The sequence below is a fragment of the Miscanthus floridulus genome, chromosome 1 (genome assembly GCF_019320115.1).
Source record: "Miscanthus floridulus cultivar M001 chromosome 1, ASM1932011v1, whole genome shotgun sequence".
In the NCBI taxonomy this organism is placed as follows: domain Eukaryota; kingdom Viridiplantae; phylum Streptophyta; class Magnoliopsida; order Poales; family Poaceae; genus Miscanthus; species Miscanthus floridulus.
The window spans coordinates 129,331,960-129,403,680 of record NC_089580.1 but is presented as its reverse complement, the minus strand read 5'-3'; the positions used below and the strand labels follow the sequence as shown (position 1 = coordinate 129,403,680).

At 45.9% G+C, this 71,721-nt stretch overlaps 4 protein-coding genes across 4 annotated transcripts; all 4 read right to left on the bottom strand.

The window, feature by feature from the left end:
• Window positions 1-14,654: 14,654 nt before the first annotated feature.
• LOC136541159 (protein STRICTOSIDINE SYNTHASE-LIKE 5-like) lies at window positions 14,655-16,638 on the bottom strand. Its single transcript, XM_066532993.1, has 4 exons — window positions 16,138-16,638; window positions 15,496-15,803; window positions 15,213-15,345; window positions 14,655-15,091 (listed from the first exon to the last, which is right to left on the bottom strand). Exons 1-4 carry the CDS (start codon window positions 16,519-16,521, stop codon window positions 14,813-14,815), a joined length of 1,104 nt encoding a protein of 367 aa, XP_066389090.1. The 5' UTR covers window positions 16,522-16,638; the 3' UTR covers window positions 14,655-14,812.
• An 11,124-nt stretch (window positions 16,639-27,762) lies between these two features.
• LOC136493431 (chitinase 8-like) lies at window positions 27,763-28,883 on the bottom strand. Its single transcript, XM_066489521.1, has 2 exons — window positions 28,371-28,883; window positions 27,763-28,263 (listed from the first exon to the last, which is right to left on the bottom strand). The coding sequence occupies exons 1-2, from the start codon at window positions 28,760-28,762 to the stop codon at window positions 27,897-27,899; spliced, it is 759 nt and encodes a 252-aa protein (XP_066345618.1). The 5' UTR covers window positions 28,763-28,883; the 3' UTR covers window positions 27,763-27,896.
• Window positions 28,884-46,045: 17,162 nt separating this feature from the next.
• On the bottom strand, window positions 46,046-47,871 carry LOC136541143 (protein STRICTOSIDINE SYNTHASE-LIKE 5-like). The gene is made up of 4 exons (XM_066532992.1): window positions 47,378-47,871; window positions 46,876-47,183; window positions 46,593-46,725; window positions 46,046-46,471 (listed from the first exon to the last, which is right to left on the bottom strand). Exons 1-4 carry the CDS (start codon window positions 47,759-47,761, stop codon window positions 46,193-46,195), a joined length of 1,104 nt encoding a protein of 367 aa, XP_066389089.1. The 5' UTR covers window positions 47,762-47,871; the 3' UTR covers window positions 46,046-46,192.
• A 21,337-nt stretch (window positions 47,872-69,208) lies between these two features.
• Window positions 69,209-70,356, bottom strand: LOC136493420 (chitinase 8-like). Its single transcript, XM_066489510.1, has 2 exons — window positions 69,831-70,356; window positions 69,209-69,723 (listed from the first exon to the last, which is right to left on the bottom strand). Exons 1-2 carry the CDS (start codon window positions 70,220-70,222, stop codon window positions 69,357-69,359), a joined length of 759 nt encoding a protein of 252 aa, XP_066345607.1. The 5' UTR covers window positions 70,223-70,356; the 3' UTR covers window positions 69,209-69,356.
• Between the last annotated feature and the right edge of the window lie 1,365 nt (window positions 70,357-71,721).

Here is a 71,721-nt window from a genome sequence, read left to right as displayed (position 1 = left end):
AGAGCCTCAAGATATGCCTCCATGCGAATTTTCTAATAAGGAAAGTTATCTCCCTCAAAGATAGGAGGAGGTCCATCCCCGTGAGACATCTTGCTCTAGGTGGTTAAGCTCCATGGGATCAAAGGGCTATTGTGGAGCTACCTTGTGCTAGTTTTAACAAGTGTGCACCACACCTAACTCACTAGACTCACCTAGGTCAAGCTACCTATTCATACCCCCTTAATAGTACGGCCAAAAGAAAAAAAACAAAGTCCTAAACTACTCTAAGTGTCTCTTCAACTCCAATCGACACTTAGAACTAGTCCATCCTTAACCTTGTCGTCCATCCTTTGAAAACCAAAACGATTTCCATCGTAGGGGCATGACAACCATGATTGCCCAATCGATCTCCATTACCGTGACCTAACTCAGTTGTTTCTGCAAAACACACGTTAGTCACAGTAATCACGTATTGTCATTAATCACCGAAACCCAACTAGAGGCCTAGATGCTTTCAATCTCCCCCTTTTTGGTGATTGATGACAATACTACCTCGAGTATGTGAAAGAGATGAGGTTTTTAACATGCTTGGATCAGATAAGCTTTAGGCAATAAGAACAAAGGTGTTAGACAAGCTTATATGACCCAAACCAACATGATGTACTCAAAAAATATGAAGTATTCATGAGTACAAGTAATAAAGCTCATTTGCATTGGAGTAAAGCACGGAAGCAAAGGCAAATGAGCAAAACACAAGTGATACGACATATAAAGAATTCAAAATAGAGAGCACACATGTCATATATCACGATCACGTAGATATAGTAGTAAACATGAATGCATAATGTATCACACACACAAAAGCATAATAGTGTATCTCACAAATAGAAACTCCAAATATAAATAGATAAGCTAATATAATGACTAAGCTCCCCCTAAGCCTAACATACTCAAACCATCTCCCCCTTTGGCGTCAAACACCAAAAACTATAGGTCAGTCGATGGGGCTACAGCGGACGAGCCGGGCACTGAGGTATGAGTAGCAAGGTGGAACTGGGTACCATCATCATCTGATCCTGAGCTCTGAGCTGCCTGACCCTCTATAGCTGGTAGTGATGTAGAAGCAGTCTGGGTCAGATCAGGAACTGGTGCTGCTGTAGGCTGAGCTGGTATGACTGAAGTAGCGGGCTCTGATGATGCCACTGAGGAGGGGAGCGTCTCTATCATCGCTGTAATAGGTGCAGCCATAGAAGGACCTGGAATATGTAGGTATGGAGGAGTGGGCTGCCCTATCAACTCACTAAAGGAAGCACCAAGGCTCCTGGACACTATGGTCTCTAGCTCTAGCAACGATGACATCTCAGCTGGTGTGAAGCCCATACGAAATGGTGTGAACTATGGGGCTGGCACTGACGTAGCAAACCACTAGGACACCTGCTCTGTCAGTGAAGCATACTGTGCTGGTGGCTGTCCCTGACTCTGAAGCCCACTAGGTTATAACGCTAGAGTTATGGAAGTGGTGGCAGGCTGACCGAGCTAGGGCATAGGCTGTGGCGATGGGGCCCCAATCGCTATCACTACATGCTGCATGAATCCATGAAGCTGCTGCTGCATGAGGATCTGCTGTTGATGCATAGCCTGCTGCTGCTAATGTAGTCCCTGTGTCTGCTGCTGAATGACTAGCTACTGGCGCTGTAACTCGTCCTGCCGAGTCTGGAACTATGCAAGTGTAGCAGCTATCTCTTGAGCCTATCTGGCCTGGTCCTACCTCATCCGCTCAAGTATAGCCAGAAGAGCGGGGTCAGTCTGTGGGGCAGGTGGCGCTGAACTGGAGCTACTGGCCTTAGTATCATGTCAGCGTGGAGCCATATGTGGAATGGGCTGGTAATCATTATCAGAACTGTCACTAGGCTCGCTAGTGACCAACCCCTCCTACTGAGCAAACTCCTCCTCTGTAGCTGCAATACCCCTGATGATATCATCCTACTGGGCTATAGTCTCTGGCACCTCTAGACGACGGCATGGCTGACTCAGTGCCTATGTTGTACTATGCCAAATCATCTGAGACATGTTATAAGCAGGGAACTCTATTATGGCACCACTGTACTCAGCAATCATCGTAGGCGACTTAACTGACACAGCTCTATGGATAAGGAACATGACCTAATGAGCATTGGGTAGCTGTATGTGACCTCTAAAGCCCTCAGCTATAGTGTCCTCTATCTTTGACAGAAGGAGATCCTAGATGTCAAAGACTGTCTACTGCATCAGAGAGTTGAGAAGCCATAGCTGAATCTGAGTCAATCCCTCTCTGTATCCCATCCTTGGGAGTAAAGTCCTCCTCATAATAGCCTCAAGCACGCGAGCAGTGGGCGTGAGATCACTAGGGTTCCTCCTCAACCCCTCACCAAAAGGCTCAGTAAAGCAGTGACGTACCAAGTCTGTGGGGGGTACCATGCCACCATGAGGGCATCTAGGGGGTGCAGTCTGTCCATAGCACACCTCATGGAGCCTGATTGGCTGCTCCTGAAGCCTGATAATCTCCCTAGCCCTGGTGCTCGTTAACCGATAGTCTCTGCCACCGAATGCAAAGTGAATAAAGTTATGGTGCGGGTCAATAAAGAGAGAAGCATAGAACTACCGAACCCAAGATGGAACATATAATCCGGTCTATCTAATCAGATCTGTCAGCCCCGGCAGATATGCAAGGTAGGGGCGAATGTGCTCTCCAGCTGCTGCAATAATAGACTCGATGGTGCACACTCTCTGTGGTCTGAAGACTACTCCACTGTTTAGATAGGCATTGTAGAAGTCCTCCTGCAGGGGTGTATAGAATCCCTCTGATGCTCTCTCATCCCTCCTAGGTGGAAACCACACCTCAAAGTCAACAAACCTCAACTGTTGCACCTGCTTGGCCGTGGCGGCCCTCGGGTCAAGATGGGTCACTGGAGGTGGACCCTGTGGTCGAGGTGGTGGACAAGAACCCCTCCTTTGAGTGACTGGCCTCGGTGAAACTAGGACACGAGTGTGACTAGAGCGGCATAACTGTGGCTGTGGTGCCGGCTCTGACACTGATCGAACGTGTCCGGTCACATTTTCCCCACACTAGAACCTTACTGATGTCGACCGGACACTGGACCTCTAGAGTCTGGTCACTTGCTGAGCAGCATCCGGTCAGTAACCGAAACCTGATCAATGTCTGGTCAGTATTGACTGGACGCGTCCGATCAGGATTCTTTGTCTTTAGGACCTTACTAGAGCCGACCGGACGCTGGCTCTCAGCGTTCGGTACCATGACCTCGCAGCATCCGGTCACTTCCAGACGATTTTACCTTGGTCAAATGAACTGACCGAACCCTGAGCCAGCATCCGGTCAAACCGGAGCCAGCGTCCAGTCAGTATTTGACCTTCCATTCACTTCCAACTCTCGAACATATGTGAATAAAGTTTGCTCCATGGAATCAAAGGGCTGTTGTGGAGCTACCTAGTGCTAGTTTTAACAAATGTGCACCACACCTAACTCACTAGACTCACCTAGGTCAAGCTACCCATTCATACCCCCCTTAATAGTACGGCCAAAGGAAAAAAACAAAGTTCTAAATTACTCTAAGTATCTCTCCAACTCCAATCAACACTTAGAACTAGTCCATCCTTAACCTTGTCATCTATCCTTTGAAAACCAAAACGATTTCCATCATAGGGGCATGACAACCATGATTGCCCAATCGATCTCCATTACCATGACCTAACTCAATTGTTTCTGCAAAACACACGTTAGTCACAGTAATCACGTATTGTCATTAATCACCGAAACCCAACTAGGGGCCTATATGCTTTCAAAAAGGAACTAGATGCTAATTGAGATTGCAAGAATTAAATCTTGATACCAATTGTAAGAAATTACATCTAGTTACCTAACATAGGAAAAGAAATTTGGGTCCATAGTATTCACTAACCCACTTGGCAATTTCCTTGTCCATAATGATGCACCCCATGAAATGCACCCATACTTTGCCAAGTCTCCAAATTCTCTGAAGTCCATTGGACTTCTTATTTCCCTTTCGGGATCCAAACCTTCTTGGTGCTCTTCATGTTGGAAATGATCTCCTTTGGCACCCAAATGCGTTTGGCCCCATTGTTGGCTTGCTTGTTCACCTTGATGGCCACCACCTTGTCATTTTTCTTCTTCTTCAAGAGATAAGGTGTGGAGGCCTTTTTGTCCATCTTGTTGGTGTAGGTGTTGGAGAGCTTGCTTGTTTGCTTTTTGTTTTTCTTCTTTGCTCCTCCCCCATTCTTTACCTTGCACTCATAGGACTTGTGGCCTTCCTTGTGGCATATGTAGCAAACCATGGTTTATCTTTCATCAAGCTTCTTCACTCCCTTGATGGTGTTATCTTGATGAAGTTGGGCTTGCTCTGTCTTACCTTTCACTTGAGTCAAGTCCTTGGTGAGGTGAGCCACTTCTTGCTTGAGTTGCTCATTCTCCTTTGCGACCTCTTGTGTGCATGTTTCTACAATAATTTTCTCAACACAAACTTGGTTCCACAAGGGTGAGTCTAAACATAAATCATTATAAGAAGTAGAGGCATCCTTTTTAGGCATGTCAAAAATAGACCCTTCCTTTTTAGGTGCCTCTGTGGGGGGTAGAACCAACGACTTCAAGATTAGCAACTTTATTAGTTAGCTCATCACAATATTTGCACATAGTTTCCATTTTAGCAAGCAAACTTTTATAAGCATCTTGTGAGTTAACTAACTTTTTCTTTAATTTTTCATTTTTCTTTACAAGTTGCTCATCATTGATTGTGCAATTATTTGTGTTTGCACTAATCTCAAGTTGCTCAATTTTAGTAGATAGCTCCAAATTAAGATTGGCAAAAGTTTCATATTATTCATAAGCTTGTTGTGAGCTATCTAGTTTTTCTTTTAATTTTTCAAGCTTCTTTTTTTGACAAGTGCAAACTTTAGTAAAGTTAAGATTTTCTTGCACAATTTCATCATAAGAAGGTAGCTCATTATCACTATCACTATCATTGTCACTATCACTAGGGATAGGCTTTTTGTTACCTCATGCCATAAGGCACACACATGAAGTGCTTGATGATGAGTGCTTGTGCCCTCGTCTCTTGTGATGGTTTTCTTCATCACTTGAAGAATCATCACATGACCTTATTGATGTGAGGGGTTTGTCCTTGCACGCCTTCTTCTTTGTCCTGGGTGTGGGCTTGTTTGGACAAACTTCCACAAAGTGCCCCAACTCGACGCATCCATAGCATCCTTTTTTTCTTTACTCATTTCTTTGATTGGTGAAGATGAAATCTTGAATTTGGATGGGCACACCCTTGACATTGAGCCTTTAGATTATCTTCTCCACCTTATTGATAAGTTTAATTGATTCTTCATCAAGGTTAAAGGTGGAGGAGGAAGATTGATCATCATCACTTGAATCTTCATCATCATCATCCTCATCTTCTTCTTCATCTTCACTTGAGGAGCTTGAACTTGAGCTTGTCTCAACTTGTTTGCCCTTTATTTTCTTTTTCTCACTACATGCGAGAGCTTTGCCTTTGCTTGATGAAGAGGCTTCTTCTTGACCGATCTTGCGTGACATTTCAAATGCCACTATCTTGCCAATGACTATGGCCGGGGTCATGGTGCTCAAGTCCTCCATCTTGTGAAGAATGGTGATGATGCTTGCATATTTCTTTTGTGGTAGCATGGATATGATCTTTCACATGATGTCTGCATCATCTAGCTTTGTTAATCCTATAGAATGGAGCTCATTGATAATTAGATTCAAACGAGAATACATATCATGAACAAGCTCGTCATCATTCATTTTAAAGGAATCATAATTTTGTTTAGCTAGACAATATTTTTGCTCATAGACATTAGTTGTGCTGTCATGGAGTTCTTAGAGTTTTAACCAAATTTCATGTGCCGTATTTAAAGTGAACACTTGGTTAAACACATCCATGCTAAAAGATGACTCTCTAAACGAGTGACTCTCCAAACACCAAAATCTACCGCCTCAAGGTGATAAGCCATTCTAGCTTTATAGTAAGGAAAGTTAGTGCCGTTAAAGTGCGGAGGCCTAGAGGTATCCATCCCAACCACTCTAAACAGCGTCGGCTCAACGGTGATGAAGCCAAAGGTCTAAATTGAGCTAACTGGCTCTGATACCATGTGAAAAGGGACCGTGACGCCTAAGGGGAGGGTGAATTAGGCAACTTAAAATTCTAACTCTAAACTATGGCTGCTTTTTCTCACCTTAGCAAAACCTATGCAAAAGATAAACTATCTAAATATGCACCTATGGTTTTGCTAGTGTGTTGTTATCTCTACCGCAAAAGGAGTTATGCAAACAATATAAATTGCGGAAGCTAAAGAGTAAGATAGAGATATACAAACTCCCATTGATGACTCTAGTATTTTTATCGAGGTATCGAGAAGCACGCAAGCTTCCCCCTAGTCCTCGTTGGAGCCCCTCGCAAGGAATCCCTCACAAGGGCCGAGCTCCCGGTCGGGTAACTCCGTGGATAGCCCCGGGCCTTCCCCATGCACAAGTGGGTCTTCGGTGTGCCTCTCCTAGACCACTCCCCACCATCTTCACTATCAAGCTTTCGGCCGAACCGTCGTGGGCCTTGTTCCCATCGGTACACGGTGGTGGCCACACCACAAATGCGGTTGGTGTGATCTCGCAAGACTACAAGCCCCTCCGATGTACAACAATGGTGCATGCAAGCATCGAGTGGTAAGAGGTATGCAAACCTCACTAAACACTAGGCCTAAACCTAGAGCAAGCACATAAGCAGTGGTCTAATCAACCTAAGCACTTCACAAAGCACCTACGCTAATCACTTAATGAATGACTAAGCACTATGCAAGTGGAGATCACTAAAATAGTATATCAACACCCTTGGTATGTTTCCTCAGCTCCACCCATGTCAAATGGCTAGTTGGAGGATCTATTTATAAGCCCCACTGAGAAAGTAGCCATTGGGGATGAAATCCCACTTTTCTGCTACTAACTGGACGCTGCTTTCGTCCTGATCAGACGCGTCTGGTCGTCCCGACCGTTAGAGTGCGCAATCAACTGATCGGACACTGATGGCGTCTAGTCACATGCCATCGGACGTGTCCGATCGCAACTTCACCGCTCTGGAACCTCTCTAGAGTTGATCGAACGCTACAGTTCCAGCGTCCGGTCAATTTGCCGCCAGCGTTCGGTTAGTGCTGGATGTGTTCCCGGAAAGATGAATAGTGCCATTGGTGTGTCCTATCACTTTTAGTTTTTATCATCCGGTCGCTGCTGCTGATGCCTGCTGTTGCTGAGCAACCGATCAGACGCGTTCGGTCTGTATAAGGGCTACGTCCGGTCACTCTACCGAGCATGTTTCTTCACGATCTTGTGTCCGACTTGGTTCCTATGTTTATGCTTGGACTATGCTTGATATCTTGGGTCTTCCCTTGTGCTTCTAGGGTCTTTGAAAGGTCCTAATGGCTAGAGGGGGTGAATAGCCTATAAAAGTTTCTACAACAACACTTAGTAAATCGGTTAGACAAATATGAGGCGAAGCGAGTGTTGCTCTAGCCTACTAAAAATGTAAGCCACCTAACACAATTCTAGTTTATATAGTCTCTATCCACATAATAGCTATGTTACTACACTAAATTAGTGTGCTCTCAAAAGCTAACTAAAGAGCTACACTAACCAAACTAACAAGCTCTCACGACTAGCTACACTAAAGAGCTTGGCAACTAGTTTGCGGTAATGTAAAGAGATAAAGCAAGATGGTTATACCACCGAGTCAAGGAATGAACCAATCAATCACAAGAATGAATACCAATGAATACCAATCATCTTGGAATCAAATAATGACACAATGATTTTTTACCGAGGTTCACTTGCTTGCCGGCAAGCAAGTCCTCGTTGTGGTGATTCACTCACTTCGAGGTTCACGCGCTAATTGGCATCACACGCCAAACCCTCAATAGGGTGCCTCACAACCAACACAAGATGAGGATCACACAAGCCACGAGCAATTTACTAGAGTACCTTTTGGCTCTCCATCGGGGAAAGGTCGGGAACCCCTCACAATCACCACGATCGGAGCCAGAGACAATCACCAACCTCCGCTCAATGATCTTCGTTGCTCCAAGCCATCAAGGTGGTGGAAACCACCAAGAGTAACAAGCGAATCCCATAGCGAAACACCAAGTGCCTCTAGATGCAAACACTCAAGCAATGTACTTGGATTCACTCCCAATCTCACAAAGGTGATGAATCAATGATGGAGATGAGTGGGAGGGCTTTGGCTAAGCTCATAAGGTTGCTATGTCAATGCAAATGGCCATGAGGGTGAGCTAGAGCCAGCAATGGGGCTTAAATAGAGAGCCCCCACGAATAGAGCCGTTGGCTCTCTGTACCCTAAAAAGTAGGGGTGACCAGATGCGCCGGTTAGATCGACCGAACGCAGGACCCTAGCATCCGATCACATGATGCACGCCACATGGTGTGGCAGAACCGCCTAATCTAATGCCTCCTAGAAGTACTTGTCTTCCATTAGACACTAAGTACTCAAGGGAGAACACCAAATTACGCAGTTCCGTCGAGCACACCCCAAGGGAAAACCCAAAAATCTACATTTTTCCATTAGGATCACAAATGAGAGAATAAAGCTTACATCATTATTAACCATTTCTTACATCACTTTTCATGTAACATCAGAGTATAATATTTATTGATATAACAACAGAATGTAATCATGTTATCAAAGTTATGAATAATTTAATTTAACAGCGAAATATAAACATGTGATCAGAATTACAGCGGAAATAATTATCTATTCAAGACATGATGAAGCATTGATATATATACTATGACAACAGCTTATAACACTTCCATTTATAAAAATATTTAGTGAGAGTTGTAAATAAAAACTATGATCGCAGCGTAAGGAATCCTCTCTGAGCCCACCAGGAGGAATTCACACACAAGAGTCAGCTCTAGCATTCACCTGTCACCTACAACAAGGGGAAATAAAACCATGAGTACTCAATTATACTCAGCAAGACTTACCCGATAGGAGGAAAGAAAAGACTCCAAGGATATGCAAGGCTATCTGGCTTGTGGGTTTATTGCATCTACAGGAAGCATTACTAAGTGTGCGTCCTTGTATTACATTTTTATTTGTAGTCACATTAGTTCATTAACTAATCATTCTATGTAAGCACCTGTGCTACTTTCAAGCAAGTGGTAAGTAATCAGAATTAGTTTACCATCTTTCATCTTCCAGTTCTTACTACGATGCTAGAGTTTAGACAAGCCGTATCGGATTGCCCGATGATTCATGAATCAATGTGCCCAGCTGGGCAATCCAAAAACACACGCCCCGTTTGTACCCTAGGCACAAGTAGGACCAACCTACTACACTCCTGTCATGGGGTCTAGGTCCCCGTCTAAACTAGGACTCCAAGCCCCCGCCCCTGAGTCCCGGACTCAGTGCGGTGCAAGGACCTCCACCCAAAAACCACCCTGACAGTCGGTCCAAAAAGAGCCAGAACCCATGACAAGAGAGTAACAAGTCTTCCATGCGCCCATACCCAAGTATGTGCTCGGAATAATAAATCTGTGACTTGCCTAGCATCCAATGTAATGGCTGATCCTTAACCAACACAGGCAGGAAAAATAGTGTAACCAAGCTATGTCCCATTGGCCGCAGGACACAGCCTCTTATACCCACTAATACCCAAACCATATCCCTACTCGGTCTCCCTTTTTATTTCCACCATTTTATATATTCCAAGTGATAATAATACAGTAATATATTTCCTATCTCTCGCGAGTGATAGGCAATCACTCGACTTCTACCGGAGTCCTGTAGCATAGCAATCTATATGATCCTGTCATACTAGTAAGACTCATAGGATAAAGATATATATGCAAGTGGGTTTCATTCAATTCCTTAAAACTTAATGCACAAATATAATTTAAAGTGCAGAAAGTAGGGGTTATGCACTGGGGCTTGCCTGGGTAAAATTTAATCAAAAGTTAGCATTCCATCTTATTGACATGATCATCGAGACACCATCTTTCCAATACTCCAGATGACTCCCTGATCCATCATCGTTCCTATTATGGTATGCAATACGATGTAGAGATGATGCAACAGTTAATTAACCAGGCAACAACAACTCTTAAAACCGAGTACATACTACGAACTAACAAGCTAGCTCTAATGACTAACGTACTAATCTACGTATCAACATCACCGAGAAAGATGTCATTTCCCAACAAGTGTTTTAGTTATACAATTTCTAGGTGTTTCTTTATACCACTCTATCAATTTAATCTTTATTTGAAATAGGGCATCATTATCGATCTAGCAAACTAATTATTTTAGAGCTACAAAATTATAGTGAGCAACTAATAATATTAGTAATTTACTATAAAATTTTTAGAGTCAACACTATCACCGATTTATCACGGAAATTCCTACAAGTTCACATTTTAACAATACTAAACATCTTAAATTAATTAGAGCAACCCTAGAAACATTTTAAAACTAGATAAACCAATTATGCTACTAGATAGATCATGATTTTAGGAACTTAACAAAATTGGTTTCATAATTTTTGGACAACTACACAAGTTTATATTAATTTTACAAGTTTATTTCTGAAATTAAATTAACAATTGCTTAGAAAACTAAAAGGGCCAGCGGCCACCAAATTGGCCCATGCGGACGTGTGGCCCAGGCACACAGCACGCACGTGGCCCAGGAGCAGGCGCGCAAGGCTGGCCTAGGTGCGGACGCGCAAGGCCGGCCTAGGCGGGCCGCCGAGCAGGCCTCGCCCGCGGAGGCACAGGGTGAGTGTCCCATCAGGCCGGCCCACGCGGGCAGGCGGCGGCCTAGTAGCCAGAAGCGGCCAACCCACGCGTGGTGGCCAACTTGCACGAAGGCCCCTAAGTTTTCATGGAATCAACTAAGCCCTTTCTTGTAAGTTTATGAGTCTAGCGTTTTCGCAAAATGAACACGGTAAGATTTGCTATTTGCGTTAGGGTCCTTTCTCTACCTAGAAACAGAGTAGTGCAGGGGAAGGGGAACCGACCGGTGGCGATGCTATACACGATGGCTCCCGATGGCCCGACGCCGTCGACCTAGCGTCGTGGCACTTGACCGAGGTGTGGTTGCTGTCGGTGTAGGGCCCCGACGCGAGCGGCAAGGCGGACGCAGACCAGGACAATGGCGGCCGTGGCCTGGCGAAGCAGAGGAGGTGTAGCGGTAGAGGAGCTTGGCATGATGGCCATATGCGGGCATGGCAGGGGAGCCCACGATGGGCAGCCATAGGGCACCGAGGGTGGCTGCGGTGATGCGGCCACAGTGAGGACGGCACCTAGCGGCCCGACCGTGGGGAGGTGTGGCGATACGAGGCGATGCCATGGAAGCGAAGACCTGCGATGGCATCAGTAGCAGGGTGGCCTGCACGGACGACAGAGGGGCGGCCACGGTTGTCGTGCTTGGGGAGGGAGTGGGGAGGACGAGCAGGAGCTAGGGCTATAGGACCAGCGTGGGCTGAGGAGCTTGCGCACGCCTGCGCGCACACGCGAGGGGGCAGGGCAACGGTGGGCGTGGCCATGGCGTGCTGCGGGGCAGCGAGCAGGTCACGGTCCGCCTGGGCGCCTACGGTGGCGAGGAGCAGGGAAGGGAGGAGCGACACATGGGGCATCAGCGGCAACGGCGTGTCGAGGAGCAGCAGGTCCAGCGTGGAACTAGGGGTACGCGTGCGCTCGGGAGGGGAAAAAGGGAGAGATGATGGGCGGGCGGCGCAACGACGACGGTGCACGACAGAGAGAGGGGAAACGAACGGAGGCAAAGAAGAGCAGTACACGACAGCAACAGCCTAGCCATCTTTCTTAAAGGCAAAAGACAGCAGCAGTGCGGTAGCAGCAAGGATGCTCGCACATGGCGTCGGGCGCAGGACAACAGTGGTATTCAAGGTGCAGCAGAGATGATGCGATGAAGCTGGCAGCCACCACGGGCACGTGGCCTGGATGATGAACAAAAAAAGACTAGGCACGATGCATTGAATCATAGCAGCGGGGTCACTAGCGTTGGCTAACGGTAGAGCAGGGCAGGGAGACGTCCCATCCCCTCTATGACCGGGCCACCGACGAACGATAACGAGCATGAAATTTAAAGCAACGCGAAAACCGCTAATGATCACGATTGAGGTTCAACAAATTCCACGACCCTAAGGTTGATCTTATCAGGTATCTAATGGGGCAACCCGCACAACAAAAGGACCGCCCGAGAGGAAGATACATGTGTGCCAAAATGAGTTCGTCCTCGAAGTTTTGGTTCACGACAGAGCATCGACACAAAGCTCGCAGCGCATTCTAATGAACTTAGGCAAATTTCTCCAAGCTCCACGTGACACTCAACACGACTTTAACCTACACCCGTCTCGAGTGTCACCTTGGGACAACCAATAAGTACCAAAAACATGGATCTGGTGCCTAACAATTTTTGTTAGAATTCAAATGTCAAATCGGCATTGACTACTATCATCGTTTCTAACTTAGAGAATAATAGCTTGGCAAGAACTAACAACCTTTAGCGCTTTTGTCTTAATTTTTAATATGCCTAAACCTAATTAATTCCAACTGCTACGCATTTCATACATCGTCCATACGTCATACTGACTTGTAGAAACAAAACATCTAGAAACTAATTAACCCATTGTTCAATATAATTCGCCAAAATTGACCTTTCGAACATAAATCCAATTTCTCACCGACTCAACGAAAGGTTCTGGTTTAAATCTCATATTCGATTTCAGATCTATCATATATACTATTGAATAACTTTTACTCACCAAAACAAGAGTTGTATTTTTATTTATTAAACTTGCGCTCTAGATTTATTCAATTACTAATTACAAGTTATATTTTATTTTGTTTATAAAAATTGTTTTTCATGCTTAATCTAATAGAACAAACCGTTCGCTATCTATTTGCTAGAATTATTATCCGACATTCCTAAATATCTTTACGCACTGAGTAAATTAACTCAGATATTTAATTTAGTCCACAAAACTGAGTCACACAGGATTCACCGATCGCTTCAAGTATGTTTTAAATAAAAAATCCGAGAAACTCATTTTTGGAAATTTTTCTTAGGCCTAAATCTCAGTGCTAAATGAGCTCGTAACACTAGAGGTGTTACACGTGGCCCCTGCTTCAAATGCTGATCGCTCGATCTCAACGGTCATCAGTGCATTTAAGTTGTGACCGGACGCTCTACAGTGTAGGACCGGACATAGGACTCCAGCGTCCGGTCACTTTCAGTAAGGTTCCAATCGCGATCGGATGCGTCCGATTATAAGCGACCGGACACAGACTAGCCAGAGTCCGATCGTTTCCAGAGAGCTCCACGAACCTTTGTTTTACGACCGGACGCAGCACCTAAGTCTGGTCATTCTCCAACTGCCACGTGTCACTGTTGTTCCTCACGCTACCACGTCAGCGTATGTCAGCACTGACCGGATGTAGGCCCTGAGCGTCCGGTCACTCTTCACACCAGCGTCCGGTCATGAGACCGAGACCGCGCGCTCACTACTGCTATTGACCGGACGCTGGGTCAGAGTCCGGTCAATGTGTGACCAGCGTCCGGTGCACTCTGTGAAGCCCTGTATTTTCTGTATAGGGTGCCGGTGAAGTTTTGAACCCTTGCTCCCAAGTGCTAAACACAATGTGTATCACCTCTGTGCATGTGTGTATGTATATTTTCACAAATATTTTTAAGGGTGTTAGGACTCCACTAGATCCTAAATGCATATGCAATGAGTTAGAGCATCTAGTGGCACTTTGATAACCGCATTTCAATAGGAGTTTCACCCCGCTTAATAGTACGGCTATCGATCCTAAATGTGATCACACTCGTTAAGTGTCTTGATCACCAAACCAAAAAGCTTCTCTCAATTTCACATTTGCCTTGAGTCTTTTATTTTTCTCTTACTTATTTTCTAAGTACAAACACTTGATCATCACTATGGCATCACCATCATCAAGTCATGATCTTCTTTTGCTTCACCACTTGGAGTAGTGCTACCCATCTCATAAATACTTTGATAAACTAGGTTAGCACTTAGAGTTTCATCAATTCACCAAAACCAAATTAGAGCTTTCAGTCTTGCTTATGGTGTTGACATCGAATCATCACGTCGTTTTCGTCCAAGTCACGTTTTGTGCCCTATTAAACTGCAAAACAATCACTTGTAAATTCATTCGTCTAATTTGGTTGTGTTGATCGTCAAACACCAAAATCCAAAGTAAATGAGCCTAGGGTCTATTTTCCGTACAACTCCTCCCTTCCCAAAATAAGTGACATTTGGGTTTGTCCTAAGTCAAATCATTTTAAGTTTGACAAAAAAAAGTTTGACCAAATTTATAGAAAAAAACATAAATATGACACCGAATAGGCAGAATATGAAAATGTATTTAATGATAAATCCGATAATACTTATTTGATCTCATAAACATTAGTACTTTTTTATATAATTAAATCAAATTTGAAATAGTTTGACTTAGAACAAACCTTAAACATAACTTATTTTGAGATGGAGTGAGTACTGAAGAAAAAAAAAGTATCCAATCCTATTCAAGTGAGTGACAGTCGGACCAGAGCAAGCGTACGTATTATAATAACAGAAACAAAGAGAGATGTATCCAATCCAATCATACAACGGTACTTAGATTTCTATCTAACCGTTGTTAGAAGAAAGTCAACCAAACAAGATTATTATTTGCGCATGAAGGATCCGCGGATCACTCGAGTGATTCGACTGAAGATTTACTGAGGTCGATCTTGCTGAGGTACGACTCCGTCAGTGACCCGTAGTACAGATGCTCGCCGACCTTGAGCCAGCCGGTGGCGAGGGCGAGGCCCTGGTCACTGTACATGGTCACCGGCTTCCCGTCCAGGGCCACGCTCATGGCCCCGGAGTTCTTCAGCGCATGGGGAACCACCACGAACTTCTCCGCGAGGTACACCAGCTTCCGGATGAAGGGGTACTTCATCAGCAAGTCCCACTGAAGAGTCCTCCCCTGCAGGTTCACATACACGATGGAGTCAACTGCCTCTGCCTGGCAAATTTTGGAACAGAGATGCAAAAGCAAAATTTCCGACGATGAGATGAGAAGAGAAGAGATTGTGTTGTAATGTTACCGCGGACAGGGCAATCCAGTAGCGGCCTTCCCCGTCGTAACGGATGTTGTCAGGAAATCCCGGCAGGTTGTCGATGAACTTCTGGATGGTGCCTTTCTTCTCGCCGGCGATGTGGTACCTCGAGCACCTCTTCCTGCATCACCACACCCATACGGAAGTGGAATAGGTCAGGCGCACAGGTCATGCCGTGAGAATCGTCGAGACAGCGACAGACGCAGATCTCACGGATTTGCTGGTAGGTGGGGGAAGTGAAGACAATAGTGAGCAGTCGAGCAGCACTCACATCACGGTCTCGCAGTAGATGAGGGAGCTCTGGTCCGGCGACACCGAGACGCCGTTGGCGAAGTAGAGGTCGCGCGCGAGCACGGCCGTCCGCCGCGTGGACGGATCGAAGCTCATCAGCCTCCCGTGAGGCCGCGCCTCGAGGACGTCCGCCATGTGGTTGTCGAGGTTGTACTTGTACGACGCGTCCGTGAAGTAGATGGTGCCGTCGGCGGCGACGTCCACGCCGTCGGTCAGCGCGAACTTGAGGCCCTCCGCCGAATCCGTCAGCAGCTCTACCTTCCTGTCCGGGCTCACCTTCAGCAACCCCTGTCAAGAACCGTTCTTATCTTACTCGTTGCTACTCCCTCCGGCTTAGAATGAGTCGCTACGTGCTCAACATTTATATTTTTAAATAAATTTATTATAAAAATATATTCAATAATATATGTACTAATTATATATTATAAATATTAATATTTCATTAAATATATTTAATTAAAGTTAAAAGTAACTGACTTTTTGAAAACGAAAATGACTTTTTTTTTACAGGGGGAGGGCCTCAGTTCACGGATGAATCCAGCCATCAGGCAGCAGCACTATACTAGTACTGTATTAAACACGAGCACAGTGCCGATGAATAGTAAAGAGTCAGGTAACTCACGATGTTGGCGTCGGCGACGATGAGACCGCCGTCGGAGGCGAGCACGACACCAAGCGGGCGGCCGCCGGTCCGGACCCAGTCCTCGACGTCCCCGCCAGGCACGCTCACCCTCCGGACCCACCCGTCTGCGCACCCCGTGTACAGCCACCCTCCGGCGCCGTCGTACGCCAGGTCCTCCGGGCCCGGGAGGCGCCCCTCGCCCACGCGCTTGCTGTGCTGTAGCGCGCGGCGCTCGTGCCGCGGCGCGGACACGTCGGGGCCGTACGAGTACTCCGGCGGCATCGGCGCCGGCGAGAAGTCCCTGGGACTGTACAGCACGACGGCGAGCACGACAGGCGCCAGTGCCAGCGGCACGGCCTTCAAGAAACCGAGCCCCGCTGCCATGGTGGTCCGTGTCGCCAGCAAGCGCCGCACAGCACACACGGAGACGACGACCCCCAGCACCCGAGGTCCGAGGACTGGTATTGTCAGTGTGCTGGATACGCGATACGGAAACCTCCACGTGTTTGGGGTGTTTGGTTCCAGGGACTACCTGTCACATCGATGTTTGACACTAATTTGGAGTATTAAATATATTTTAATTACAAAACTAATTATATAGATGGAGACTAATTTGCGAGACGAATCTATTAAGCCTAATTAGTGCATGATTTGACAATGTGGTGCTACAGTAAATATACTCTAATGATGGATTAATTAGGCTTAATAGATTCGTCTCGTAAATTAGTCTCCATCTGTGTAATTAGTTTTGTAATTAGAATATATTTAGTACTTCAAATTAATATCCAAACATTTAATGTGACAGGGACTAAAAATTAGTCCCTGAAACCAAACACCCCCTTTGTTTGCGAGCGCTTTTGCCTGGTCTTGGAGAGTGTGGACACAAGCGATTGTACTCCACCTCGTCTTTGCTCTCATCAACATGACATGACACATGAGGACCTTGGGACGTGGATACACGAAATCATCTGCAGCTCTTAACCTCTTGCTTTCATGGTGGTAAATACGGATCTATTCTAAGAGTCTGGCCCACGGCTCAACGTCTCTCTATTATCCCTCATATCGTCACTCAATCGGTCCGTTGTCTCTTGCTTTCTTCCCAAACAAAACAACACCCCCCCCCGCCCCCTCGTAAGTTAGATAGAAATTTCATAACTTAGATAAAACGCGTTACAACTAGTCTTTTTCTGTGTATTCGACAGTGGATAGATGAAGCAAGTGAACACATTTAATGAAGTAGGGCTTCTCTGGTGATGGTATGCGGCATGCAAATGGACAGTGGCGCGTAGCAGGGGACGGTAGATTCTCGACATACATGGTCGGTGCCTAATTAGCATGGTGGTCGGCACGCATGCGAGTACACGTGCGTGCATGCTGCTGGACCTTGCTTGCTTTACATGCATGCATGAGCTATCTGTTTGTGTGTGTGGGTGCACTGCTGACACTTGCTTGTATGTTTGCTGCTACTACGTGCGTGCATCTGTGAGCCGCGGGTGAGTGGACGAGCTTTTGGTACTTGCTTGTGCCCGTGTGTTAATTTTGCACCCTGAGTGCGGTGCATGCTGCCATGCACGAGGACAATATAAATTATAGGTGTATTTTGCATGTAAAAAGTTATTATGATAGGAGGATTTATATCACTGTGCTTTCACGTGTCCTTTATATAAAAAATTATTATGACAGGAGAAATTTATATCACATGTGCCTTCTCCCTTTAATTAATGAATTTACTATCAATAGATACTAGGCAGTAAGTTTCCATGTATGCACGAGTGCCTCCCTAAGCTATCCAAAAATTCACTCAGTAAATTTGAAAAGCACTCGATATCTTCACCTACGTAGGATGAGTCAAAAGCAGGTGGACATATTTAATGCCTTCCCTCCATGCTACCATCAGATAAAAACAAGTCGGACAGGTGGACACATTTAATACCTCTCCTCCTTACCATCAGATAAAAACAATTCACCGACCATGCATGAACATTTGTACTTACACATGCATCCATGCATCTAAGAGACGGCTTGGGTCGTGTGCACGTTGCTACCGAGGTTTTCGGTGGTTGGGGTTGGTCACCATTACTACAGCTACCATACTTGCATCCGCACCCATGCATGCAGAGGCACCCGTTCCTCCTCCAACTCTTGCCTATATAAGCATGTGCCATCCATTGCTTCATCGCACCCCTCTCAACCCTCTCAGTGTCTCCATGTGTCCTCCTTGTAGTTCATATACGAGGAATCAGTAACGATGGCCTCAGGGGCACCTGCAGTGGTGAGTCGACCCATCTCAGATAAAGGCAGCCACGTCAACTGAGCCCATAAGTCGACTCCTGGCCCAACAGCACCACAGGACCCACGACAAATTAAAAAACGATAAACAACGTGACCTTTGTTTCTTCCATCGTACTGCTTTCTTCCACCTCTGGTGGTTCTGAATGTTGAAGTGTCACCGCATGCCTGGTTCAGACGGAGGTTCATCCAAGCCGGCGCATCTCAACTACTCACCCATTATTGCAGTTCGCGTACGTTGCTGCTGCCAGGGCCGGCATACAAAACGGCGGCTGCCGCTGCGCAAGACGGCCAGGCTCCCTCTATGTGGAGACGATGCAAACTGCTGCCGCCGCCGCCGTTCAACTCATTGGCTACCACCGCCGCCGCCGTTTGACTCGTCGCCTACCACCGCCGCCTGAGTCGCTCACCCCCGCTCGACTCGGCTCTGGCGCCGCCGCTCTATCTCCGCTCTTGGCTCTTACAGGTGGGCTGAATTATTTGTTTATTCAGTTGGAGTCGACCCTAAAACGTGAGTCGATTTTTCTCTCTCTTCTGCGTGAGTCGTATAGTCCAGTCGGTCGATTTTTTCGGCCTCCACGTTGGATGATGAGTCACTTTTCTATCCCCACTGGAGAAGCCCTCATTGTAGTTCATCCCTGTAGTAGTTTGTGTGTACATTGGCTATGTTTAAGCTCGCATATGTACCCGCCCTTGTTTGCCACCTTTAGATATATACATGTGGTGCGCGTTTGTGATGACATGTATTCCATATTAAATGAGAAGGAGCGTCTCCTAATCAAACTCTATTACCGTGTTAACAAGCAACTTGGCCACAGACAGCTTGAAGCCTAAGCATCATCAACATAATTCTAGGCAAGCACACTTGCCTATGGCGACAAGGACTAGCACACCCGTTGGCACCCGCTGGCAGTACTCTAAAAAATTCACGTGTACCTAGGGACATTCTATAAGTGCATTAACTTACCTGTCGTGTGTCATGTAACCAAAGACATACTGATACATACAAAGTCTATAATGTTTTAGCTAGCTGGTAGACTATTCTAATACCTATGGACTACTTTTCTACAACATTTGTGGTTGCTCTTAGATTATGTTTTCAATGGTGTTTCAATGCCACGACTAAGTAAACAGTAGCCTGCTCACAACATAAAAGCAGGCAACCACGGGACATATATAATGTGTCTGCTGGTTGTGCTTGGCAAGATAAGCCTCGGTAGGCATGCAAAGTTGTAGGAGGAGCGAGCGTCTCTACGCGTGTGAAAAATCTCTGCATGTAAAGGAGAGGCATTAAATGTGCCCACCTACTTTCAACCTACTTCGTGCGTGCAAAAAATCCCTGCATGTAAAGGATGGCATTAAATGTGCCCACCTTCTTTCGACATTCTCTGAACATAAAAAAATATATTACCATGCAAGGTGTAAAGTAAGTACTGTTAGTTTAGTTACAGAATATATGTCTCTCGTGAATTTAGCTGGAGAGATGTGTGGTAATACTATGATCCTAGAAGTCACGACCTGTTTTTACTTACTAATAATACATTTTTATTTTTTTTTGAACTTACTGATAGTAAATTTCTATTTGTATAGGACAACAAAGCATTAAATGTTTGTCCACCTGCTTACACCAAAGTGGTGGACGGTGGCGGTAGATGGCCTGCAGTACATGCTCTTCTCGTTTATCCACCTGCTGCATTCAATCCGCATGCGCCCACTTGGATGAGTTGTTGGTTCATCTACCAACGTGAAAGGCTAAATGCATGCAAGGACAACAGAGTGATTCATCTAGGTCGTGCAGTTTCTATCTAGCGTACTACTCAAATAAAGCTTATGTGGACACGCTGGGAGGCCGCCTAGGCAGTGCGGCCTTAATATGAAGGCATGCCATCAAGGCGGCCTCCCAGGGTGTCTACATATGTTTTATTTAGTTGGTGCGTTAGATAGAAATTCCATGACCCGGATGAAGTATCACCTCCATGACCTACATAAAGTCGTACCTCCATGCATGACCATGCATGCAAGGACAATATAAACTGTAGGTGCCTTCATATCTCACCTTCGTGCGGAGCCAGTGGGCGAGCGGTCGAGGCCGGGGGCCTGGGCGGTGCCAGTGCAGGCCGAGGCCGGATGGAGGACCATCAGACCACCAGAGCTAAGCGATGCTAGGGTTCTCGGTGCATGGGTGCAGGGCGCAGTGGCGCTTCGGCGTACAGCAGTGTCATGGACGGGAGGTCGACGACGGGATTGCGGCGGTAGGAATGCGGTTTTTTGTTCGTTTGAGAAAGTATGTGGTGGGATTTGGTGATGCGCTGACGCGCTGGTCCTTCGCGAGTTGCTGGTGGGCCGGATGGGAATAAACCGCGTCCGTCTGTGGGCTATTTTGATGAGTACGATGGCAGTAGTGTAGAATCTTACGTCTAGAGTCTTTTTAGGATAAAAAAGAACTTTGCTCTAAAATATCATATATGTGTATACGTGCTAATTTGTTTCTAAAGATGTTGGATATGGTCGAGAGTACCCAATCGTAGCTGTATGTATATGCACCCATAGCTTTGTTAGTCAAACATTGTATATTTTAAACTATTGATCGCCATCAAAATTATATAGATTCATGCCACTATTTATTTGGTGATTCTAGAAATTGATTTTATTATTATACAGCGGAGGTAATATATTTTTAAATTCACTATGAGAAATGGTTTCATAATATATAATTCATATATTATGAAACAAAAAAAATATTTAATGATGGTAAAGGATCATAATATTTGACTTAGAACAAAGCTAATGTAATATGTCAAATAAATAACAGAAGTACCCTTGCATCAGGAGTGAAGGTGTAACACCTCTAGTGTTACGAGCTCACTGAGCACTGAGATTATGACCCGAGAGATAGATCTATTAATATAGTGAGTTAGTTACGTAAATGCCTATATGTGTTAATGAAAAAAATCCTAACGCGAAGAGTAGAATAAGTAGTTCTAAACATTGGAACGGAAGCAATTTTTATAAACAAAATAAAATATAACTTGTATTTAGTACTTGAATAAAATTTGGAGCGCAAGTTTAATAGATGAAAATGCAACTTTTGTTTTGATAAATAAAAGCCGTTAGATAGTATTTTGGTAGATCCTGTTTGTGCATTGTAGTGCACGTATTGTTTGCAGATACGCCATCCATAGGTGTCACGCGTGTCATATGGTGCATGACTAACTCGTTCCTGTTCTGGAGTTAATGCTAAACAGTGGCTTTGTGCTTCGCGTCGCCTGTGGTTCATGCCTACCGTGACTTGCGTCTCCCCGTACTCTTTTCTGTGCTCTTGTCGGAACCTTGTCCTGCAGCCGTATTAGTCATTAATGGCCTCGGACATAGCTCGCTTCGAACGCGCAAAAAATTCGGTCGATTCAATTATAGTGATTTCGTGCTAGAACCTTGGTGGACCGCGCTAAGATCACTGACCGCTCTGCCTTTATAAGCAGGGTCTGGCTTAGCCATTGGTACCACCACTCGGTGCACTTTAGCGCGCCTAGCTTTTCCTTTTGAGACAGTTTTTCGCTCAGTCCTTCCTTGCAACCATCGCCAGCGATGGCAGGAGCCTAGGTTAGTAGTTACTGTCTGAACACTAAGGGTTTTCCCAAGATCCTCTATGCCATCCTGCAAAAGCTCAGAGTCAAAGATCGCCCCGAGTATGAGGGCCGTGAGTATGAAAAGCATGGCACTGAGTGGTGTGAAGTTACCATCTACATTGGGAAGAGTGAAGAGTTCCCCAACATCACTGAAGCCTGGAATGTGACCGCAACCGTGGTTCGCTTCGTCGACACCTACCAGGTTGTGGCCTACAAAGCCTTGTGTTACCTTTGCCAGATCTATGAAGAGCCCATTGCCCGTACCCCCATGAGGTTCTTTCCACCTTTGGAAAAGAATCGACGGGCATGGAGGGCTCGCATGGAGGCTTTGCAAGGGTAGGATGCGCAAGAAGATAGTCCTACCACGGTGCACTTGACCACGTACCTGCTTGCTCTGGATGAGCAGTATGGCCGGCAAGCCTCGGAGCTAAGGAAGTGCCTTCGGTGAGCCGAGGAAGCCGAGATCTTCTCCAAGATGCTCTAGGTGCAGCTTGCCAAAGCGCATGCCAATGCGACGGCTGCTGAGAGTTTGGAGACTGCCATGTCGGAAGCTCTAAAGGAGGCTGAAGATCGATATGCCCATTAGTTTGGAGAGGCCTACCTTGTCTCTAAGGCTAAGTGGAGGATGCTGGCTGCTGAACGGCAGGATCCCTTGATCGTGAGGGGATCCCTGTCCACTCGCCAGAAAGAAGGAGAATCGGTGTTACAATACCACCAGCACCTCCACCCTCGGAAGTGTCAGAAGTAGAACCCTTGATTCCTCTTACTTAGCCATTGCTAAGAGAGGAGGCAGATCCATAGCTAGGGTGGTAGAAGAATCCACCGAGCCCGGGAATAAAGATGCGTGGTCTAAAGTAGATTAGTTGCCTTGGGATGATGTACCCGTAGTTAGTAGTGTCTTTCGTCGATGTCCACCGGTATTGTAATCTTTCTATTGTATTTCGTCCGTAGTTGTTGAGGTAGTCCGATCTTAGGAAAGGTGAACGATGTGTTGAGAATGGGAGAGTAAGTGCCTGTATGTTGTACCAGCATAAGGACATTCAGAATATGAATTTTATTTATTTCGTTGTGTTATTGTGTCCATCTACCTTAAGTCTCATTAGACGTGCTTAGGGTTTTCGAGGGCGATGTTAAGTGGGTTACAAGAGAAATTACCATTCGGATGCCAACAGACCAGCCGTGATTGGATAACATAAGACACTGTATTGACTAATTGTGGATGTCCCAGCAGAACACTTGAATCCCTTTAAATCAGATCCGTTGTTGGATTTGAAGTCCGTGTCCCTTGTTGCGAAAGGAACCCTTGTTGTTTGAATCTTCCCTTGCAATACTCCTCTGATTCTGTGGTCTATGACCCCACTGTCTTCATTGCGTGTAAGTTGGTAGTAGTTGTGTGGTTAATAGCTTATGGTGCCGTGATGAAACCAAGGGCCCCTATGGAATAGCTGCCACATGGTGACGCTGCTCGGCACGCGCTGGTATCGAGGTTGTTGACCAAGTACCTTTACCAAGTTACACCGCCATACCACTTTTGATACAAATATTTGGGTGTTTGAATGGGAAATCCACAACGGGTTGATCAAATAGTGTTCTCTCAAAGTAAACAAGAGGAGGTGGTTTCGGAGGAAGTATGTATGTTGCGATCTCACTTCATACAAAGGTTGGAGCATATTGTGGACAAGGAAGGGAAGGAAAGAAGAACACCTAGGAAAAGTTAGCCTTGGGTAGTAGAGAGTGCTTAGAAAAGCCTGAGTGGATGTCAAGTCCTAAGCACTATGCCCAGCTCGATCACGCTATGCACGCTGGGTCGCTATCACCGCGTGCCCCACGGACACCGTCGGTGTTGGGCCCATTAGCACCCTATCCTCGCATGGCCGCGACATCGTGCCGTACTTGTCATCCTCATGAACTATGCGCTTCTCCTTTTCTTGGCCTCTGGTCTACTCTTGATCCTCGCCCTCGTCCCCGTACCAGACCCCCTCCCTTCTTTCTTCTTTTTAGGGACATGGCCGCCCGCACGCCTCCCTCATTGAGCGAACCCTCTCTCTCCTTTATTCCCCCCTCCGCTTGCTTGTGTAGGGAGCACGCCATGGCTGACTTTATCCCCACAGCGTGAACCGGCAGTGTATCCCATCCATGATGTCTCCACTTCCAGTGCGCCGCGCCCCATCTCCGTTCGCCACTATAAGATGCCCTTGGTCCTTGCTCTTCTTCTTCATCCCCATCCATCTCGAATCCAAAGCAGATCTACTAGATCCAGTTGTCATTGTGAAACTAGGTTCGTCTGACAGAGGTGATGGTGTAATCTGAGAAGAAGGGATCTGGTTTTTGAAGAAGTTCAAGTCTACCATTGGTTAGTTTGGTCTTAGGATTCACGATGTTTGACTTCTCAATCTCCTGTTTCTGGATCTGTTGGTCATACGCTATGTTTTGGATAATCATTATCTTGTTGTTTCTCCATTGGCCTCGTCTATCCCGACTTCTAGAGTAAGCCTTGATTGTACTAGGTTGCTCTTAACCATGTAACTTTAAATCCCGGTGTAATTTAGTCTTCGACGCCGTGTAATCTTTCGTGTAATTCCAGATTTACAAAATGTGTTGTAGTTTCGCCTAAGAGGAGTGGATCCTAATTCACTCTTTTGTAAACCCTCGCGTTAAAAGACATACTTGCGTTGTAGTTTTTGCTTTTTCCACCTATAATGTAATCTTAGCCAATGTTGTGCTTTGAATCTAAGTGTGTCAGTTGCTTGAGCCCAACTCCATCAAATACTTCTTTCCACTAACATGTCATTGATTTGCTGGCCTAGAATAGGCACCATGTAATGACAACCACCCTCTATGTTGGTTTACAACATTGAAATGAAAAAAGCCATGTTACTTTTCCTTCCCATATTTTCTCATTTAATGTACCAAATAGACCAACCTTTTGTAACAACGCGATGAGAAAACATATTAGACATATGAGCCATATTTCCTAAGATTTTTCCTATACCAAACACATCATCCGCAGCGAAGCGTGGGCAACAGTGGCTAGTATTATATTGTGGTCCCACGAATCTCAAATCTATACACATAAAAAAGAGACACAACTATCAGTGACACATGTGCATGTATGACTAATTGACGACTATATGAGTACTGGGACAATTATTTATCTCATCGCATCGTATATTGACCGTTGCCATATAAATTTGCCAAACCTTTAATTTGGCAGCTCATGTGGTTAAGATCAAAACGGTAGCCTTAGTAGATTTCCCTCACTTGGACTAATTAACAGTACGAAACCAAATGGTGCTACCTTGACATGTGCTCAATCTTAGTAATTAGTTGTGGCAACACGTAGCAAGGTATTGGCCCATACTCCATTGACGATTTGGGTACTCTTGCTCCTGCGCCTCCATTGTTTATTGTTCTAATTAATTATGTCTAGTGTTGTGCCTTCAATCTTGACTACTCGCATTCTTTCCTATGAAATTCTAGAACAATCTCCGTATTATTTTTAGGAGCATTACCTCTAAAAACTTTTTTACTTTGTCATTTTTCTCTCTTGCAGCCATGCTGCCTTCCTCCCGTACCAATCAGAAGTCCTTGCCCACAGCATGGCCATCGCCAGCTTTGCCCACTGCTCCAGTTCTCCCTCCCCACCGAAATCTAAGGAGGAACAGACGACACTCGCCCTAGACACCAGCTCTTTCCAACTGTCCCCCACCACCTCACTTGCCACCCATTCAATCTCGATCCACCACCACCGGTCTAGCTGGCTCCCCGACCCTTTCCTCTTTTGAGGCCACAGACATTGGAGGCCTCCCCAGGAACCGAAATCCTAACCCTGTAACCATGATAGGAGGTAGCCAGAGATGGTGGAGCTTGCCGACAGAGAAGGAGATCGCCGCTTCTTTTCTCCTTTGTTCTTCCAATTTTATTCGAATTTTTCATTTCATTTTTGGTTTTGAATGATTTTGATAGTCGGTAGTTTGACCAAATGATAAATGGCTAAAATTGTCAATATCATTTTCATATTCATGATTTATGTTTCCATTTTAGTTTTTTCTCGAAATGTGATTAAACCTCGAAAACGAGAGCAGTGGCTTTCATTTCATCTGTAAACATAGGATCGATTAATCCATTCCAGATCAGCATTATGGGAAAAGAAAGATTGAAAACAAATAGCAGGAGAGGTGGTGGCCCAAGTAGCTTTGTAGAAGTCCGGCCCAGGACTAGAGGTAACGTGCATATATACAAGGAAAGGCGTTTTCAATTGGAAAAAGTCTATATTATCTTTCTCAACTTTTGTGAAAGTCCGCTTTTCCTCCCTGACTCTAAAACCAGGTAAACCATCTCTCTAAACTTTTTAAACCATTCGTTTTACCTCCCTGACGGGTTATAAGTGGTTTTCAAAGGCGGTTTTGTCTTTTTATTTTTTATTTATTTCGGCTGAATCTTTGAAAAAACATAGTAAATCATAGAAAAATCATAAAATGAAAAATTGAATTTTGTTGGACTCCACATGAGTAGATCTAAACAGTGAACATATAATATGGTATGCTTCAATATATTTTTTTGTTGTTGTAGCTTTAAATCTAAGCTTTTCTATATTTAATTCATAGCTGCAGTTTCTATAGTCCAATTGTGGTGAAATTTTTATGGTTGGCTAATTATTGTATGTTTGAACTGTAGTAAAAATTTCATACTTATTGGATCATGTATAACTTAGTTATAGATTTATTTAGGTGTATGCTTGTGAAAAAGTATTTATAAATCTATAATTAAGTTATACATGATCCAATGAATATGAAATTTTTGCTACAGTTCAAGCATACAAAAATTAGCCCACCATAAAAATTTCACCATAATTGGATCATAGAAATTGCAGCTATGAATTAATTATAGAAAAACATAGATCTGAAGATACAAAAAAAAAAAAATTGTACTAAAGCATACCTTATTATATATTCACTGTGTAGATCTATTCATGTGAAGTCCAATAAAATTAGATTTTCCATTTTATAATTTTTCTATGATTTACTATGATTTTTTAAAGATTCAACCGAAATAAATAAAAAAGAAAAAGACAAAACCGCCTTTGAAAACCACTTATAACCGGCCAGGGAGGTAAAACAAACGGTTTTAAAAGTTCAGGGAGGTGGTTTACCTGGTTTTAGAGTTCAGGGAGAAAAAACAGATTTTCACAAAAGTTGAGAGAGAGGTAATGTTGACTTTTTCTTTTTCAATTTCAGCGGTAGTGCAAAAGGAGCATAAGGCCGTTAAGGATGGGAGCTAGGCCGTGCCGTGGTAGAGGTTGGAGAGATTAAAATTCCACTGTGTCATTTCAATTTAAACTGCAGATAGGTGCATTTCATCCTGTGACTACCATTGTTTAGGACTTTTGGGTGCATTCGTTTTGTTGCCTCTTTAATGGTGTGCTAAAATTATAATATATTCTCTGCTCCGTCCGCACAAGACTCCAAAATTTTTACGGCCTTTGCTTGATGTTATTGAATTCACCTTAATCGACATGTGTTGAGGTGGATTCGGGTGAAAATTAGTTTAAGTTCCACTCTAATCCATCCCGATATACGTGGATTAATGCGAATCCGACTACCTTCGAATAAGGCCTACAGATTTTGACAGTCGTCTACCCTTGCCAAAATTCCATGTTCACGATGACCTGTTTTCGATTATCAGAAACAGAGATGTCGAGGTGACTATGTAGATTTAATAACAGGATCATCAGGCTTTATTGTATTGTAAATAGGCCACTTATTCGTAGGTCACGTCGATCACACACAGATCATATTGCAACAAACAGTCGTAGCTAGCTAGTTACGTCAACACAGCAGTTGATCAGAAGTGCTGCTGGGAGTAGCAGTCGAGGTTGTCGCCGTAGCCGACGCCGAACATGTCGCAGTAGCGCTGGTAGTACCCGATGCGGTCGACGTTAGCGTCGTTGGGCCCCACGCCGCACTCGATCCCGCCGTTGATGATGTTGGTGATGGCGCCGTAGCCGGGCACCCGCCCCGCCGCCGCGTCGGCGTCCGACGGCGCCCAGTTCCCCAGGATCACGTCGTGGCACGACGGCTTGGGCGACTGCGCCGTCATCCAGAACCAGATGGCCGTCTTGAAGGAGACCACCGGGTCCGACGACACCAGGTCCGGGTTGCTCACCAGGTCCTGCCCTATCGCGTCCCCGGCTTGCTGGTAGTTCACCTGCCTGCGTACGTGCAAGCAACGAGGTCGATGAGTCGCCGATGGATGCAAGCAAGAGAACGCAAATCAGACACATGAACGAGGTCGAGTTGCCAATATATATTCGCTTACCCTGTCAGTTGAATTGGTCCCCGTCCATAGTAGGGAGGACTGGTCGCCTTGCTGATCTCCTCCTTGAAGCAGTAACCCCACTGGAACTGGTCGGCAGCACCTCTAGTGCCACCTGTGGTCTCGTGGGAGGTCTGGCCGAAGAAGGCGGCGAGCTCGCGCCTGTTGAGCTCGTCAGTGCTGCCGCTGGTGCCGAACCCCGGGAAGGAGCTGGCGGCCTGGATGAAGGCGTCGTAGGTGTAGAAGCCGTTGGCGGGGCAGAGCGGGTTGTCGCGGTTGGGCAGCATTTGGTTGTACACGTCCTGCGTGATGATCGACGCCACGTCCGCCGCCGCCACGCCCAGCAGCAGCGCCGCCGCCGCGGCAGCGCACGCCACGACCGCAAACCTCGCCATGCTAGCTATTATATTGCTACCTCTATACCTGCTGCGGGCCGTGGCCACAGCACGTCTGCACGTAGTTGCTTGTTGCGCTCTCAGTTCTTCGATCGCGCTGCTGCTGGAATGGGTGGATGGCTTAAGCTGCTGGGTTCGCAGCGCTATATATAGGCGCGCACGAGGGCCGAGGAAGGACGCGAAAGTACGTTACCGTTCTCGAGATTGCATGGCTCAGATTTCGCCACGCCACGCCCACGCGTATACGCGACGGTTTTATCCCTTGATAGTCAAACGTTTTTCTCTTCTGGATCAAGACTTTACGGTCAAACGCGTGCATGCGGTGTCTAGCTAGCTTTAGTACACCACCACAAAATCTCCCTCTTCTGGAAAAAAAAAACAAAATGGAACACACAGTTTCTACGACGTCTGAAATTAATACGCTCCAAGACTTTACGGTCAGTGCTGCAGGAATTTCTTGTGATTGCGCTCCTCGCGGAGGATGGTGTTGGACCGACGGCTAATTGAGTTCTCACTGGCCTGGTTATGTATCTCTACGCCTATATGCAGTGTGTATATGCATGTTTTGGTCAGTACGTCTTGCACGGTTTACCGACTGTAATCGTAAGAAAAGTATTTTCGCCAGTTATCCGTGGCCTGCGGATGACGATAACCTTCAGTTTCTGGATAATAATGCAGCTCATCCGGTCACCGCTCACATGCCAACTCAAGAAACGAAACCTCTTTTTAACAGAGTTGACTACACTAACTTCTATTCTAGAGTAAATTCCATGGCTTGTGGCAATCTTGACTCCGTCGCCTAGGTGAATAATCGGTGCTTCGTGTTTATCGCCACGTGCACTCGTTACGCTTAGAGACTTGTACTTCTAATTAATGAATTAACAAAGCAGTTAAGAAAGCACGGTGGCTAATGACTGAATGAATCTCCAGCGATGAGCTGCGCATGTTTCGGAGGACATGAGTGGACCAGCGGCGGCTAGAGATCGAGTTCCTGTGGATGTACTCGAGGTTTTTTTTAATGGTATATACAGTGTCTAATTGGATAGTGGTCGTGATCATACTTGCGCAGCGGACAAATTGTCATGCATGAGTGAAATATCTGAACCCTGTAACAGAAAGGATTATGGAATGAATGAAATATCTGAACCTGAATATTCTATTCCTATTCAGTTGTTGTTCTTGCTAATCTACCCCTGTTATTGCTGATTCCTATCCCAAATTCTATCTAGTTCCAGTTATCCGTCAGAACCTTGATCCGGGTTCTGACAATTGGTATCCCGAGCCCGTGATTTGTGCCGGAAATTTCTTCCCACAAGTCGCAACGTCCTTGCGCCACGTCGCAAGCCATCCAAGCATCAGCAGGCGATGGCGCAATCCGTGGATGAACTCAACGCCAAGTTCGACAAGCTCTCTACTCGGTTCGAGAGTTTCCAGGATATGATGCGTGAGTCCCTCGAGAAGTGGAGCGGATTGGAGGCATGGCGGAGGACAGCCGACGAGTCGTTCGGCAGTTCGCTTGAGAAGACAGCTTCGGTGGCGGAGCTGGTTGATACGGCATCGGCGAGGATCAAGCACTTGGAGCTGCGTCCTCCTCCCCCTCCACTGCCGCCACCGCGCCTAGCTCATCCGACTCCACCGCAGCTGATGAACCTACCTCTTCCGCCTCCGCCCGTGGCGAGTCCGCCTGGATTCGACTTGAACATGGCTCCGTACCCGTCCCCGCACACGTCTGCGGCAGACGACAATTTGCCCAACGGCACCACCAGCTACAGGAGTACCGGGTCGTGGGGGTTCTAGGACCCCTGCCACACCCGGTCACGAGTATGCCTTCTAGCTCGACCCTTGTTCCCCATGATTCTGACTCGGTTTCGGGTCATCGTCCCCCCTTTCCGAAGTTGGAATTTCCCAAGTTTAACGGTGAACGTGATAGAAACATTACATGATCACTAGCCATAGATCTAGCATACCTATTGACATTTGGTGAACTGTAAACCCTAGAACATAGACTAAAACTAGAACCAGAGAGGCAGAGAGAAAGAGGGAGAGAGAGGTTGCGGAGGTGCAAACCATCGGCCGCCTTCGTAAGAAGACGAGCTGGCCATGGGGTTGCTAGTCGGTGGCGTGGTGAAGTCCGACGGTGAAGGCGTAGTCGCGGTGGCGATGATGCAGAGGCGGCGGTGGCCGATGGCGGTCTTTCCGTCACTCGCAGCACCCCCTCTTAGATCGGTTAGGGTTTCGGGACTATAGGTGGGGCGTCTGACGGCTCAGGTGAACCTCGTGCCTTGTGCCCTGGCCCCTACCTCCCTTTTTATGACGTTGTGCGACGGGGGCCCATAAACCATGGAATGGTTGGGCGCCCCCGATCAGGGCGCGGATCCAAGGGCCTAATTGGTCGTTGGGCCAATTGGTTGGAGATCATCTAACATTCTCCCCCTTGATCTCACCTTATGACTTAAACTCAACTTACTTACTTTATCTTGTTCCCATTCATCACAGATCAGTGCATAGAGCGTGCCTCATCGTCACGGTCAGTTGCTATTAGATTAAACAGCTACAATGCACCTCTCTATTTTGAAACAGATTCTCAACTAGGCCCTTATTGTTCAGGAATCATAGGCTTTCTCTTAAACCATGCCGGCTAAGTGTTATCTGAATATGCTGTGTGGTAAGCCTTTTGTAAGCGGATCAACGAGCATCTTTTCTATTCTTATATGCTCAAGACTAATTATATGATCCTGGATTTTATCTTTCACAACATAATACTTTATGTCAATGTGTTTGGCAGCACCACTTGACTTATTGTTGTGAGCATAACATACTGCGGGATTATTATCGCAGTATAACTTGAGTGGCTTATGTATGTCGTCTACCACTTTCAACCTAGGCATGAATTTCTTCAGCCAATTCACCTGCCCTGTGGCCTCATAATACGCTTCAAACTTGGCATACATTGTGGACGATGTAGTGATGGTTTGCTTTGAGCTTTTCCACGATATAGCTCCTCCTGCGAGAGTAAATATGTATCCTGACGTGGATTTTCTGTCATCTCTCGCATAATCAGAATATGTATAGCCCTCTATGTGTAGGGAATTAGATCTTCTGTATGTTAGCATGAGACCATTCGTACCTTGTAGGTAACACAAAACTTTCTTTACTAATTTTCAGTGTTCTAATCCTAGATTACTCTGATATCTGCCAAGTAACCCGGTAACAAATGCTAAGTTAGGGCGAGTACACACTTGAGCATACTGTAAACTTCCGACAGCTGAACTACATGGAATCACTTTCATTTGATCGATCTCATATTGGTTCATGGGACATTGAAATTCCCCATATCTTTCGCCCTTGACTATGGTAGCATGTGAAGACTTACAATTTTGCATACTGTATTTCTTTAGAACTTTTCTAAGTATGCCTTTTGTGATAATCCTAAAACCCCATTTTCTCTATCTCGGTGAATCTTTGTTCCAAGGACGAACGAAGCTTCACCGAGATCCTTCATATCAAACTTTGAGGACGAGAACTTCTTTGTTTCTAGTAGTGGATTAACATCACTGCTAGTGAGCAAGATGTCATCCACATATAAGACTAGGAAAATGTATTTCTCATTCTTGAACTTTGCATAAACACAATTGTCCTCTATATTTTCTTGAAACCCAAACTTTCTTATTGTACTATCAAACTTCAAATATCACTATTTTGAAGCTTGTTTTAATCCCTAAATGGATTTTTTCAGGTGGCATCCCATATGTTCTTTTCCTTCCACAACAAAACCTTTCGGTTATGCCATGTAAATATTTTCCTCTAGAACCCCATTTAGGAACGTCGTCTTTACATCCATCTGATGTAATTCTAAGTCATAATATGCTACAAGCGACATTATGATTCTAAAAGAATCCTTACATGAGACTAGACAAAACATCTCACTATAATCTATACCTTCTCTTTGCGTGAAACCTTTCGTCACAAGTCACGCTTTAAATCTTTCTATATTCTCTTTGGAGTCATGTTTAGTTTTATAGACTCATTTACAGCCTACTGTCTTGGCTCCTTTAGGAATGTTTCTAAGTCCCAAATACTATTGGTTTTCATTGATTTCATTTTATCTTCCATGGCTTCAAGCCACTTGGATGAGTGAGCGCTTCTCATGGCTTTTTCAAATGAGGTGGGATCACCCTCTATTGGAAATTCCTCACATTCATAAACTTCATAATCGTCAGGAATGGATGATCTCCTGACTCTTTGAGACCTTCTAGGGGCCTTGTTAGATGATGCTTGTTCTATACTAGGCTGTTGTTGCTCTCCCTCATGTGTGACAACGGGTTCTTGGGGATCCTAAAAGATAGGTTCCTCATGTTAATTCATTGTTGCCACAGGAGAACTAACAACAGGTGCTGTTACTATAGTGTCTTGCACTGTTAGTACAGCAACAACAAGTAGCGTGAAGAATGGGCTCTTGAACCATAGGAGTGCGCACTTATACCCGCTTCTCTTCAAAACTAATTTCATGCGCTACCATGCTCCCCCTGATCATATATTCCTCTAAGAAGACAACATGTCTTGTTTCTATAAACTTCGTTTATCTGTCAGGATAATATAAGCGATAACCTTTTAACTTTTCTAGATAGCCAATGAAATGGCAACTAACTGTCTTGGAGTCCAACTTCCCTATATTTGGGTTAAATACTTTGCCTTAGCTGGACAACCCCATACACGTAAATAGTTAAGTGAGGGTTCCTTTCCTGTCCACAACCCATATGGTGTTTTGGGCACCGTCTTACTTGGCACTCGATTGAGAATATGAATGACGGTTTTCAACGCCTCTATCCATAAACTTATTGGTAAAGAAGAGTAACTTATCATGCTTCTTACCATATCCATTAAGGTACGGTTGCGTCTTTCAACTACTCCATTCTGCTAAGGCTTGCCCGGTGTAGAATACTGGGCTACTATGCCATTTTCCTATAAGAATCTTGCAAAAGGTCTAGGAACTTGGCCATATGGGGTGTGTCGATCGTAGTACTCTCTCCCATGGTCGGACCTTACTATCTTAATCTTTAAGTTGTGGTGATTTTCTACTTCAGCCTTGAATATTTTAAATTTATCCAATACTTCCGATCTTTCCTTAATTGGATAAATATAGCCAAAACGAGAATAATCATCTGTGAATGTTATAAATGAATGATAACCATCCACACTCTTCAAAGGAAAAGGACCACAGATGTCTGTGTGAACTATTTCTAAAATTTCTGCGCTTCGTTTGGCATCTTTCTTTATTTTCTTAACGTACTTTCCTTTTATGCAATCAATGCATTGCTCTAAATCTGAAAATTCTAAAGGCGAAAGAATTGATTTCTTAATCAATCGCTCTATTCCCCCCTCGAAATATGGCCTAAACGACAGTGCCATAATTTTGAAGATACATCATGCACTCTCTTCCGCTTATTTGTTGCATTCATAGACGAATAGGCATTCTTATTCTCAGTACTTACATCATTCACATTCTTAGAAAGTGATAATAAATAAAGCTTGTCTTGTCGGAAGGCAAGACCAACATATTTATTATTAATCATAATCCTACATTTGCCATTGTCAAAATAGCAATCATATCCATCATCATCTAAACATGAAACACTTATTAAGTTTTTTTTCGCAAAGAGGGTACATAAAGAATATCTGAAAACTGGAGTCCTCTTTAATTCAGCTTCAACTCCATTTGCAACTTTAATTCTTCTTTCTTCTCTTTATAGGGTCCTCCTCGTACGGAATCCCTATAATGAATTTGCAACATGAACAATTGCACATGAATCAATACACCAAGTAGATTTTGCATAACTTAAATACAAGGATTCATCTATAAATATAATAAAATCCTCACCTCTCTTCAGAAAACTCTTCAAGAAGTCTGGACAATCCCTCTGGTAATGTCCATGCTTCTTGCACCATTTACACTGATCCTTCTCTACTTGAGCATTGTTGTTCTTCGGATGGTGGTCATTCTGAGGGGCTTTCCCTTGAGATTTGCCATTCTTATTGAAATTCTTCTTCTTGTTGTCCTTCACAAGGTTAGCAGAGTCACCCTGTAAGGATTTTAGCCTCTCCTCTTCTTGAACACATATTACGATGAGCTTCTCTATATCCCACTTCTCAGGTTGTATGTTGTAATTAACAACAAAAGTTTCATATTTCCTTAGCAAGGAAGCAAAAATCAAATGAATCGGGAACTCATCTTTGAGCCTAAAATCCATTGGCTTCAGCTTCGAGGCCGTGTTGCTCATCTTTAGTATGTGCTCTCTGATACCGGCACCAGTATATTTCTCATTGAATAATTTCTTGATCAAAGTACTGGCATAAGCCTTTGAAGAGCCAGCGAACTGACTCTCCACCTTCTTAAGATACTCTATGGTGGTATCACAATCTAGGATAGACCCCCTTATAGCATTTGAAATTGTGGACTTAGCCACCATCAAGCACTTGCGGTTTGAAATGTCCTATTTCTTGCGTTCGAGATTATATTTCATCCGTACTTCTGCATGATCTCACTGTCGAGTAGTGAAATTAGCATCAGTCTCATTATCTTCCCTCACCGGGTCCATTGGCTCAGTCGGACATGGGGAGGTAAGCGCTAGGTCATTTTCAGACAGCGCAAGTGCTAGTTTATACTTCTCTCGCCATACCCTATAGTTGCCCCCTTCAAGAGGTGGTATGTGCGAGATAAATGCCATTGAGTTGAGTCCTGAAAAACACCTTCAGAGATAGTGAGAAAATATGACATCATAATTGCATGTTTTAATTTAACGTTGGTCAAAATTAAAACATACAACATTCTTATACACTAATTCTACATCACCGTTGGACAGAAATAGAATTAATGCATGAAAAAGTTATAAATAAATATTATAATATTGTTATTATCAACGTTGGTCAGAAAAATAACAATATTATAATTTACTGACTAAATAACTGCTCTTCAAATTAAATTTTCCCGTTGGTTCAAATTTAATTGGAAGATAATAAACTTTAACATTGCAGCGAAACATGAAAAAAATCTTTATCTACTTTTCAGAAGCATTTTATTGTACACATCTACTCTCTGAAAAAATTATCCTATTGGTTCAAATTTAGATAGAGGTTTAAACTAGACAAAAATCATCGAAATTTGCTTCTAAAAATAAAATAAAAACGAAAAAACATTACTGTGCAATTTGGACCAAAACTACTGGCGCGCTGCGCACTGTCGCGGCCTAGCTGCAGAATTCAGCCCGCGGCGGCCGCTCGCGCCCACGCTCGCCCGTGCCTAGGCCACAACCTGGGCCTGGGCTGGGATTTCTCTCACCCATCTGGGCTATTTCTAGCCCGAGCACCCGTAGCCGTTCATCTTGATCGGACGGACGCCCGTCGTTCTCGCGTGAAATAAAAACTACCCGCCGCGGCGCTCCCCTAGATCCCTAGTTTCATTTCCTCCCACCCCCTCTCTCTCTCTCAGCGCTACGCACAGAAAGGAAAGAGGAGCAGCGGAGTGGGGCCACCTTCGGTCCCCTTGCCGGCACGCACACTTGCCCTGGGCTGAGTGCACCGCCGTCGAGCGGTCTGGGCGATGGTGCCCTAATCCCCCACACGTGCTACGGTGAGATTCTCCCTAAACCCTAGATCTTACTGGAGCCGCCGCGAGTCCTCTCGTCGGAGCGCGCGTTCCTTAGTGGGTGAGCGTGGTGCCGTCGAGCGGTCCTGTGACGGTGCCCTCGACTGAAGCTCACGCGGACGGCGGCGAACATGGCTCGGCTTCTCCCCGCGCGCCGATGAGGCAGCGGTGGAGTTCCTTCCCGCGCGACAGTAGGATTCTACCCACGCGCCGGCGGTGGTGACGCGCGGCCGAGAGTCCAGGTAGGTACTCCTCTCCTTGGTTCTTACTCTAGGGTTAGGGTTAGGGTTTGAGTACTTTTCAAAACTGAGACCCCCTTCTTTCTGTTTTCTTCACCCAATTAGGGTTTAGGGTTCAATGAACCCCCTGCTTCTCTTTTCTTCCGATCCGAACTGAATCACATCATTCTAATTTCTTCTTACTCAATTTTCTATCTCGATAAGCTAGATCTACGCCTAGTTAGGCGACTGATACCATTGATAGACACGTTACAGGATCACTGGCCATAGATCTAGCATACATGTTTACATTTGGTGAAGTGTAAACCCTAGAACATAAACTAAAACTAGAACCAGAGAGAAAGAGGGAGAGAGAGAGGTTGCGGAGGTGCAAACCATTGGTCGCCTTCGTAGAAGACGAGCTGGCCATGGGGTTGCTCGTCGGTGGCGTGGTGAAGTCCGACGGTGAAGGCGCTGTCACGGTGGCGATGATGCAGAGGCGGCGGTGGCCGGTGATGGTCTTCCCGTCGCTGGCAGCACCCCCTCTTAGATCGATTAGGGTTTTGGGACTGTAGATTGGACGTCTGGCGGCTCAGATGAACCTCATGCCTCGTGCCCTGGCCCCCACCTCCCTTTTTATGGCGCTGTGCGATAGAGACCCACCAACCATGGAATGGTTGGGCACCCCTCGATCAGGGCACGGATCCAAGGACCCAATTGGCAGTGGTAGATCATCTAACAGAACAACCTCGCCTATGGTAGGATCAATGTCTCTGGTATTTCGAGGTGTACGATGTCCACCCAGCGTCGAAGACTCCCTTCGCCGCACTCAACTTCACGGGCACGGCGGCGTTGTGGCTGCAAACGATGGAGCGCAGGGAGCGGATTTTCTAATTGGGATCGTATTTGTCAGTTGGTCTTTGAGAAGTTTGATAGAGATCAATACCCCTTACTCCTCAAGCAGCTTTCTGGCTTACGGCAGACCGGATCCGTGGCAGAATATCAGGTAGAGTTCGAGAAGTTGTGTCATGCAATTCTGCTCTATAATCCAGCCTATGATGATACTTATTTTGTCACACAGTTTGTTCTGGGACTTCGAGAGGACATTCGTTCAGTCATTACCTTGCACAGGCCTCAGGATATGGTCATAGCAACTTCTTTGGCATTGCTACAAGTAGACGAACTATCTCGCCACAAACAGCGACCAGCTAGTCATGATTCTAGTCGATTCTTGCCAAGACAGCATGGGGACCGAGCCCAGATTGCTGACTCAGATAAGGCAAAGCCGGCTCTAAATCGTACTGAAGCGGATGACAAGATGTCGGTCTTAAAGGAGTACAGGCGCAAGAATGGGCTTTGTTACAAGTGCGATGAAAAATGGAGTCATCATCACACTTGTCCCGACAAAGTGTCTCTGCATGTGATTGAGGAGCTCTGGGATGCTTTGACACTAGTTGACTCAGGTGAAGATTGTGTTGACTGTGATGCAGTAGAGGAGACCATTTCTGTTGTCATCACTGAGACACCGTAAAGAACAAACATCCTATGCCAATCGTTGAGGAGTTGATCGACGAATTGGCTGGCGCACAATGGTTCTCGAAGCATGACTTCTATGTGGGTTATCACCAGATCCGCATTGCTCCAGGGGACACTCACAAAACGGCATTCAAAACACATGAGGGCCAGTTTCTTATGATGCCGTTTGGACTGACGAAAGCTCTGGCTACATTCCAAAGCATCATGAATTTGATATTCAGACACTTGCTGTGTCGTGGGGTGCTCGTATTCATGGATGACATCCTTATCTAGTCCAAGACCTTGGCTGAACATGTGCAACTTCTGCGGGAAGTGTTTGACTCATTCGGGCAAATCATTTATTCATCAAGTTGTCTAAATGCTCGTTTGCACAGTAGGAGGTGGAGTATCTTGGGCACATCATTTCTAGTCAAGGAGTAGCTACAGAGCCGAGCAAGATCACTGCAGTAACACTCTGGCCAACACCAGCAAACTTGAAGCAGCTTCGCGGGTTTTTGGGCTTGACAAGGTATTATCGAAAGTTCATCAAGAACTACGGTTTGATCAGTCCTCCACTGACTGAGTTGCTCAAGAAAGCGATGCCTTTCATTTGGACCTTTGTTACTGATGCGGCCTTCCAACAATTGAAGCTGGCATTGAGCTCTGCACCAGTATTGGCCATACCAGATTTCTCAAAGCATTTGTGGTTGAAACAGATGGGAGCTGTATTGATCTAGGATGGACATCCTGTTGCCTATCGTAGTAAGCCAATCTGTCACAAGAATCAGTGCCTCTCCACATACAAAAAGGAATGTATGGCGATCATACTAGCAATGGACAAGTGGTGCCTGTATGTGCAGCACCGTCAATTTGTCATCCGAACAGATCATCAGAGTCTTTTGCACCTCACCCAGCAAAGGGTCAGCTCAAAGTTGCAACATAAGGCACTGATCAAGTTAATGGATTTGGATTTTTCCTTTGTGTATAAGCAAGGAGCTTCAAATAAGGCAACAGATGCTCTATCACGATGCTACTTTGATGATACTATCCTGGCTGTTTCAACAGCAAACCCAGTATGGTTACAGCATGTGGTGGAAGGCTATGCTGATGACCCTATAGCTCAAGAGCTTCTAACTTCCTTAGCTGTCGATCAAACCAATAGCAAGGGATACTCTTTGGATAATGGAGTAATTCGTTTCAAAGGACGTGTCTGGCTGGGAACCAATCGGTTGGCTCAGGAACATGTGATGCAAGCCTTGCATAGCAGTGCAGTGGGTGGTCACTTAGGGGGTTTGGCAACTTATCAGCGGATCAAATCCTTGTTTGCTTGGCCAGTATTGAGAGAAAGCATCAACCAGTTTGTTCAAGCTTGTACTACTTGTCAGCAAGCAAAGTCCGAGCATGTGAAGTCACCAGGTCTGCTACAACCTTTACCAATACCAGACCAAGCCTAGCAAGTGATCTGACTAGACTTTATTGAGGGTTTGCCCAAGTCAGCTCGGTATGACACCATCATGGTTGTCATGGACAAGTTCACGAAATACGACCACTTCATTCCTCTGGCTCATCCATTTACCGCATTGCAAGTTGCCCAAGCATTTCTAGATAATGTTTACAAGCTGCATGGCCTCCCAATGAGCATGGTGTCTGATCGGGATCGTATCTTCACCAGTGCTATTTGGCGTGAGCTGTTTCATCTCACTGATACTCAACTGCTTATGAGCTCATCATATCACCCTCAAACCGACGGTCAGATCGAGCATTTGAATCAGTGTCTTGAGACTTTCCTGAGGTGCTCTATCAGCTCCTACCCCAAATAGTGGAGTAAGTGGCGATCTATCGCAGAGTTTTGGTATAACACAGCATTTCATATTGCTCTGGGTAGATCGCCATTCGAAGTTCTCTATGGACATGCCCCAAAGCATTTGGGTATTCTGAACCCATCATTCTGTCATACACTGGAGCTGGAAGATTGGTTGGCGGAATGAAATTTGCTCAATGAAGTAATTAAGCACAATCTAGAGCGTGCTCAGTTGAGGATGAAGCAGCAAGCTAACCAAAATCACTCAGAACGCCAGTTTGCCATGGGCGATACGGTTGTACCTCAAGGTACAGCCGTATATTCAGTCGTCTTTGGTGCAGAGGTCTAATCAGAAGTTGAGCTTCAGATGCTTTGGTCCCTACAAGATCTTAGCTCGGGTGGGATCTATTGCATATCGATTGTAGTTGCCAGATGATGCTCGCATACACCCAGTGGTGCATGTTTCTCAACTCAAACGACATGTTGATGCTGCAGTGGAGGTATCAACAGAGTTACCGGAATCTGATAGCGACACTGATCAAAGTATTGCTCCCATTCAGTTTCTGGACTCAAGGATGGTCATAAAAGGAGCTACGGCTATGAATCAGATTCGGGTGGCCTGGTCAGGAATGCCGAGTATGTTCTCTACTTGGGAAGTGATCAATAACCTCAGGCGGCGTTATCCGAGTACACCAGCTTAGGGACAAGCTGGTTTTTGTGGGGGAGGTAATGTCATGCATAGGAGGAAAGCTCTAAAGACCGGTGGCTGAAGACAGCATTACTATTCACCATCATGTTGTTGTCAGTTCAGTCAGTATGGCGTATTATCTTGCGCTAGTAGTTAGTGGTCGTTAACAGCTGATTAGCTAGATTACTACTACACTCGGACCTTTCACAGCCACGTCGTAACCCCCATCATAGCCGCATTTCGGCCTCGGGGATAAGCTGTCGACAGTGATGGTGATAGCCTTCACCATCGGCATCTGGGACCGACTGCGGTGTACACTAACACCGCCATATTGGCTTATGATCCATCCGTGATTAGGTCCTTACTTCCGTCGCATTGGAGCACAACCAGGCTGTGGATGTACACTAACACCGCCGCATTAGCAAATGATCCGCCTATGTCGAGGCTATCAAAACCATCATGTGGGCACATCAACCGCCTGTGTAGTGATCACCAGCACCGTCGTCTTGTACTTCAGCCCGACTATCAGCGGTGCGGGTTCACTGTCACTTCGACGGCCGAGACGCTTGTGTAGATGTTAACACCACCATTGCTTCAACATATGATCTGCCAGTACAAAGGTCATGGTCACCATTGCCTTCCACCATGATCCACCTTTGATGATCATTTAGTCGGTGTCGGGTTACTAAAGGATTCGGCGGTGATATACTTTTGATCCTGCCGCATCATACGTATAGTAATGGTGGTGATAACAAAACAATGAACGGCGCTTACATCCGACGGTGATAGAATTTCAACCGGTTTCACAATAGTTACTAATTGAGCTGTGCCCTTAATAGCTTCATGAACACAAAGCATATAGATATATAATCATTACATCCGTAAATCATGTCCACAAACAAGAGTACTTACAATAACAATGGACGCTACCATAACATCTTTCTCAACTGATGTCCTAATACAAGCGATACATAGAGCATACTAAAGGTACTGATCTATATAGACTTACATAACAAAACGACGTAGCTGTGCTCCTTCTATGTGGCACTCCTGCTTGCAACGCAAAATGAATATAATTAGTGCATCCTTCATATTAGTAGCCAATGCACCATGGAACCCCTCTTATTCATCTCTAATCCACAACCTGAGCAAAGCATCAGAATTAATAATATTGAACATATCATTCCTTTAGTTAACAAGCCAAAATTGACCTATACATACATAGAATAAAAACAACTCCCTAGCTAAACAAAGACTGGCGTGACGACAAAATGCAGGAAATGCACCTTTACTGCTCTGCTAATGACTCCATGAACAAGGAAACATAAAGAAGATAGTAAGACCTGTTCATATGGAAACGCCCTCTTGATCTACAAAAGCGGATGATATGAGCATGGATGACATGAACCTTTCTGCAGTCCTTGTCATATGCAATCAATATTTTATCCTTCTCAACAAAAAAAAATGAAATTCCATTCTGGGTGAACTGTAATCACTCTATACTCCTCATCACAAAGCTCAGAACCAACTTTAAATTCATGTGTCCAAACAGTTCCTCCGTGTCCACAACATGCTTCAAACTCCAGTTATCCGTACCATAGTCTTCAAGTATCCACACTAAAAGTCAAGACCTATTGCAAAAATCAGCACAACACACACACAGGTGACCCTGAGCTTACGAGTTGTCCTCCATGTCTTTCCCTCCATATCCACAGCAACTATCGCAGAGTACTCAAGCATGTGCATAAAACCATTAAAAAACACTTCTCGATTTTGAACGTAGAACAATACTACTGTCGTCCCATTCGGGTTCCTTAAAGATCCATGTTGTAGTTTTAGATGAGTAGATCTCCACACCTACGCATGCACCCTGCATCTCAACAAATTCAATCACATGGAAGTGCGAGGATGTTGGGTCAAAACCTAAGTGAGCCTGACCAACGGAACGGATGCTACGCGGCAGTACATGCTATTTGTAGGTCGTCGGATTGTAGACAACATAGCGATGTAATCCATCAGGCCCAGCATACCAGCAAAGGATGAGGCTGCTGCATCAATCTAAGACTAGGACTTTTTGAAGGGGGAAGGGCAAGAAGAAAAAGGAGGGTCGTTCACCGATGATGCTGGTAAAATGGCAATTGCCCTTCCACCAGCTACCATAGAAGAAGCTGATGACAGTCTGTGAAAGCTTCTTACGTTGATAGGAGTTAGAGATGACACGCTTCTAGGAGTGACAGACACACTTGCAGCAGCACAAGGACCGGGCGGGGAGGTAGCGGAAGATATCGGCAAGCACATTGTCTGAGAGGTTGTCCACTGTGTCCCTCACGTTGGGGGCCTCCTTCATCTAGAAGGTCACCACCAGCCAAAGAGATGAGACCGTCCTGCCGTGGAATTGCATCAATAAACATTAGTAAGGAGATGAGTTTCGAGGAGAAGGGACGGTGATGCAAGTAAGGCCATATTATACTTGCCTTTTGATCTGGCGGCGGTGAGCATGAGTGGCAACACTGGTGACAGCAGCATCTCGTTTGCCGATGGATCTATGCGGGCAATCCGACGATGTGCACCGGCACGGAGTAAGAGCTAAGTAGTGCTGATGAGCAGGAGCGGCGATGATGAATAGCAGCAATGAGGAAAACAAAAGCTATGTGTGTGGGGGGAGGGAGGGTGGCGGCGGGGTGGGGGTGCAGGGGAGGTTAGGGGGGATGTTGGAGTAGTGGTTGCTTGCTCTTTGCGTAACTTTTACGGCGCGTGGGAATCAAACTTTCATCAATTCCGCGCGGGAGGGTTCAAACGTGGGATTGAAAATTTTGCAACTAAGCGGCAGTGAATGCATAGTACCATCTTTGGTGGCTAGGTCCAATTACCACCTAGAGACCTTCGTATGATACGGTGATGAACACTAAGGCACACAATCTTAATGTTTGGCATTGAAACAAAACGAAACTACGCACTTAGAAAACTAAGAAAAGCACAATTCCGGTACTTAGATTGAAAGGAAGCTAACTTGAGTTTGATGGTGAATAATAAGGCACATAGATTTACATTAAAAGAAAGCCAAAACACACACTTAGAAAACATAAGGAAAGCACAATGCCAGTACTCTCGGATTGAAAGGAATCCAACTTGAGTTCCATACATTCATACCGAATAAGTAGGTGGACACTACCAAGCTAACAAGCGTACCGAAACCTAAAATGCAGATACTAATTAGGCTAATACTATGCAAAATTTAAAAGGCCTTCATATGTACATCAGTGGTTGCATGATTAATCATTCTCCATGTAGATCCTAGTCGACCTCCGTGAGATCGTTGTGAATCTTCATAAGATCCTACAAATCGTTGTCGACCTCCACAGGATCGTTGTCAATCTCCATGTCATCTCGAGCCTTGACCACTACAACCCTATCCACATCCATTGGTACACTTTCATTTAGCTCATCGATTTTGTTCACAAAGCACGGATTCGGTGAACCAATACTGAGGACAGTAAGGCTCACAAGCTGCACTCCACGGATATACAAGGCCACAAACTCTAGAATGAGAATATGCAATTTCATCTGTAGATCCAACAAAATTGTTATAGCTAGGTTGGAGGTGAAGGAGCAGAGAGCACGAGGGAGCAATACAAAGGAATATAAAATCTGGTGAAGGAGCAGATCCAGTGCAGTTACCTTAGATCCAGATGGAGCAGAGAAGCAGGGATGGCATGCTGAAGATTTGTGGTCGACACAACGGGAACTAGCGTGTTGGCAATCTCGTGAACCTCGAGAGAAAATTGGTTGTCTCTTGCCCTTTGATATTCTCCCGGTGATTGAGTTAGTATTCATCTTGTGATTGGTTCACTCCTCTACGCGGAGGTATACTCATTTACATACCCGCAAACTAGATGTAGTAAGCTCTTTAGTGTAGCTAGAATTGAGAGCTTGCTTTGTAGCTTAAATTCATCTAGTGGAGCTCTTTAGTGTAACAACTGTGAGAGCTCTTAGTGAGTAGTGACTTAATGAATTATGTGTCTAGTGATCATAGTAACTAGAATTGTTGGATAGGTGACTTGCAACCCTTGTAGAGCTAGAGCAAATTTGTTTTTCGCTATTTGTCATACTAATCAAATTGCTCTAGTTGGTTGGTAGATTTTTAATAGGCTGTTCACCCCCTTCTAGCCATATTAGGACCTTTCACCTTGCCAAATATTGATGTTCTTTCACCTTGCCAAAGGCCACCGCCCTCGCCCCTAGGACGGAGTCGCAGCGGACGCCGGGCGTGGGTGAGGGCGAGGGCGGATATTTCTTTCGTTATTAGTCTGATTCCTACGGTCGGCGGAGTCGCAGCGGACGTCGGGATCGATGGCCCTAGGACGGAGTCGCAGCGGACGCCGGGTGTGGGTGAGGGCGACGAGCTGAACCGACGGTGGCGCAGCTAGGCGCTGCAAGGGCTAGGGCCAGCGGTGGTGCGGGACGGCCAGCGGTGGCGCGCGGCGAGGCGGCGCGAGTGGGTTGGGGCCACGGGCTGCCGGCACGGCCGGCGCGGGCGCGGGAGGGGACGACCGGGGCAACGCGCGGCGGCGGGCGCGGCGGTGCGGTAGCGGTGGCTCAGGAGCGGTAGAGAGAAAGAGGAAGAGAGAAAGGAAGGGAGGATCCATACGTAATACAGGGTTTGGCGCCAATAATCATGCCGCCAAGCTCGGCGCTAAGATCCACGACGCCGAGCTGGCTGCCATATCAGTGTTCACGCCGCCAATGTGGCCCCGACCTGGCACCGAGTTACGGGTCCAGATTTTAAAATCATACCTCAAGAGACATATTTGTGAAAATTTTTCAAAAAAAAGACTAAAAATAAAAAATTCGGCCAAGCCTAAGGCAAGTAGATGGCCAGGCATCCAAACATGTGGTTCCTGGTGCACCCCATTGGCTAGGACGCTTGGTCTGGCGAGAAACATGGAACCAATCACATCATATCTTTCACGTCCATTGCATGACCATTTTATTTTTAAAATAAAATCAAGTTTTGAGTCAGTTTGTTTTGTAAAATTGATACGATCTTGTGGTGTGATACCTTTTTAATAAGTTATTAGTCTGATTCCTCATCTTAAGGATGAAATTGGATATTTCTTTCGTTACTCTTTCCTCCCAAAATAAGTGACATTTATGTTTGTCCTAAGTTAAATTATTTCAAGTTTGACTAAATTTATATGAAAGAACATCAATATGACACCGAATAGGCAGAATATGAAAATGTATTTAATGATAAATCCGATAATACTTATTTGGTCTCATAAACATTAGTAATTTTTTTATATAATTAGGTCAAATTTGAAATAGTTTGACTTAGAACCAACCTTAAACATAACTTATTTTGATACGGAGGGAGTATTAAAAAAAGTATCCAATCGTATTCAAGTGAGTGACAGTCGGATCAGAGCAAGCGTACGTATTATAATAACAGAAACAAAGAGAGATGTATCCAATCCAATCATACAACGGTACTTAGATTTCTATCTAACCGTTGTCAGAAGAAAGTCAACCAAACACGATTATTATTTGCGCATGAAGGATCCACGGATCACTCGAGTGATTCGACTGAAGATTTAGTGAGGTCGATCCTTCTGAGGTACGACTCCGTCAGTGACCCGTAGTACAGATGCTCGCCGACCTTGAGCCAGCCGGTGGTGAGGGCGAGGCCCTGGTCACTGTACATGGTCACCGGCTTCCCGTCGAGAGCCACGCTCATGGCCCCGGAGTTCTTCCTCGCAAGGGGAACCACCACGAACTTCTCCGCGAGGTACACCAGCTTCCGGATGAAAGGGTACTTCATCAGCAAGTCCCGCTGAAGAGTCCTCCCCTGCAGGTTCACATACACGATGGAGTCAACTGCCTCTGCCTGGCAAATTTTGGAACAGAGATGCAAAAGCAAAATTTCCGACGATGGGATGAGAAGAGAAGAGATTATGTTGTGATGTTACCGCGGACAGGGCAATCCAGTAGCGGCCTTCCCCGTCGTAACGGATGTTGTCGGGAAATCCCGGCAGGTTGTCGATGAACTTCTGGATGGTGCCTTTCTTCTCGCCGGCGATGTGGTACCTCGAGCACCTCTTCCTGCATCACCACACCCATACGGAAGTGGAAGAGGTCAGGTGCACAGGTCATGCCGTGAGAATCGTCGAGACAGCGACAGACGCAGATCTCACGGATTTGCTGGTAAGTGGGGGAAGTGAAGACAATAGTGAGCAGTCGAGCGGCACTCACATCACGGTCTCGCAGTAGATGAGGGAGCTCTGGTCCGGCGACACCGAGACGCCGTTGGCGAAGTAGAGGTCGCGCGCGAGCACGGCCGTCCGCCGCGTGGACGGGTCGAAGCTCATCAGCCTCCCGTGAGGCCGCGCCTCGAGGAAGTCCGCCATGAGGTTGTCGATGTTGTACTTGTACGACGCGTCCGTGAAGTAGATGGTGCCGTCGGCGGCGACGCCCACGCCGTTGGTCAGCGCGAACTTGAGGCCCTCCGCCGAATCCGTCAGCAGCTCTACCTTCCTGTCCGGGCTCACCTTCAGCAACCCCTGTCAAGAACCGTTCTTATCTTACTCGTTGCTACTCCTCAGCAAAAGAGTCGCTATGGGAGAATGACTTTTTTTTTACCGAGGGAGGACCTTAGTTCAAGGATGAATCCAGCCATCCAGGCAGCAGCACTATACTAGTACTGTATTAAACACGAGCACAGTCCCGATGAATAGTGAAGAGTCAGGTAACTCACGATGTTGGCGTCGGCGACGATGAGACCGCCGTCGGAGGCGAGCACGACACCAAGCGGGCGGCCGCCGGTCCGGACCCAGTCCTCGACGTCCCCGCCAGGCACGCTCACCCTCCGGACCCACCCGTCGGCGCACCCCGTGTACAGCCACCCTCCGGCGCCGTCGTACGCCAGGTCCTCCGGGCCCGGGAGGCGCCCCTCGCCCACGCGCTCGCTGTGCTGAAGCGCGCGGCGCTCGTGCCGCGGCGCGGACACGTCGGGACCGTACGAGTACTCTGGCGGCATCGGCGCCGGCGAGAAGTCCCTGGGACTGTACAGCACGACGGCGAGCACGACAGGCGCCAGTGCCAGCGGCACGGCCTTCAAGAAACCGAGGCCCGCTGCCATGGTGCTCCGTGTCGCCAGCAAGCGCCGCACAGCACACACGGAGACGACGACCCCCAGACTGGTATTGTCAGTGTGCTGGATACGCGATACGGAAACCTCCACGTCTTTGTTTGCGAGCGCTTTGGCCTGGTCTCGGAGAGTGTGGACACAAGCGAGTGTAGCATGTTTGTTTTTATTTGGCAAATACGCTCTTGTTTAGTTCGCGAAATTGGAATTTTGGGACTACTGTAGCATGTTTGATTTTATTTGGCAAATAGTATCCAAACATTGACTAATTAGGCTTAAAACGTTCGTCTCGCAATTTCCCACCAAACTGTGCAATTAATTTTTTCTTTTCGTCTACATTTAATACTCCATGTACGGGCCGCAAACATTCGATGTGACAAGTACTGTAGCAACTTTTTGGATTTTAGCCTCCAACTAAACAAGGGCGTAGTGCACGTGTACGACTAGTAGTGCACGTGCACGACATTGTACTCCACCTCGTCTTTGGTTTCATCAACATGACATGACACATGAGGACCATTGTCCCTCGTCGTCACTCAGGCCTGGTTTAGATTGCAAATTTATAATCTGAACACTGTAGCACATTTCATTTATATTTAACAAACTTTATCGATTATAGACTAACTAGGTTCAAAAGATTCGTCTCGTGATTTACAATCAAAATGTGCAATTAGTTATTTTTTTTACTTATATTTAATGCTCCATGTATGCGTACAAAAATTGATGTGATAAAAAGAGAGTGAAAAAAACGTCTCTCTATTATCCCTCATCGTCACTCAATCGGTCCGTTGTCTCTTGCTTTCGTCCCCCTCTCTCTGTCTCTCTTTTTCGTCCATCAGTTCGCTTATTATATTGTCGTCTGACCAATCTTAAATCTATACACATGAAAAAGAGACGCAACTATCAGTAACACATGTGCATGTATGACTAATTGATGACTATATGAGTACTGGGACAATTATTTATCTCATCACATCGTATATTGACCGTTGCCATATAAATTTGCCAAACCTTTAATTTGGCAGCTCATGTGGTTAAGATCAAAACGGTAGCCTTAGTAGATTTCCCTCACTTGGAATTTGGCAGCTCATGTGGTTAAGATCAAAACGGTAGCCTTAGTAGATTTCCCTCACTTGGACTAATTAACAGTACGAAACCAAATGGTGCTACCATGACTTGTGCTCAATCTTAGTAATTAGTTGTGGCAACACGTAGCAAGGTATTGGCCCATACTCCATTGGGATTTGGGTACTCTTGCTCCTGCGCCTCCATTGTTTATTGTTCTAATTAATTATGTCTAGTGTTGTGCCTTCAATCTTGACTGCTCGCGTTCTTTCCTATGAAATTCTAGAACAATCTCCGTATTATTTTTAGGAGCATTACCTCTAATTTTTTTTTACTTTGCCATTTTTCTCTCTTTCAGCCATGCTGCCTTCCTCCCCTAACCCCAATCAGAAGTCCTTGCCCACATACAGCATGGCCATCGCCAGCTTTGCCACTGCCTACCCCCAGCCCACTGCTCCAGTTCTCCCTCCCAACCCAAATCTAAGGAGGAACAGACGACACTGTCGATGCGGGACCCATGGGGTTTCCCACGGAGAAGAGAGAAGAAGACCTAGTCCAACTAGGATTCCCTATATGTAATCCTACTAGGACTAGTTACACGTAATCCTACTAGGATCTCTACTTTATAACCGAATAGGACTCCCGCCTCTCCTGGACTATATAAAGGAGGGCAGGGGTCCCTAGATCAACACACACATAACCGACAGAACTCACAACCACAACATACCTCGCAACACAACAAATAGCGCAGGGCGCAATATACTATCCACACTAGACTGGACGTAGGGCGCCGTGACTTTCCGGCGTGCCGAACCAGTATAAATCATTGTCTCCCTGCGTTTACCATCGAGTTCCTGCAAACGCCGATACCCCTCCGAACAAATCACCGTCCCGGGTACCCCATGACGGGTTGCCGGTGGTAAAACATCGACAGCTGGCGCGCCAGGTAGGGGGCTCTTGGCGCTTTGCGTTCGAGAGCTCGGTGGACCTTAAGATCAAGATTTGTCGCGGTTCTCGTCGGCCTCGTCGACAACTCACTGCGGTTTTCGTCGACAACTCGCTACAACTCTCGTCGACATGGACGATAACATCCGCACAGGATCCCAACTCCAGCAGCCGGTCAACAAGCACTGCCACTGAAGACTACAGGCGATCAAGCAACATGCAAGTCAGAGCTTTCCCTAGAATAAGTCAATCAGCACCGCAATTCATCTGAGTCCAATACATCTCAAAGGCAAAGAAGGATCGGTCAGCATCAACTACGGCAAGAAGTCATGGTGATGTCTACTCGAATTCGGATACTAATTCTACTCTGATACGAAAGTACATGAAAATTTTCACCAGTCCAATCAAACGGAGGAGCACGACAAGGATGAGGAAGCAAGCAAGGCCAACATATATGTGTATATACTCATACACAAGAGACAAGATCAAGCAGTCACGATTATAACTCAGACTCTTAAATTCAGACCCCATGTCAGTTTGCGACATCCAGCCACATCAATATCCAAAGTTTGATCTAGAAGCACCATGTCCGATTGCACCGAGCAAACTAGCAAGCAAGCCGACTACAATACGGATCCAGCAAAAAAGCAAGCAAATTATTCATGCTCTACAAACTCCATGACATGTTGATGACGCAAGAAAGAAGTCCACACCATTAATCAGAGATGAGCATGCAAGCCAATTAAATATTGAGGCATATATACACATACATACAAGATACAAGAGACATGCGAGTGCCCATGCATGCATCACGTCTGGATCCGTCACTATGCCAACATATGGTCGTACGGGAGAATCATCTTGTACTTGAATCAACTACGTCAACAAGCAAGCTGTCAAGTCGCGAGCAGCCAAGTACCAAGCATCTGACCGATTGCTACCACAACACAGAAGCAAGCCGAATCAAGAAACAAGTCGTCCAAGCCAGATAGCAAGCAAGCCAAGACTGACTAATCGGCCGAGGAGTCCGAGTACTTGGAAACAATTTAAGCGAAAGGAACACACGACCTCCGCAAACAACTCGGATATGATATCCAACTACGGTGACCAGCTACTAGGCTGAACGGCGCACCAATCGACTACCCGGCTGCGGTGGTCAACAACTCTGCCATGAACCAAGCTAAGTGACGCTTTAATTTTTTACATTCCGGATATTATTCGTATACCTCTGTGGCCATATCATCTTCCCTTAACGGTTGTTAATTTCCTCGGATAGTAAGCCTTAATTCATGAAGCTTGTTTTCTCGAATAGATGGTCACGTCAATGAACCTCTGAACCATATGGATCGTCACGTCAAAGAACCTCTGAACCATACGGGTGGTCATGTCAATGGACCTCTGAACCATACGCGAGATTCAAGTGCTTAAACGTAACAGGCTACTACCCAGAAAATTAACCGACCTAGCAAGGGAAGACACAAAAAATCATCATGCGAGCAAACATAGTGCTCTACAATCATCATGCGAGCAAACATAGTGCTCTAAGTCTTCTCTTAACGGTCGCTAAAGTCCTCAGGTAGAACATGCCTTAATCCGTGAAGCTTGTCTACTCACATGGACGGTCACGTCAATGAACCTCTGAACCATACACCAGAGATTCAAGTGCTTAAACATAACAGGACACTACCTATGGAATTTACATGGCCTAGCAAGAGCAAGATGAGAAAAAAGTGTATATGCATTTTATGATGCCGGGGCCCGCCCTATCGATGCGGGACCCACAGGATACCCCGCAAGGGAGAGAGAAGATCTAGTCCAACTAGGATTCTTCCCATATAATCTTAGTAGTAGAACTATTAGGTAATCCTATTAGGAAATCTCATTGTAAACCGACTAGGACTCTGGCCTCCTGGCTATATAAAGGAGGGCAGGGCTCTCGGGAGAACAGAGCAGATCATAATCAATCCAACGCAAAGGCTAAGGCCGACTGGACGTAAGGTTATTACTCGATCTACGATCGAGGGCCTGAACCAGGATAAATCGGCTGTCTCTTGCGTAAACCATCGAGTTCGGCATACGCCGAAGCCCGAACATACTGCCCCGGGTACCCCCGTGGCAGGCTATCGGTGGTGAAACATCGACAGCTGGTGCGCCAGGTAGGGGCTTTCGGCGACTTTGCTTCCGAGAGCTCGATGGACCTCGACAACATAATTTTCCCGACGGGATCAACTTTCATCTTCGGCTCATGGATCTGCGAGGCAGACAACAACGGCAAGCTTCAAAGCCATCTCCTCGAAGATCCAGATCATCTAAAAGAAGTTCCTATTTCAACAACTACAACGGATCAGCTCACCAGAAGATTCGCGCAGCTCATAGTATCCGAGTCAAATCGGATTTCACGACCACTCGTATCCGATTCGAATTCAAGCTCCAAGGCGAAGTTTTATCCGAGTGCTTTCAAGAAACTGAGTTCTTTTTTGGCATGATTCCAGAGCACAACCCAAAACAACTCGGATTACCCCCAGAATTCTCTCAAGAAGTCGAGTTCTTTTCCATTTGGGCTCGACAACATGGCAAAATCCTATCAGGGACAGGTCGAAAGATTTTTCAATCCAAGATTTAGGATACCACTGACAGGAGCTCAGGAGGGTCTCGTGCTAATGATAACATCGCAGGACTGTATCATCCACTGGCCGGATTCCGTTCCTGAGGGTAGCGGAACCCAACTAGTCGGCACAACAACAACAACTATTTTACCTTACCAAGAAGGAGACTCGATCTACGACACCGAGGCATCCACTAAAGTTATCAGCGACTCCGACAGCATGAAAACTAACGCCAATAACAGAACCACTCATGCACGAGAAGTGCTCATGGTTCGACGACCGCGGTCACCATTAAATCCCCCAGAAGCACCCGATGTCAGATCATCAGATGAATCAGAATCCAACATATCACCCTTTGCCCAGGGCTACGACGGAGAAACAGATAGTCAGAAACAAGCTAGAGAAAGAAAAAACAAGTTGAAGCAAGGGCGCCAACACCGTGCTAGGCAGCGTAAGGAAGCTTGGATCAGATACGAGTCAGAATTGGCTGAGTACGACAAAAGAAAATCGCAACGAGAAGTCGAAGGAAGACGCACGGCGAATACGCCTTACGATAAGATTCGAGAAGCATTAGAAGAACTCGGAGCAACTTTGCATCCTGGTGAGAAGTATGAACAGCTCCAGGACTTGCTCCGATCGACAATCCCGAGAATGCATGAAGAGAAAGCTCGATCAAGACTACCCGCCAGATCAACAACCCACCGGCAAGAAGATCAAAATCAAAGGAAATCCGCTTTCGAAAGACTTGGGCCGGGTGGAAGCCATGACGGAGGAAGTAGGAAGGAACATAATCAAGGCCACCGATTTGAACAACTAAGGAAGACTAGGAGCAGGGTACCTACCCAGACAACCTCGCAAGATTGTTCCCATCAGAACAACAGTTGGCCAGAGGAAGGCGCCGAATCTGAATTCAAAGAAACCAAGGCACACGACAGGTTCCCCTGCTTCGCGAACAGGCTCGCATTGGTGCGATTACCTCACAAATTTAAACCGTCTAATCACTCCAAGTATGATGGCAAAACTGAACCAAAGCAATGGCTCAGAATATATTCACAATCAATTGAACTAGCCGGAGGAGACGACGATATCAAAACCCTTTTCTTCCCCATGGCACTAGAGGCCATGCCCCTCCAATGGTTCGATAAACTAAATCCAGGATCTATCAGAAATTGGGAGGATTTGCAAAGAGCATTTTGTGAGAATTTCGCAGGAATCATTACACACCCAATCACTCATGCAGAACTAAAAGGACTCAAGCAAAAGGGAGGTGAAAGTCTTAGAAACTACTATCGACGATTCGGTGAACTACGAGCTCAAGTGCATGACATAACCGAACGAGAAGTAATTGAAGCTTTCTCTCACAGAATCATGGCTAGATGGCAATTTCAAGACTTCTGCAAAGAAAATCCAAGAAACAATGAAGAATTCAGACGTACAGTAGAAAAGATGATTACTGCAGAAGAAAAAACACGAGAGAGGTTCCCGGACAGAAGCAACCAAGACAACCCGGACAAGCAAAATCACCGAAATAGCAGACATCAAGAAAGAAAACGTAGACCAGACAATACTGTGGCAATGGCCGACAAATCAAAGAAGTTTCCCAAACCCAGAAGATATGATGACATGGAAAACATACGTTGCCCATTGCACCCTAGTGGGAGGCACACCATCAGAAATTGCTACACTTTCAATGATCGATACACAAGAAAAGATAGTAAGGAAAACACCAAAGAGGACAATCAGAAAAGAGAAGAAGACAACCACGAGGACAAAGGATTCCAAAAACCCAGGGGAACGGTAGCAGTGATTTTCTCAGGGGCTCCGGATTGCAGAAGCAAACATCAAGAAAAACTAACACTGCGGACCATTATGACAGCAGAACCGGCTACACCAAGATACCTCAATTGGTCACAGTATCCTATCCAATTTACCAGAGAAGACCAATGGACTAGCATGGGAAACGCAGGCCATTATCCACTGGTTCTAGATCCAACTATTGCTGGTATGACCGTCACCAAAGTACTAATCGATGGAGGAGCTGGACTTAACATCATCTTTTCAGAAACTCTAAGGAAAATGGGACTACAACTCGCCGGGATGATTACGCCAACAAGCACACCTTTTTACGGAATAGTACCTGGCAAAGCAGCCATGCCACTCGGACAAATTACTTTACCTGTTACCTTTGGAACTCCTTCAAACTACCGAACAGAGTTTATCAAATTTGAAGTCGCCGACTTCGATTCATCATATCATGCAATCCTCGGACGTCCAGCACTGGCCAAATTCATGGCAATACCACATTATCCGTACTTACTGCTTAAGATTCCAGGACCGAACGGTATCCTTTCTCTTCGAAGCGATTTAAAGCGCGCTTTTGACTACGACGTTTAGGCGATCCAAATTGTAGCTAAAGCGCAAGCCGACAATGGAAGAAAAGAAATAGCCGCAATCGCTGCAGAAATAAGCCAAGAAGAATTAGAAATACCGGCTAAAAAGCCCAGCATCATCGCACCACCAAAAGAAGCCGACGTCAAGCAAATCGACTTAGGCATAGGCGATACCTCCAAGACAGCAACTATCAGTGCTCACCTCTCGGCAAAATAGGAACTCGCGCTCACCAACTTTCTTCGGGACAACAAAGATATCTTCGCTTGGAAGCCAGCCGACATGCCAGGAGTCCCAAGGGAGTTGGCTGAGCACAGAATTGATGTTAACAAAAGCTCCAAACCTATAAAACAACGGCAACGACGATTCTCACCCGACAAGAAGGCAGCAATTAAAAAGGAAATAACAAAACTGATGGCAGCCGGATTCATCAAGGAGATCCTTCATCCAGATTGGCTAGCAAACCCGGTCCTTGTACAGAAGAAAAACACGGACGAGTGGCGTATGTGCGTCGATTACACAGATCTCAACAAACATTGCCCAAAAGATCCGTTTGGGCTACCACGCATTGACCAGATAGTTGACTCGATAGCAGGATCTGCGCTATTATCTTTTCTCGATTGCTATTCAGGATATCACCAGATCGCACTAAAAGAAGAAGACCAGAGCAAGACATCTTTCATCACCCCGTTTGGTGCCTACTGCTACAAGACCATGTCGTTTGGACTAAAGAACGCTGGCGCCATGTACCAAAGAGCTATCCAGACTTGCCTTGGGAATCAAATCGGTGAAAATGTGGAGGCATACGTGGACGATGTGGTGGTGAAAACAAAGAACCCAGACACTCTAATTGAAGATTTAAAGCAAACCTTCGAAAACTTGAAGAAATGGAGATGGAAATTGAACCCAAATAAATATGTATTTGGAGTTCCCTCAGGACAACTACTCGGATTTTTGGTCAGTCAGCGCGGGATCGAAGCTAGCACCAAGCAAATTCGAGCTATAATAGAAATGGGCCCACCTAGAAGTGTCAAAGATGTGCAGAAACTAACAGGATGCATGGCGGCCCTCAACCATTTCATATCAAGACTCGGCGAAAAGGGGTTACCTTTCTTTAAACTACTAAAGAAGACAGACAAGTTCGAGTGGACAATAGAGGCCGACGAAGCTTTCAAAAAACTTAAAGAATACCTCACTTCATCGCCTACCCTGACACCTCCAAAGAAAGATGAAGATATGATGCTATATATCGCGGCAACTCCTACCGTAATCAGCACAGCAATAGTCATAGAAAGAGAAGAACAAGGGCGCGTGTATAAAGTGCAACGTCTCGTATACTACATCAGCGAAGTACTGTCAGAATCCAAAATTCGGTACCCGCATGTACAAAAACTACTATATGCTCTACTCATTACCTCACGGAAGCTTCGCCACTATTTCGAAAGCCACAAGATTACCGTAGTGACAGATTTTCCACTCGGAGACATCCTACACAATAAAGATGCCACGGGGCACATATCCAAGTGGGCAGTTGAAATTGGAGCTCTTGACATCAATTTCACCCCACAGAAAGCAATCAAATCTCAAGCCCTCGCCGATTTCGTGGCCGAATGGACAGAGATTCAACAGCCTTTATCAGATACAATCCTTGACCACTGGAAGATGTACTTTGACGGATCACTCAAACTAGGCGGGGCCGGTGCAGGCGTTCTCCTCATTTCTCCAGAAGGAAAACAACTCAAGTACGTCCTTCAGATATTATGGCAAGCTACAAATAACGAAGCAGAATATGAAGCCCTCATCCACGGGCTACGAGTGGCGATTACCCTCGGAATAAAAAGATTACTCGTATACGGCGATTCAGCAGTGGTCATCAACCAAGTCAACAAAGATTGGGATTACACCAAAGAAAACATGGGTGCTTATTGTGCTGAAATACGGAAACTTGAAAAACATTTCCAAGGATTAGAAATTTTACACGTCCTACGCGATTCCAACATTGCAGCAGATGTCCTTGCCAAGCTCGGATCAGACAGAGCAAAGGTTCCACCCGGCGTATTCATAGAAGAGCTATCAGTTCCCTCTATCAAACAACCCGGTGAAACAACACATGAAATTCAGGCTAAAGGCATTCAGATCTTGATAATCAACACTTCATGGACCCAAGTTTTCATTGACTATATCAAAGAAAATAAACTGCCAGCAGATAAAGCAGAGGCCACTCAAGTTGTTCGCAGAAGCAAAAACTACATTCTAGTAGGGGATAAACTCTACAGAAGAGCAGCATCATCAGGAGTACTACTAAAATGTGTCTCATTTAAAGAAGGCAAAGAAATCCTAGATGAAATACACTCAGGTTGCTGTGGAAATCATGCCGCTTCAAGGACACTGGTTGGTAAAGCATTTCGCACCAGATTCTACTGGCCAGCCGCTTTGAAAGACGCAGAAGAGCTTGTCAAAAAATGCAAAGGTTGCCAAATGTTTGCAAGACAAGCCCACATACCAGCTCACAATCTTATCTGCATCCCACCCGCTTGGCCTTTTTCCTGCTGGGGGCTAGATCAAGTAGGACCCCTGAAAAAAGCAAAAGGCGGCTTCGAGTACATCTTCGTAGCAATCGACAAATTCACCAAGTGGATTGAATACAAACCACTCGCGAAGTATAGCGCAACCAAAGCAGTCGAGTTCATCCAAGACATTATGCACCGCTTCGGCATGCCCAATCGAATCATCATAGATCTAGGCTCCCCTTTCACAGCTACAGAATTCAAGGGCTGGGCACAAGACTATGGTTTCAGTATAGACTATGCGTCTGTTGCACATCCAGAAGCCAACGGACAAGTAGAAAGGGCTAATGGACTCATACTAGCCGGATTAAAGCCAAGATTATACGAAGAACTAGTGGACTATGGGTCCAAATGGATTGAAGAATTACCAAAAGTAGTATGGGGACTACGAACTCAAATAAGCAGAGCAACAGGCTACTCACCTTTCTTCCTAGTTTACGGGCCAGAGGCCGTACTGCCCGCCGACTTGATCTGGACATCCCCAAAGATAGAGCAATACGATGAAGGAGAAGCGGAACACACAAGAAGATTAGAACTCGACAGCTCAGAAGAAATCAGAGTAAACGCTACCCTCCAATCAGCCAGATACCTACAAGGTTTAAGACGGCATTACAACAAGAATACCCAACCTCGATCACTACAAGTCGGAGACTTAGTACTAAGAAGGATACAGAAGACTGACGGACGACATAAGCTACTCAGTCCATGGGAAGGTCCCTTCATTGTCACAAAAGTCACAGGACCAGGCACATACAAGTTAATAACCGAAGATGGAAAAGAAGTCAGCAATACATGGCACATCAGCCAGTTAAGAAGATTCTACGCATAGAAACAACTCAAGAAAAAACAGATATGCAAGCCACAAGGGACCAACGTTCACAATCGACGAAAAGCAATACTCTTCAACAACATATGTAGTAGTTTATACTCATGATCAATAAAGATGGCATTCATCCACAGCATGTCTTGTCATGACCTTCAACGAGTTGTTTTTACGAAACAAAAAAGCAAAATGGCTGAAAACATGCCTGAGCATCCCGGCCGAGAGCAAAATAGCTGAAAAAACGCTTGAGTCCGCCGATGAGGGTAGCTAAAAGCTAACACCCGAAACAAAAAAGCAAAATGGCTGAAAACATGCCTGAGCATCCCGGCCGAGAGCAAAATAGCTGAAAAAACGCTTGAGCCCGCCGATGAGGGTAGCTAAAAGCTAACACCCGAAACAAAAAGCAAAATGGCTGAAAACATGCCTGAGCATCCCGGCCGAGAGCAAAATAGCTGAAAAAACGCTTGAGCCCGCCGATGAGGGTAGCTAAAAGCTAACACCCGAAACAAAAAAGCAAAATGGCTGAAAACATGCCTGAGCATCCCGACCGAGAGCAAAATAGCTGAAAAAACGCTTGAGCCCGCCGATGAGGGTAGCTAAAAATCTAACACCTGAAACAAAAAAGCAAAATGGCTGAAAACATGCCTGAGCATCCCAGCCGAGAGCAAAATAGCTAAAAAACGCTTGAGCCCGCCGATGAGGGTAGCTAAAAGCTAACACCCGAAACAAAAAAGCAAAATGGCTGAAAACATGCCTGAGCATCCCGGCCGAGAGCAAAATAGCTGAAAAAAAACGTTTGAGCCCGCCGATGAGGGTAGCTAAAAGCTAACACCTGAAACAAAAAAGCAAAATGGCTGAAAACATGCCTGAGCATCCCGGCCGAGAGCAAAATAGCTGAAAAAACGCTTGAGCTCGCCGATGAGGGTAGCTAAAAGCTAACAAAAAGCAAAATGGCTGAGTCGACCGAAATTCAACTTCAAAAGACCCTCCGGCACTTCGTTCCGAAAAGCAAGAGGCTCGGGGGCTACATCCAGATAGGAATACTTTTTCCTCAGAAAAGCACAAGCGCCACTCAAGAAAGCACTCGGATGCCGAAGTTTGTCGAGGCAACATTCTATACCGAGTCGTTTTACATAGCGCAGGTGAAAGGTTGTTAACGCAAAGATCTACATCTAACAAGTCATAGCACGGACAAAGCACTTGACGGATCACAAAGGAGGAAGAAAAGAAAAGTACTCGACAAATCGAGGGGTCTCGTCAGAATAACGCACAGAGTTGTTTTACGGAGCAGAGACGGGAATAGGACAAAGTACTCAGCAAGTCAAGTAACTTCAACCGCACCCAGGCAAAGAATACATCAACAAAAATAAAGAATCTTCATTTAAAAAGGAGTGTAATATTACAAGGGGATGCTCAATCGAGTCAGGCGTTGTCATCAGAAAGGGAAATGTCAATATTTAGACTGTCTACAACCCTACTGGCTAGACCTTCGACCTCAGACTCCATCCTCTCAACGGCGTCAAGATATTCTTGGCTTTTAGCTTCTTCTGCTATCTTGGAGAGAGGCGCCTCTAGAGCAAGGACCCGGACCTGGGCCAGCACATTCTTGGTACATACTTGGGCACACCTCTTCGCGAACTCTTGGAAACGAGTCGGAATCCAGGGAATGAACTGTGCCCAAGATTGCCCGTCATCCGCTGGAGTCCGGAGGACATCGGCTACTGAACGAAAAGATTTCCACAAAACATTCCAATTCTCAGTAGCCGTCGCCAGCTTCCTGGACAAGCCTTCAATAGTTTTTTGGGCCTGCACAAGATCTCTGTCAGCTCCGCGCCTAATCAGCTTAGCAAGGGTGAGTTCTTCCTCAGCATGAGTAATTACCTCCTCAGCTCTATTATGACTAGAATGGACAAGGGCCCTCATTTCATCAATACTCTCCGAGAGCTTCTGCTTCTCAACTCGGAGAGCTAGATAGGACACCCAAGAACAAGTCAGCGGAAAAAGAAGTCAAAATACAAGAAGAAACAGGCAGAACCCATGGCACCTTTGCATTCATTCTTCGCAGACTCCACCGCAGCATCTCTCTGTTTCTCCATCTCCACTACCCGGGCGCGAAGGGCTTTCTCCTCCTTTTGGTGCATTTGACGCTCCGTCTCCAACTCAGCCTAGAGGAGGTCAAGATCGGCTTTCAGAGCGTCCACCTCCGAAGACAACTTCCTCTCATTTTCAGATGAGAAAAAGAAGCCAGAATGATCACGAGAAAAAGACTGAGCAAAAAGAGGCAAAGAGAAACAAGGCGTAAGGATAGAAGAAAAACAAGCATGAAAAAGAGGAGTGGCAGTAAAACCTACCTGGAGCTTTTCACCAAAAGAAGTCACGAGGGTTGACAAGCTCCCCCAGGCTACGGTCAGCTCCGATAACCGATGAGTGGCATCGAACTGTTGCACCACGTCACCGGAAAAGGAGGGGCCACCGGAGGCAAGAGAAGGGGAAGGAGAGGCCGGCTGGGGTGAAGAAGGAACGACCAAAGCAACCTCTAGGGAAGCCGGAGCCAAACCCTCAGAAGGACCCAGCGCGATGGCCACAGTTACCTCCGGAGCGACCAAGTCCGCGACTCCGCCAGGTAGCTCTGAAGCCCCCGCGGTGACTTCATCAACAAAATGTTGTGAGTCTCGAGGCTCGAAACTCGTTGGCACGGCAGGAGGCAGAGAAAAAGTCGATGAAGAAATTAGAGAAGACGAAACACTGAAAAGTGATAAAAGGAAGCACCAATAAGAACCAGAGGAAGGAAGATAAAAGCCAAAAAGATAAAGCTAGAATCTACTCACCCGACTACTTTTTTCTTCGCGAAGCCAAGAGAAAGCCTCGCAGGGGGAACCACGACGGCGAAGACGTCCCCGCCACCCGGCGACGGGAGCGGGACAGCCGACAACGGAGCCGCGGAAGAAGCCAGGGCTGGAGCCGTGGAAGAACTCCGCACCGGAGGAGCGGTACAGCTCGGGACAGAGGCAACCAAAGAACTCGACACCGGACAGAAGAAGTCAGCGCGGGAGCCTCAGAAGAACTCACACCCGACCTCCGATTACTTCAAAAAGTTCAAGACTAAAATTCAAAACAAAAAGGAGAAATTCAATGCAACAAGAATATGAAAAACAACTCACCGCCGCATGATGAGGGGGACTTCATCATCCTCTTCTTCCTCAGCCAACGAAACCAGAGCACCTGCTGAAAAGGAGATGAAAAGTACTCGGTTCAAGAGAGAAACATGAAAATAAAAGAACAAAGAGTATTAAATGTGCTCACCTAAGAGCATGCTAGCAACAACTGGAGTACCTGAGGGAGTACTTGGTTTGCGAGGCTTCTTGGAGACAGGCAAGCCAGATGAAGACCCGTCCATTCGCCCCCTCTTCGGGACACTGCGAGGACCGCGAGGGACTAGACGAGGAACATATTCTTCATATACATCAACAAATTTGAAAGAAACCCTAGGAAGGGCTGTAAAGGTTTGAGACTTACTAATTACAGAAGTACCAGCTAGACGATCCCCAGTCTCCGCCACGATAGGGAGAACATCAAGGGGGATCGGATCGACAAAGTTCCGCCCAAGCTCCTGCGAAAAAAGATAAAACACCGAGACAAGGAAAAGCTAAGCGAGAACGGATGCAGCAAGAGTACATAAAGAACTCAAACAAAAAAGATAGACAACTCACAGCTAGGGGCGGGTTGATGGCCGAGAACTCAGAGACGGCAGGAGGAATGACGCTCACTCCTTTCAGCATCTTCTGGAGGCGCTCGAGTACCTCCTCACCGGTCAGCTCAAGAGCTGGGACCATGCGTGAAGGATCCTCGGCCCCAGAATACTCAAAGCCGAGATGTTCCCGCTCTTTCAAAGGCTGAACCCGGCGACGAAGGAAGCTTGAAACAATACCAAAGCCGGTCAAATCCTACTGTTTCAGCATGCTAATCCTATCAAGGAGTGGCTAGATCGCTTGAATCTCAGCAGGTGACTCAAGCTTCTTGTCCCATCGGTCATTCACCACAGGACCAGATCCGGAGTGAATGACAAGAGAAGGGATCAAATTGGCAGCGTAGAACCACTCGGCACGCCAATCTTTGACAGAATCGACCAGGTCATAATAAAAAAACTTAATTTTGAGACCCTGGCGAAACTGAATCCCGCAACCGCCGAGGGCGCTGGTTTCTTCACGGCGGGGTTGAGGTTTTAGACGAAAGAAAAAGCGAAAAAGAGATAGAGAAGGAGGGATCCCAAGGAAGGCCTCACAAAGGTGAACAAAAACAGAAAGATGGAGAATGGCATTGGGGGTTAGATGGTTCAGACTAACCCTAAAATAACCAAGAAACTGATGAAGGAAGGCGGAAGCAGGAAGACAAAGTCCAGCGCGGACAAAGGAAACAAAAAGGACAATCTCACCAGGACCCGGAGCCGGAACCCGATGCTCGCCCGGAACTCTCCATTCAGCGATGACTTTGCTTTGGATCAAGCCGTTGCTAATGAGCTCGCGCAGCTGGTCTTCGCTTGTTGTTGGAGCCGGCCAAACCTTCTGAGCTGCCCTCATGGCCACGAACTCCTGGTTTTCAATCAAAGACAGGGATGACTCCTCATCCACGAAGGTCGCCTGAGACTTGCTTGCGGTTTTCTTCTTTCCCATGAACTGGCAGAAGCAAAAAAGGCACTAAGGAAGATGAAGCTAGAATGATAGTGCTCGGGTGATGGCGACAATGACGGCGGTGGATTTCTGAGAGCTAGGGTTTAAAGGCAAGAGCTGGGCGACAAGGGAAAGGAAGATAAAACGTCTTTAAATAGATTTTTCAGTGATACAAACGGCCCACAAGGCCCGTTAAAGCACAATGTGGGAACGCAACGGTCCATTTACCGACGTAGCTAAAACGACGAAGGGCACGAATCCTCACAACGGTACAAACCAACGGGCAGATTTCAGACTTATCCGTCCAACGCCACGGCAGGGTTATCAGATTGATACAAGAACAACCCGTCAAACCTAGAAGAAAGAAAGAAGAAAGAAAGGGCTACCTCACGAGGAACAAAAGAACCCGGTTATGTAAGAAAGAACTCGGTAGTCTCATGAACGACAGGGATCACAACAGAAAAGTCAAAGACAACTCAGAAGACAAGATTCGTTACATTACAAGCGACTTCAAAAATAGAAGATTACAAATCTTACAAGACCCAATGAACTCGGCACCACAAAAAGCAAAGTAGCAAAGAGGAACACGGACACGACTAGGCTCTGGAACGACTACGTGTCCCAAATTGCTACTCGGAAGGACAAACCGCCATTAGTTACACTGTTTTCTTCAAAGGACGGACGCAGTGCATCCAAGGCAGAAATCGACAGCACGGCAGGGCAACATGGAGCATAGAAGGCCGACAGGCATCTGTCTACCCAAGACCGATGTGATGCTGGATATGGTGTTGATCTGCACCGGACGGTCTCAAGACAGGCGACGAGGATCAACCCAGAACTGTCGGATGAAGGAACGAAGCCCACATCACAAGACTTCCTCCAACTACCACCACATACATCCTGGCACAATGCTATCGCGGGATTAGCCTACCTCTAATCCCTATCACAAGACTTCCTCCAGCTACGACAAGACACACATGAACTACAAAACATGCCCGGGGGCTGCTCTACTTCACAAACTACCATGTTCATGACCACCAAGGTTTCAACAGAATATCCAATGAATGAAAACAAGCACTCCGGGACAGTATTTATAGACCAAAGGATCGGCGCACATGGACTAGGAGTACCAACGAAATAAGCCTAACAAAGGACACAGTGAAAAGACAGGACACAATAATGGATGACTCAGGCGAGAGGAAGCAGTACTCGAAGACGGGCATATTTGGAAGAATATACCAGCACAGTACAACCCGTGAACAAAAGGCATTTACACTCAACCACCACCATACAACTACATCTGACAACAGCAGACTATCAAAGAATACGCCAAAACCACGCATCCGAGTTCTTCCTGAACAAAATAACACGGATATACGCTCGGGGGCTCGGCCAGCATCATAGCTTAATCAACACTGAGCTAGGGAGCTCGGCCTTCATTTTCAACTACTCTCGGAGGCTCGGAGCCAAAGACAAAGGACCAAGAATACAAGAAACTCAAGACTACAACGACGACACATCAAGACTCTTCATCCGACTTCTTTTCTAAAGAGAAGAACTCGGAGAAAGCACGGGGCTGCGGGATACATAGCCCCAGAATTTTTTGAAGACAAGAATCTGGACCCTCCAACTTTTGCAAGCAACCCAGAATTTTTTGAAGACAAGAATCTGGACCCTCCAACTTTTGCAAGCAAAAGCAAGAGGCTCGAGGGCTACACTCAGTAAATGCAATTTTTACGAAAAATTGCACCCACCCAAAAAGAACCGGACATAAGCTCGGAGGCTGCTTGCCGCGAAACTACTCGGATGATGGTTTAATCCAAGACTAAAGGGCCGCTTCGGAAAGATGCCGCAAAACTACTCGGATGATGACATAATCCAAGTCTCAGGGACTACTTCAGAACACAAATTTTCAAACAACATAAAGGATCAAGACCCTCCAACTTTTTGTTCCAAATAGCAAGAGGCTCAGGGGCTACACTCAGTAAGTGCACTTTTTCTTCCTCAACGCAGACCACTTCAAGACATTACGACAAAAAGAACCCGGAACAAGCCATGTTCGAGTTCTTTTTGATAAAATTTCAACGAACAATCAGAGCAACTTCAAGACAAGATCCTCCAGCTCCTTGTTCCAAATAGCAAGAGGCTCGGGGGCTACAACCAGATGGATGCACTTTTTCTTCAAAAAGCACTCACCACCCAAAGATCCCAAGAAGCGCTACAAGGTTTCACTCTAGAAAACACTCGGATGACATTTTGTTCCTACTCAACAAGACTTGAAGGAGCAAAGCGAGACTTTCAGAGCTCAACCATGAAGTGCTCGGGGGCTTGTCGATGCGGGACCCACAGGATACCCCGCAAGGGAGAGAGAAGATCTAGTCCAACTAGGATTCTTCCCATATAATCTTAGTAGTAGAACTATTAGGTAATCCTATTAGGAAATCTCATTGTAAACCGACTAGGACTCTGGCCTCCTGACTATATAAAGGAGGGCAGGGCTCTCGGGAGAACAGAGCAGATCATAATCAATCCAACGCAAAGGCTAAGGCCGACTGGACGTAAGGTTATTACTCGATCTACGATCAAGGGCCTGTACCAGGATAAATCGGCTGTCTCTTGCGTAAACCATCGAGTTCGGCATACGCCGAAGCCCGAACATACTGCCCCAGGTACCCCCGTGGCAGGCTATCGGTGGTGAAACATCGACACACCCCTGATTGATTATTCAAATATGGGACATGCTCCCGACTTCATAGCCGGAATGTCATTTACAACATATTTTTATGTTTAACATGCAGGGGAGCTACATCTGTACCATGAGATTAGGAAAAACACGCTCCTGAGAGCTAGTCCAAAAACAACCTGGTTTGATAAAAAAAGAACCCCGACAAGGTGCGGCAAGTACCAAGACAAATTCAGAAAGAACCCGGATCGATCAGAAAACAACCCCGAAGAGGTGCTGCAAGTACCAAGACAAATTCAGAAAGAACCCGGATTGATCAGAAAACAACCCGGATAAGGGGAGCTACATCTATACCATGAGATCAGGAAAAACACGCTCCTAAGAGCTAGCCCAGAAACAACCTGGTTTGATCAAAAAAGAACCCCGACAAGGTGCGGCAAGAACCAAGACAAACGCTTAGAAAGAACCCGGATCGATCAGAAAACAACCCCGAAGCAGTGCTGCAAGTACCAAGACAAATTCAGAAAGAACCCGGATTGATCAGAAAACAATGCGGGCGAGGTACATACAAGTTCAGAAAAAATCTAAACGAAGTGCAAACAATCTGGAAGAGGTACATCAAGAACCAGAGGTCTAGAAACAACCCGGATGAATAAAAAACAACTCGGAAGAGCATCACGGCTTAGTCAAACACTAAGCTCGGGGGCTCGGCATTCGCTTCAACTACGCCCGGGGGCTCGAATTCAAGGATGAAAGACTAAGAATACAAGTACTCAAGACTACAACAAAGACAACACATCAAGACCCTTCATCCGATTTCTATTCTAAAGAAAAGTACTCGGAGAAGGCTCGGGGGCTGCGGGATACATAACCCCAAAAATTTTTTGAAGACAAGAATCTGGACCCTCCAACTTTTGCAAGCAAAAGCAAGAGGCTCGGGGGCTACACTCAGTGAGTGCAATTTTTACGAAAAATTGCACCCACCGAAAAAGAACTTGGAGCAACCAAGAAGACTAAAGGGACCCTCTGGCTTCTTGTCCCAACAAGCAAGAGGCTCGGGGGCTACACTCACTGAGTACACTTTTGTCCAAAAGTGCACATCAGTCGAAGAAAAGACAAAGAAGACCATCTCAAGGTTTCACTTCAGAAGAACCTGGAACGGATTTACAACAACTCAACGAAGACCAAGAAAAACAAGAAGGCTTCTGAAGCTCATCCATGAAATGCTCGGGGGCTTGTCGATGCGGGACCCATGGGGTTTCCCACGGAGAAGAGAGAAGAAGACCTAGTCCAACTAGGATTCCCTACATGTAATCCTATTAGGACTAGTTACACGTAATCCTACTAGGATCTCTACTTTATAACTGAATAGGACTCCTGCCTCTCCTGGACTATATAAAGGAGGGCAGGGGTCCCTAGATCAACACACACATAACCGACAGAATTCACAACCAAAACATACCTCGCAACACAACAAATAGCGTAGGGCGCAATATACTATCCACACCAGACTGGACGTAGGGCGCCGTGACTTTCCGGCGTGCTGAACCAGTATAAATCATTGTCTCCCTACGTTTACCATCGAGTTCCTGCAAATGCTGATACCCCTCTGAACAAATCACCGTCCCGGATACCCCGTGACGGGTTGCTGGTGGTAAAACATCGACAGACACTCGCCCTAGACACCAGCTCTTTCCAACCGTCCCCCACCACCTCACTTGCCACCCCTCCAATCTTGATCCACCACCACCGGTCTAGCTGGCTCCCTGGCCCTTTCCTCTTTTGAGGCCACATGCAATGGAGGCCTCCCCAGAAACCGAAATCCTAACCCTGTAACCCTGATAGGAGGTAGCCAGAGATGGTGGAGCTTGCCGAGAGAGAAGGAGATCACTACTTCTTTTCTCCTTTGTTCTTACTTCCAATTTTATTCGAATTTTTCATTTCATTTTTGGCTTTGAATGATTTTGATAGTCGGTAGTTTGACCAAATGATAAATGGCTAAAATTGTCAATATCATTTTCATATTCATGATTTATGATTCCATTTTAGTTTTCTCAAAATGTGATTAAACCTCGAAAACGAGAGCAGTGGCTTTCATTTCATCTGTAAACATAGTATCGATTAATCCATTCCAGATCAGCATTATGGGAAAAGGAAGATTGAAAACAAATAGCAGGAGAGGTGGTGGCCCAAGTAGCTTTGTAGAAGTCCGGCCTAGGACTAGAGGTAACGTGCATATATACAAGGAAAGGCGTTTTCAATTGGAAAAACTCCACGTTATCTTTCTCAACTTTTGCGAAAGTCCGCTTTTCCTCCCTGACTCTAAAACCAGGTAAACCATCTCTCTGAACTTTTTAAACCATTCGTTTTACCTCCCTGGCGGGTTATAAGTGGTTTTCAAAGGCGGTTTTGTCTTTTTATTTTTTATTTATTTCGGCTAAATCTTTGAAAAAACATAGTAAATCATAGAAAAATCATAAAATGAAAAATTGAATTTTGTTGGACTCCACATGAGTAGATCTAAACAGTGAACATATAATATGGTATGCTTCAATATATTTTTTTGTTGTTGTAGCTTTAGATCTAAGCTTTTCTATATTTAATTCATAGCTGCAGTTTCTATAGTCCAATTGTGGTAAAATTTTTATGGTTGGCTAATTATTGTATGTTTGAACTGTAGTAAAAATTTCATACTTATTGGATCATGTATAACTTAGTTATAGATTTATTTAGGTGTATGCTTGCGAAAAAGTATTTATAAATCTATAATTAAGTTATACATGATCCAATGAATATGAAATTTTTGCTACAGTTCAAGCATACAAAAATTAGCCCACCATAAAAATTTCACCATAATTGGATCATAGAAACTGCAGCTATGAATTAATTATAGAAAAACATAGATCTGAAGATACAACAAAAAAAATTGTACTAAAGCATACCTTATTATATATTCACTGTGTAGATCTATTCATGTGAAGTCCAATAAAATTAGATTTTCCATTTTATAATTTTTCTATGATTTACTATGATTTTTTAAAGATTCAACCGAAATAAATAAAAAAGAAAAAGACAAAACCGCCTTTGAAAACCACTTATAACCGGTCAGGGAGGTAAAACAAACGGTTTTAAAAGTTCAGGGAGGTGGTTTACCCGGTTTTAGAGTTCAGGGAGAAAAAACAGATTTTCACAAAAGTTGAGAGAGAGGTAATGTTGACTTTTTCTTTTTCAATTTCAGCGGTAGTGCAAAAGGAGCATAAGGCCATCAAGGATGGGAGCTAGGCCGTGCCGTGGTAGAGGTTGGAGAGATTAAAATTCCACTGTGTCATTTCAATTTAAACTGCAGATAGGTGCATTTCATCCTGTGACTACCATTGTTTAGGACTTTTGGGTGCATTCGTTTTGTTGCCTCTTTAATGGTGTGCTAAAATTATAATATATTCTCTGCTCCGTCCGCACAAGACTCCAAAATTTTTACGGCCTTTGCTTGATGTTATTGAATTCACCTTAATCGACATGTGTTGAGGTGGATTCGGGTGAAAATTAGTTTAAGTTCCACTCTAATCCATCCCGATATACGTGGATTAATGTGAATCTGACTACCTTCGAATAAGGCCTACAGATTTTGACAGTTGTCTACCCTTGCCAAAATTCCATGTTCACGATGACCTGTTTTCTATTATCAGAAACAGAGATGTCGAGGTGACGATGTAGATTTAATAACAGGATCATCAGGCTTTATTGTATTGTAAATAGGCCACTTATTCGTAGGTCACGTCGATCACACACAGATCATATTGCAACAAACAGTCGTAGCTAGCTAGTTACGTCAACACAGCAGTTGATCAGAAGTGCTGCTGGGAGTAGCAGTCGAGGTTGTCGCCGTAGCCGACGCCGAACATGTCGCAGTAGCGCTGGTAGTACCCGATGCGGTCGACGTTAGCGTCGTTGGGCCCCACGCCGCACTCGATCCCGCCGTTGATGATGTTGGTGATGGCGCCGTAGCCGGGCACCCGCCCCGCCGCCGCGTCGGCGTCCGACGGCGCCCAGTTCCCCAGGATCACGTCGTGGCACGACGGCTTGGGCGACTGCGCCGTCATCCAGAACCAGATGGCCGTCTTGAAGGAGACCACCGGGTCCGACGACACCAGGTCCGGGTTGCTCACCAGGTCCTGCCCTATCGCGTCGCCGGCTTGCTGGTAGTTCACCTGCCTGCGTACGTGCAAGCAACGAGGTCGATGAGTCGCCGATGGATGCAAGCAAGAGAACGCAAATCAGACACATGAACGAGGTCGAGTTGCCAATATATATTCGCTTACCCTGTCAGTTGAATTGGTCCCCGTCCATAGTAGGGAGGACTGGTCGCCTTGCTGATCTCCTCCTTGAAGCAGTAACCCCACTGGAACTGGTCGGCAGCACCTCTAGTGCCACCTGTGGTCTCGTGGGAGGTCTGGCCGAAGAAGGCGGCGAGCTCGCGCCTGTTGAGCTCGTAAGTGCTGCCGCTGGTGCCGAACCCCGGGAAGGAGCTGGCGGCCTGGATGAAGGCGTCGTAGGTGTAGAAGCCGTTGGCGGGGCAGAGCGGGTTGTCGCGGTTGGGCAGCATTTGGTTGTACACGTCCTGCGTGATGATCGACGCCACGTCCGCCGCCGCCACGCCCAGCAGCAGCGCCGCCGCCGCGGCAGCGCACGCCACGACCGCAAACCTCGCCATGCTAGCTATTATATTGCTACCTCTATACCAGCTGCGGGCCGTGGCCACAGCACGTCTGCACGTAGTTGCTTGTTGCGCTCTCAGTTCTTCGATCGCGCTGCTGCTGGAATGGGTGGATGGCTTAAGCTGCTGGGTTCGCAGCGCTATATATAGGCGCGCACGAGGGCCGAGGAAGGACGCGAAAGTACGTTACCGTTCTCGAGATTGCATGGCTCAGATTTCGCCACGCCACGCCCACGCGTATACGCGACGGTTTTATCCCTTGATAGTCAAACGTTTTTCTCTTCTGGATCAAGACTTTACGGTCAAACGCGTGCATGCGGTGTCTAGCTAGCTTTAGTACACCACCACAAAATCTCCCTCTTCTGGAAAAAAAAAACAAAATGGAACACACGGTTTCTACAACGTCTGAAATTAATACGCTCCAAGACTTTACGGTCAGTGCTGCAGGAATTTCTTGTGATTGCGCTCCTCGCGGAGGATGGTGTTGGACCGACGGCTAATTGAGTTCTCACTGGCCTGGTTATGTATCTCTACGCCTATATGCAGTGTGTATATGCATGTTTTGGTCAGTACGTCTTGCACGGTTTACCGACTGTAATCGTAAGAAAAAGTATTTTCGCCAGTTATCCGTGGCCTGCGGATGACGATAACCTTCAGTTTCTGGATAATAATGCAGCTCATCCGGTCACCGCTCACATGCCAACTCAAGAAACGAAACCTCTTTTTAACAGAGTTGACTACACTAACTTCTATTCTAGAGTAAATTCCATGGCTTGTGGCAATCTTGACTCCGTCGCCTAGGTGAATAATCGGTGCTTCGTGTTTATCGCCACGTGCACTCGTTACGCTTAGAGACTTGTACTTCTAATTAATGAATTAACAAAGCAGTTAAGAAAGCACGGTGGCTAATGACTGAATGAATCTCCAGCGATGAGCTGCGCATGTTTCGGAGGACATGAGTGGACCAGCGGCGGCTAGAGATCGAGTTCCTGTGGATGTACTCGAGGTTTTTTTTTAATGGTATATACAGTGTCTAATTGGATAGTGGTCGTGATCATACTTGCGCAGCGGACAAATTGTCATGCATGAGTGAAATATCTGAACCCTGTAACAGAAAGGATTATGGAATGAATGAAATATCTGAACCTGAATATTCTATTCCTATCCAGTTGTTGTTCTTGCTAATCTACCCCTGTTATTGCTGATTCCTATCCCAAATTCTATCTAGTTCCAGTTATCCGTCAGAACCTTGATCCGGGTTCTGACAATTGATATCCAGAGCCCGTGATTTGTGCCGGAAATTTCTTCCCACAAGTCGCAACGTCCTTGCGCCGCGTCGCAAGCCATCCAAGCATCAGCAGGCGATGGCGCAATCCGTGGATGAACTCAACGCCAAGTTCGACAAGCTCTCTACTCGGTTCGAGAGTTTCCAGGATATGATGCGTGAGTCCCTCGAGAAGTGGAGCGGATTGGAGGCATGGCGGAGGACAGCCGAC

Bases quoted from the DNA above. Each gene is read 5' to 3' on its own strand.
- LOC136541159 (XM_066532993.1), bottom strand. From the start codon at position 16,521: ATGGCAGCGGGGCTCGGTTTCTTGAAGGCCGTGCCGCTGGCACTGGCG. The intron at 15,346-15,495 runs GTGAGTGCTGCT...GTGGTGATGCAG, and splicing joins ATCTACTGCGAGACCGTGAT to GAAGAGGTGCTCGAGGTACC. The intron at 15,092-15,212 runs GTAACATTACAA...GTGAACCTGCAG, and splicing joins ACTGGATTGCCCTGTCCGCG to GGGAGGACTCTTCAGTGGGA.
- LOC136541143 (XM_066532992.1), bottom strand. From the start codon at position 47,761: ATGGCAGCGGGCCTCGGTTTCTTGAAGGCCGTGCCGCTGGCACTGGCG. The intron at 46,726-46,875 runs GTGAGTGCCGCT...GTGGTGATGCAG, and splicing joins ATCTACTGCGAGACCGTGAT to GAAGAGGTGCTCGAGGTACC. The intron at 46,472-46,592 runs GTAACATCACAA...GTGAACCTGCAG, and splicing joins ACTGGATTGCCCTGTCCGCG to GGGAGGACTCTTCAGCGGGA.
- LOC136493431 (XM_066489521.1), bottom strand. From the start codon at position 28,762: ATGGCGAGGTTTGCGGTCGTGGCGTGCGCTGCCGCGGCGGCGGCGCTG. The intron at 28,264-28,370 runs GTAAGCGAATAT...GCACGTACGCAG, and splicing joins GGACCAATTCAACTGACAGG to GCAGGTGAACTACCAGCAAG.
- LOC136493420 (XM_066489510.1), bottom strand. From the start codon at position 70,222: ATGGCGAGGTTTGCGGTCGTGGCGTGCGCTGCCGCGGCGGCGGCGCTG. The intron at 69,724-69,830 runs GTAAGCGAATAT...GCACGTACGCAG, and splicing joins GGACCAATTCAACTGACAGG to GCAGGTGAACTACCAGCAAG.